General features: G+C 43.0%; 1 protein-coding gene across 2 annotated transcripts; it reads right to left on the bottom strand.

Moving 5' to 3' along the window:
- Positions 1-10,167: 10,167 nt before the first annotated feature.
- On the bottom strand, positions 10,168-35,394 carry LOC135175205 (CD99 antigen-like). 2 transcript variants are annotated; one of them, XM_064143008.1, is made up of 10 exons: positions 34,965-35,394; positions 19,631-19,666; positions 19,249-19,284; positions 18,741-18,773; positions 16,846-16,887; positions 15,801-15,872; positions 14,777-14,818; positions 14,182-14,292; positions 13,355-13,408; positions 10,168-12,022 (listed from the first exon to the last, which is right to left on the bottom strand). In XM_064143008.1, the coding sequence occupies exons 1-10, from the start codon at positions 35,038-35,040 to the stop codon at positions 11,997-11,999; spliced, it is 528 nt and encodes a 175-aa protein (XP_063999078.1). In that variant the 5' UTR covers positions 35,041-35,394; the 3' UTR covers positions 10,168-11,996. The 2 variants fall into 2 exon arrangements, with proteins under 2 accessions (XP_063999078.1, XP_063999077.1); XM_064143007.1 differs by having other exon boundaries at positions 13,355-13,411; positions 34,965-35,388.
- Between the last annotated feature and the right edge of the window lie 22,908 nt (positions 35,395-58,302).

The following is a 58,302-nucleotide window of genomic DNA, read 5'->3' as shown; positions in this document are numbered from 1 at the left end:
ATGCATTTTCTGTGTGGCATGGAGAGCAAATGTAAAGAAGGCATGCATTTTCTGTGTGGCATGGAGAGCAAATGTAAAGAAGGCATGCATTTTCTGTGTGGCATGGAGAGCAAATGTAAAGAAGGCATGCCTTTTCTATATGGCATGGAGAGCAAATATAAAGAAGGCATGCATTTTCTATATCTCATGCCATTAAAAACATGTTTTCCAGAATAACATTGGAAAGAGTTGCTGGATGTCAGCAATCAGGCCTGTTCAGCAATCCTTGATACAGATTTTCAGGAGCCACAGAGCTGAAGAGGCCTCTGCACATGCCACTGAAGAGCACAGAGAAGCCTCTCTGACCCTGGGGAAAAGGTGATGAAGCATCAGTTGGTATCTGAACTTCAAAAGCAGGAGATTTAGAAGATGATCTGCTGGCTTAGCCTTCAGAGGGAACAGAAATAGAGTTTTGGCAAGCAGAATGCTCTGCAAATCAGGGCTGGATTTTTTAACAGAGAGCCAGGCTTGTTACCATAATAGTCAGGAAACAAAATGGTCTGTATAATCTTTGTGGATAGAAATGTTTGGCTTGTACCTCAGTTTTTGCTCCTTGAAGGGTAGGATTGCATTTTCACCACACTACAGGTTGTTTGATGTGATAAAGCTTTGTTACTGTTAACTCAGGATCATTTCCAGTGTGGAGTGTGTGTCCCTGGTTCCTCCACCACCCATGTTGTAAGACCTGGGACTTAAGGAAGGGCTTTGCTTTAATTGTTCTGCTAATTTTAATGCCTCCTCTGACCATTGTTTTCATTTAATCTAGTGCATTGTTACCTTGGAAAAATATGGTGCTGTGATTTGGCTTTAAAATCAGCTCCTTGGGAATTAAAAAATGGATTGAAGAGAGGCAAGATTATACTGTGGAAGGGGGACTGTTATACTTTCTTGGCCCATTCACATTTTCTTTCAGCTGGGATGGCCTATTTGCCTTCATGAGCTGTTGTACTACAGATCAGATTTTAGATAGATAGTATTTTCCCATAATATTCATAGCTGTCAGCCACCCTGTGAAAACAAAGGAAGACTCTCGTAAAAGCAACCTGAATTTCTCTCCTCCTAACTATGAGGCAAAAATATGCAGAAACAGATATTTTTATTGATCTTGAAAGGGTTATGGCTTTAAATATATATATATATACACACTACCCTGAGTGGGGTGGGAAAGGATTGACAGTTGCTGATGCAAATAATGGAGAAATACATCCTGAAAACAAGTAGTCTGGGTACTGCTACCAGACTTCAAATGTGGCAGCAGTGTTTGAGTAATGAACCCAAGAAGCTGAGCAATGGATTGTTAGCTCTTCTCCAGCCCTGCTGTTGCTTTAGCATTTCAACCAGCTCAGATATGACCACTTATCAAAGGGCGATCATACCCTTGGATGATACCACTGAGATGACTACAGGTGATAGCAGCTCTGGTATGGGGTGTGAAATAGTTTTTGCTGCCCAGCAACAAGAGACAGGGACCTCACATGGTGCAATGAGGAGGACTGGTGTTTGATGAAACAGTGTAAGAAAACCAGGGCTGTGCTTTTCATCTGCCTCATTCTTAACTCCAGTGAAAACTACATTATTGACAAAACTAAGTCACATCATGTCTCAGATTGAAACAGATGTGTAATTTTCTCCTCATAAAGTGCCTAGCTAATTAACTGAGATTGTAATTAGAGTGAATACCTCTGTAATCCTTATCCAGCAGTACATGGCTTACTAGCTGGTCCCTTTACCTGCATAGCATGCAACACCTAATGGTGTACACTTACTGCATCTTAAACATCAGCAGCCTTTGCAATGACTTTGTTACTCACTAAATCTGTGATCTATCATTTGACTTTAAAGACCATGGATGTGTAGCTTATATCTACAGTGGGAACCTGAGGGGCATTTCTGAGCAGTCAGGTCTGAGTGAGAGCCTCGCCTGATTGCCAGGTCCATGTAGGAGAGAATCCTCAGGTTGCACATGTGTACATCCAAAATGGGACCTGTAGTATGTTTCAAACAGGTGCATTACCTCAGCTATTGGGGGACTAGGACCTAAGTTGTGTCTCCTTAAGCAATAAGTGGACATTGTAGACACTGCCAAGATTGAATTACCACAAGTCAGCTAAGCCATGGTAACTGACGTGGGATGTGAGCATGAACTGAAGTGGAAGAAGTTTGTGTGAAATGTCTTTCATTTGGGCAGGGCTAAAAGCCCCTCAGAGAATTTGCTGTTGCAGCTTAATTTGTAGAGGAGGTCTCATGCAACCTGCCCAAACAGCAAAAGGCAGAGTGCAAATACAAGCACGGAAGACTGCAGTGAGCATGTAAGTTTCTATCCCGTGCCAGGTCTCACTCCTTGTGCAGTGTGGTCCTTCATTATGCCACACTTTTGCTGCAGTGTGTCCATCAGGGTAGTCTAACCAGCTGGCTGAAGTCAGTCAGGCAAACAGGGAAATGCTTGATGGTAAGGGCAGTAATGTCATCTGGCCTGGCTGTGGTGGCACAGTGATTTCTAGAGGCTAACACAGCTGCTTACATCTTAGATTAAGAATTAAGGCTGCATAGAAAGGGCATAGAGGCATTCTTATCATAAGAACTTAGACCCTGTTCACCAGCATGACCAAACCTTTCTCACATCATATCTCGATTGTGACTGAGAAGAAGTTCCTGTTAATGCCCCTTGAAACATGATAAATATTTAGAAGATAAAATATAGTGGCTCTTCCCATAGATTTAGAATAATCAGTTTTGCTTTCCAAAGTGGGATAGTTTCCACAGTCATAAGACTGTGTCCAAAGCCTAGAGTGGCTTTCAGCACTTCTGCCCCAAGCAGGGCCTGAAGTGGCTCTAAATTAACACATGTACAAAGCAAGAATGGTTAGGCTGGCTGTCCTTGTAATTAAATCGACAGAGTGTGTGGGAATTGCCTTGCCCACGTTCAGATGGTTTAAATAGCAATATTCAACAGAAGGGATTCCTCTGGAACAAGAAAATCTGCATGCTAGCAATGACAGACTGCATGAATCATCCTTGTTAGGAGGCAGGCCAGCACGGTCCTGCTGCTCTCCAGCTTCTAGGCTGTGTTACTTGCTGGAGACCTTGACAAAGCTGTGAGGGGCCTGGGACACAAACCCTACAAGGAGAGGCTGAGGGAGCTGGGGGTGTGCAGCCTGCAGCAGAGGAGGCTCAGGGCAGAGCTCATTGCTGCCTGCAGCTGCCTGCAGGGAGGCTGTAGCCAGGTGGGGTTGGGCTCTGCTGCCAGGCACCCAGCAACAGAAGAAGGGGACACAGTCTCAAGCTGTGCCAGGGGAGGTCTAGGCTGGATGTTGTTAGGATGTTGTTGTCAGAGAGAGTGATTGGCACTGGAATGGGCTGCTGTTATGGAGAGTAGCAGAAGCCCTCAGCAGGCCTCCCTGTTGTGAAAGTTACAGTGTCTCACATTAGTGCCAGGAGCATCGCAAAACCAAAACAACCCTTCAGCCCCATGAGAAAGTCTCTCCCTAGTTGAGATAAAAGGTAAACATTGGCCACTGCTTTCCTAACTGTTAGCCTTGCTTCCCAGGCATGCTCTGCACCTGGTGTGGGCCGAACTTGGGGTGGTCTTAGGAATTGTTTTGGTAAGAATTCTCCAGTTGTATGGATTGATGATAACTTTGTGCCAATCTGTAAGAATAAGGTAAAACAGCCTGGGCTGGTGGGATACACCTCTTTGAAGACATGATAAAATGGTGTGCCTGCCTGGGTCGGGAGCTCTCGCTCTCACTCTCTGCTCTCGGCTCTATGCGGGCTCGCTGCCTGCTTCCTTCCTGACCGGCCCTGCCCGACCAAGGGGCCGCAGAGGCCTGAAGCCCGCTTAGGCCCGATGCTGACAAACAAAGGGACACCGCCCAAACCTTGGAACTTTGCTGAAGTGACTGCTAAACAGTGAGCAAATCAAAGACAAGACTCTTCTGCCTAAAGACTGAATAACTTTAAAGACTCAAAGGAACTCTAAAGAAATCACAGACTCTCTTTCACTTGCTCTTTTCTGAAATGTTATTCTACAACCTCAGGTCAAAAGAACTCACCTGGGGAGTTTAGTTCAGGAGGGCATCTCCGTGTTTGAGCAGTAAATCACTTGAAATTTACAAGTGAGCCTTCGCATATTTTCCCCTAATCCCCCAAACTATCTTCCGTGACAGCTGCCCAGGGAGGTGGTGGAGTCACCATCCCTGGAGGTGCTGAAGCAAAGCCTGGCTGAGGCACTTAGTGCCATGGTCTGGTTGCTTGGATAGGGCTGGGTGCTAGGTTGGACTGGCTGAGCTTGGAGGTCTCTTCCAACCTGGTTGATTCTGTGATTCTACACAAAGAAGGACAGGTTAGAATCACAGACTGTCAGGGGCTGGAAGCAACCTCAAAAGATCATCCAGCCCAACCCCCCTGCAGAGCAGGATACCAGATCACACAGGAACGTGTCCAGGCAGGTTTTGAGTCTCTCCGGAGAGGGAGACTCCACAACCCCCCTGGGCAGCCTGTTCCAGTGTTCTGTCACCCTCACAGAGACAAAAATCATCCTCATGTTTACATGAAACTTCCTATGCCTCAACTCCTATCCATTGCCCCTTGTCCTGCCAAGTTACAAGCATACTACACATCAAACACACATGAGGATGATCCTGCTGGGTTTGGTAAATTACTTGATGTGAAAGGAAAATGTTTTCCCAGCTGCTACTGATCCGTTGAAAAACACAGTCAAAAATGCATTTAATTATTCATTAGTCCTTCATGATGAAAAGGTAAGTATGCTGGTGTGTGGCTTTTATGGATTCAGGAATATGTTAGCTAAGGTTAATCATTTATTAACTTATTAAAGCATGAGAAGCAACATGAAAGCATGAACATCTTTAAACCCAGTCAGAATTTGTTCCTACAATGTAATGTGTTTCATTACAGGCCAATAACCAAGAAGAGCTCTGAAAACATGAAGTCAGTATTTGACTAAGGATTTCTTTGGAAAGAACGAGCTCTCATTTCACAGCTTCCATTGAAAAAAAAAAGTTATACTCAAGTTCAAGTTTGTATAATTTTAGGGCAGCAATGCCAAAGAGAACAGAAGAAACAACAACAAGAAGTTCCAGCTAGCATCACTATTATAAGCACTGCCCCAAAAGATATATATCCCTTTAGAAACTGCAGAAGTACTCAGCTGAATACTCTTGAATGCTGCTCATGAAGTAGTAGCTAACAGAAATAGTGCCAGTAAGCATTTCTAACTAAACAAGCAGACTTTTTAGGGGTTGGCATTTAGAGCTTGGGATTTTTTCCCCCCTCTTTTTAATACTCATACCCTAGAAATAAGGCAAGGCAAAGGTCACTTACCTCTTACATGGACTAGGAGAAAGCTGAGGCACAAAAGAAGGATACTTCTGGCTTTTCCCATGGTCTTCTACGCAGTGCCTTGATGTTGCAAGCGATGATGGTGGATGTTGCAACTGCTGTGCCAAGGTTTGAGGGAGGCACTTTGAATCAGCAGCTCTGCCTGAAAAGTTCTCTACCAGTCACACTCGTGCACCACAGAAGAGAGAGAAGTCACTGAAAACCTTTTATAGTACAAGATAAACAACAACAGCAAGCAATCCCTCTACATCTAAGCTGTAAGCAGCGCCACAGGGGCCACCCACCCTGTAAGAAATCTATTTATCTCCCTGGCAGGCCGCATGGGGAGCTGGGGAAACAGTGGCAGCACCCAATGAGGAAGGAGCAAGTGTGCTCTGAACCCACCTCCTTCCCAGAGGGAAAGCCAACCTGTTTGGCATCTTCACCTTCAAAGCAGGGTGTGGTGCTGTAAGAGCTCAGCTTCTGGGAGGAGACCAACCTTCTCTGATGTGTGCCTGAAAAAAGTTCTCTCAGACATGCTCTGCCCTCTCAGCACTGCTCCCCTGCTCAGTTTTTGGCTAGGCAGTGACTGCTGATAAAGACAATCCTGTCGAGAGTTAGCCAAAGCCACTGTGCTAGGGAAATGGAACTTGGGAACTGTCTGCAAAGCAATGAGCAAGCTCCCTAATTCTATAAACATAAGATGTGATGTCAGGTTACTGAACTGAACAAGGGACACAGTCTCAAGTTGTGCTGGGGGAAGGACAGGCTGGATGTTAGGAGGAAATTCTTCCCAGAGAGAGTGATTGGCATTGGAATGGGCTGCCCAGGGAGGTGGTGGAGTCACTGTCCCTGGAGGTGTTGAAGCAAAGCCTGGCTGAGGCACTTAGTGCCATGGTCTGGTTGAGTGGCTAGGGCTGGGTGCTAGGTTGGACTGGCTGAGCTTGGAGGTCTCTTCCAACCTGCTTGATTCTATGATTCTATGAATCAGCCTTGACACCCTGGCATATGTTTTTATCTTTACAGGCAAAATGTCTGTCGCTTTTTCCCCACTGATCTAGACATAGTTTTGGATATGAGTGGCCCTGTGTACCTGTACAGAGAGAGATTTCACACAGTGCTGAGCCTGAGAGCAGCAAGCCTTGGAAAATGAGCAGAAGTGGAGCACCCAGCCGTCCAGGAATGGCCTCTCAAGTTACTGATGGGATTTAAGTGCAGTTTTGTCATAGCCTTTCTCCAGCAAATCCGTGTGACAGTGCACCTGTCTCTTGACCTGGCTACCACCATTGCCTAGCACCCGGTGCCAACAAAGAGCCTGGTGTGTGCCTCCCATTCGCTGAGGGGTGAGCTGCAGGTGTTTGTGTCAGCGTTGTTTTGACTGGGACAGCATGCATGTGGCCTACTCATGGTGGTGCTGGGTGATTCAGGCTGGATGTCAGGAGCCTGAGGCACAGGCTAGTCCAAGCTGCGTTTCTTTGTTGTTGCTTTTACTCTAAGTATGAACAGCAGATGCAACGACATAACTGGGCTGATAAAACCTGGGAATGTTGGATCTTCAAGAAGCCTGATGTTCAAGTTGGTCAGTTCCCCCCACCCACCCTCAGATTTGAACCAGCAGAATGGTTTGTAGTGGCACAGCTTATGGTATCACATGGCTTAACTGTTTTCAAGCTACGAGGAGAAGCTCTAAAGCTCAATTTATGGCATCACTCTCCCTGTCAAGGCCAGTTGTTCAGTCTCAGAAGAGTTAAGGACATGCAAGTTTAAGAGTTGACTTCATCAGCCAGTAAAAACAAGAATTATACCTCTACATGAGCAATCCCACAAGTTGAGTTATCTTTCCCAGGATAACTGAAGCAGGCACAAGTGCTAATCTCCCTATCAGTGAGGAATTCGCCTGAAGGAAGCAGCAAAGCTAGCAGAGCTGTGTACTACTCCCAGGCAAGCCCAAGCAGCTAAAAGACATTCAGCTGCTTTACTTCGAAGGTTAAGTGAAGTCTTCTCAAATGCTTATCTGTTATTAGTTCACCGAGATACCGAATGGTCTCAGACTAAGTTTGAAGGTGATGCATCCCCTTGCCCAGCCCTTCTGTAGCTGCCTGCTGCTCTGTTCAGTTAAATACAACCAACAGGAAGGCAGCAGAAGGGGTGCAGGTAGCATTGCAGATGGGCTAGCTTGAATATTTACCCCACTTCTGGCTCGGGGCACTACAGGAGCTTCTCAGCTCTGTCTGTGAAAGACATGCAGCTGCTTGCCTAAGGTAGCAGGCAGACAATATTGTATTAAAACGAAACCCAAACCCAAATGCAAGGCCTTACACCTTGATAGGCCATGAATTGCAGTGTCACCCCTCTGAGAAATCATTGAACCACCTTGTTCTACTGAAAGAGAAAACAAAGCTCTACCTAATATTCGTCTGAGAAGGTAGATTATCACCTCATTTTTTAACTGTTCTTTCAAGAAATAAACCCAAACCCTGCAACATCTCTTTGACAAAGAGAAAGTGGGTGGAGAAACAGAGGCAGCGTGCCTGTCTGTTCTCTACACCATATACTTTTAGCTCATCAGGCCTCTTTTAGGTGAGACAACCTAAGAGAAAATGACAGTCACAACTCACCACAGTTTCAGCCTCATCCTTCCTGCGGGCAGAGTAAGACATCGCTGTCTTTTGGCAGGGATGACCTGCTGTATGAGTCTATCAGAGATGAAAGAACCAAATGACACACTAGAACTGCTGTGGAAAGCTACTAATACCCTATAGCATTCATCTCTTTTTCGTGCAAGTGGAAGTATTTTAATTAAAACACTGAAGCATCTGGTAATATATTCATTTAAATATAAGCCAAGTACTCCAGTGGATGGCTGATAAAATTCATTGGCAATGGAAGAGTCCAGGTGTGACACACTAGCTAAAACTTCAGTGGTCTTTCATAAGCAGCTGGAGGAACACACATTTTAGTGATTTACAGTTCTTGAAGTACTCCAAATGCAGGTCTTGGAAGAGAACCTATACTTTTCCTCCACTTGAGTCCTTTTCCTATTCCTAATTAGCTCTTCGCTTTCTTTTAATATGCCTCTTTTGTTCTGTGTAACATAAAAGAGTGAAAAGAATCCTTCCAGTTTCTGAAAAGGAGAGGTTTATTTCATAAACTTATCAAGTGAAAAATACACCATGAATTAGTGGCCTAAAATAACTAGGAAAAAAAAAAAAACAACCAAACAAAACCCACCAGAAGTACAACTGGGAGTGTAACTCAGCCCAAGCTGATTCTACTACGTTCTCATTAGCATACAAAGTTTGGCAGAGATATTGAAATGAGCACGAGGAGGAGCCTCAGGAAAAACCTGCCAACTCTTATGCTTAAGAATTGCCTGCTTTCATTTCCATAGCCTGGTGAACTAGTTTGAGTCAGTCTGGGTTAAGTATTTGGAATGGACATCACATTGGAGAACTGTCAGAACACTTTTCAAGCAGCCCTTTCTTTGATAGTATGAACTAAACTCTCATCTCAGCTTCTTGGGAGAAGCTAAACTGACTAGAAGATCCTGCTTTGCTTTTTTGCTCCTGTTACTGAAGGTAGTTCCTCCTCAGGTAGACTGGAGGAAAAGAACTGATGAGGGTGTGCAACAGGGCCAGGATGAGCTCTCTGTTGCTATCCATTTAAACTCAGCTTAATGGTGCAAGTACTTCACCAGAAGTGAATTTGCAGTAGAGTAACTGTTCATTCCACCGTGCAGTCTGGTGTATGGAAACTAGAACATTAAACTCTTAAACTGGGATCTGAAAGTCACTGGCAGCCTGTAAGGCCACAATGAGCTCATCTGTAGGAGATAATCATAAAAGCACTTCAGTAGGATAAAGAACAATTGCTAACTAATAATGTTTCTTGACTGAATGCATGTGAGAATGAATGATTGTGGATACACAGCTATGGAATGCATGAGCAAGTTGAGCTAGGAAGTCTCAGAGGGTGACAAGGCAAATAAGGCTGTAGCAATTAGTACTCAAAAATAAATGAGCTGCTACATTTTATGCACAGATAAGTAACAGAAACTCAGAGATTGACAGCTTCTTGTTCACTACATGAGAACAGTACACAGCATGGATTTTCTAGCCTTCTATTCTTCCTAAACGGCAGCAGCCAGTCTCTCTGCATCTTCCAACTCCAGCCTGCCAAGCCATAAACAGGGAAAGCCAGAGAAGATGTGCCGCTGAAATCACTGTTCCCTCTTTGACCATCACCTTTAAATCTGCCTGCTTTGTGGAGTATATCTGTGCCCAAATTTAACGTGTCACCCCTGCCTACTCAGACTGACAAAAATCAGTACACTTGTTAACTGTTTAGTCACTTGGCACCTCCTACAATTGGCATCTCTTTTAGTTGTGGCCCTCCCCTATTAGAAGGTAAGACACACAGCCCTGCAAAAGTGTCTGTTTCTATAGGCCGTGATGATAACTGGATGAGGAACAGTGCAAAATCTCTGAAGTTTGCCCTTCTACTGATGTGCATATTTGCAGTACAATTCTTTGTTACCAGATCTAAGTGTTCTTCAAAACCCTTGCCAGTCCTTCACACTATACTCTGCTTTTCGCATTGGTAAGCAACCCATGAAAGCAGCTCATAGCTTCATTGCTACTGGCCAGTGTCCTTTTAAAATGACTAAAAACTGTGTAAGAAATAAATCTGAGTTGATGATGAAGCAATAATAAATAAAATGCCTTTTTCTTTTTTTTTTTTTTTTTTGTATTTCTGGAGCTACCAAGAAAAAAAAAAAAAAGCATCAACTTTTTTTTTCCATTTTGAATTTATTTTTAGAAAAATCACAATGTTGGTAGGAGGTTTTAATAAGTAATTTTTAGGCTTGCAAAAGCATAAGGATTCAAGAGTCTGGTTAGCCAAAAGCTAGTTTGAGCTTCCCCTGCCATTCTTTTCCTAACAAATACTGGCTTAATTCTGTTTTCTTGACATTTGGCATTGATATACCAGTTTATTCATGCAGGTAAGCAGTACACTTCATTTCTTTGTATTTACATAGGTCACATGTTCATATAAAAAATCACTTTTCCACCTTAAAGGTTTTAACACTTTTTATACTAAAAGCAGAAGTGGGGCAAAAAGAGGTTTACAAATTAATTCCGTCACAAAATACTGAAGTCTGTGTAAAGCTTTGTTGCAAGCTAAGAAACATGTACAAGAAATTCTTAAATGAATTATCCTTGGCATACATTCATGGTTGAATGCAGAGATATATTTACATGTTTAATATCCAAATTCATAATGACTTCTGAGATGTTCCACAAAATGTCACTTCTGTAGAACTTTGCAGGTGGCTGAAGCACATTAGTAAGACACTTAATGTAAAACTGCATTACACTTGAAACCAATTAGAATGAAAGCCAAGAGACCTGGTCAGACCTTTCCAGACAGAACTGATTTTTACTGCAGACTTAGTCCTTTAACTGTTATGAGTTGCAGTTTTCCATGCTTCAACAGATCCTTGAGCCCTCTGTGTGGCTTTCACGAGCCATGGGAAAGCTCATGAGCAGTTGCAGTTGAGGATGCCAGCACAGGTCCTCTTCCTGATGACAAGTCCAAAAGCAATCTTCACATGTACAGATGCTTGTGGAGTGAGGCTAGGCTGCTCTGGTCAGTCTTGCTACTACAGTGCACTTCTGAACTGCAATACTGTTTGTGTCTTTTAAGTGCCTATGATAAGCCTTCTGTACTCAATGTTATTTCCTGTTAAGCTTTTGATTAGGGAAGCCTTAGTCCCCACTCCCCCATACTTCATCCACAACTGTTTAGACAGCCACCAAACATCAACCTCACCAGATGTATACAATCACATTAGAATTCCGATTTGAAAATCAGTTTTTTTCCACATGTGACCAGCTCTATACTTGCTAAGCAGAGACAGAAAGGATGGAGGGTCTGTGTGCACCAGTTTCTGTGTTCTGAATCTGTACCAGACAGAAGTAATGGAAAAAAAATAATCCCAAAAAAAAACCCCAAAGCTGGATTTTTGTCCCTTGGACACTCAAGAACAAGCATCTCTTCCCTGGTGGCTGACCCAAGCAGCTACAGTTTATTTTAGCAACACCCACACCCACGCAGGGTGAGCCATTTGCTTTTGGATGCCCACAACACACACTGAGTTGTTTGGTTGGTACACTCACTGCGTACAGGATACTAGAAGAATGTCTGCACTGCCTGAAAGCAGTGCTATAGCAAAACATTAATTGCTTATTGTTGTTTGAGAGGTAAGGAAAAGTTAAACATACTGAATGCGCTTGAGACACACCTGTTTGTCACAGGGGTAAAGGCAAGAATGTAAAGGCATGACATACTTCACCCTCCTGTCATTAAGGCCATGTATTGGTGTGCAACAACGCTTCACAGGGCTAACCATACAGAAATAGTCAGATCTAAGTCACACTCCCAGAGGTGTTTCAAACAGGAACTGTTTTCTCGTGCAACTTCGGACTCTGTTGTTCATATTATGCTTTCTTGTTTGTCTGTTTCTTCCTTTTTTTTTAAGTTTGTTTTTTTTCCAGGCAGAATGCAGGCTCTCTATCCAGTTTCAATGTTCTGTTCTTCATCACCTTTTCTTTAGTTTAATTCTCCAGAAGTGTGCGCTGAACTACAAAAAAGGAATAGTAACTCAGAATCAGTACAAGATCAGCACACTAAGCCAGTACACATTCTAAGTTACATATTACTATGTAGTAGCATATATGGGCAACAAACTTCTCAGTGAGCATTTGAAAACATAACAATAAAGTCAGGTAAGCAGAGGCTTGATTCTGTAAAGCCAGCATCCAGCATACTAAGGGATATAACATCCCAGATTCTCACTCATATAACCACATCCTACCAGATCCATGTAGCCACATCCTACCAGACCCATGTAGCTATATGCACTTGCAGCATAGCCTAATACATAGTTTCAGACTTGCAGTTCTGCAAATGCAAAACCAAAGTGGAGTACAGTCTGCATAACTGACAGAAAAACTGGGTTACTGAAAGAAAGTGCTAGCTTAGGTTATCTACAATTTCAGGAAGTCAAAGCTAAGATGACATGAAAGCACAAACCTCTTCTTCTGTGCCATCTGACCTGGCCTAGTGCAAGACTGCTTCTAACTAGAAGTCATATGGGTGTATCAACACTCTATCACCAAATGCAGAGCTAATGCATTGAGATTTTAATATTCAGTGTTTCAAAGACACTTAATAAACTTCAGCATAAGGTTGGACTACTTTGATGCCCAGTTAAAAAGGCTAGAAAGCCAAGTTTTCACCTATATTCTATCTATGGCTTTCTTGGAGTTAATTACCTGTTCTGTCAAGCCTAAACAACCATACTTGGAAGGATGAGGTTGTTAGGGGTTTTATTTCTTTAAGAGGGATCTTTAAGTAGTTGTCACCATTGTAGAAAGATTTATTATTTGATGATTCTGTCATAAAAGCAGAGAACCTTGCAGAGAACCTTTTATTTACAGCATGTTTATAAGCTGAGTCCTTCCTTCCAGTGTGGTTTCACCTCTGCCCAAACACTATTAGCATTTGTTAATACACACTCTTGCAGAGTGCTGTATTGGTTACAATCAAGGAGGTTATCAGATTCCAAACACACACAACATACACTGATGAAACATCCATCAGCTCACTGCAGTTATAGATCACATGTATGTTTTTGCAATTGGTTTTAATAACACTTTTGCAGGCAGAATTTGATTCCTTACTTTCTCTAAGCTCCTGTAATTCAAGGACTTCTCAAGGTGATAAATCGATATGTTCAAAGAATAAAAGGCTAGCGAAGAGTAGCCAAACTATCAGGACTGAAAGCCTGACACAGTTCTAAAGTGGTTGTCACAGCAGCTCCATATGTTTTTAAAAAATAAAACAAAGCACTTTTTTCCTTTCCATAAACTTCCACCAGGAAGTTGATCTTCCACCTATATTCTTTTCTTACCAGGAGGCTCAGATTGTGCTCCCCGATAGCTTTCCATATTCACATTCTCTTCATCTGCTGGGAAACAAACAGACATACAGCATCCAAATTCTCTGATCTTCAAAGTTGTTGATTATTAGGAATAATTTGTGAGAAGAAACAGCACTGAATAAAGTGGGCTACTGACAGTAGTTGGCTTTTCCTTGTGTTGCCTGCATCCTAATTTTAGTATGCATGGTAGATGTTACTCATCTTCCAAACTTCCCAAATTACAGAGCTCTCAGTGTCTTGCTGGATGGCTGCTTAATCTCCCTTCACCAACCAATGACCTACAGTACTCCCAAAGTTCTCTCATCTAAGTTGCATATTATTTAGATGGAAAAGAAGCAGACAGCAAGGAACAGCTGACTGCAGAAGAAACAGCTGAGGATGAACACGAGTAGTTCTCAGAAAACTTGTATGCAGGCAAGCATCTTGTGAAGACACAAATGCAAAACTTACAGAATTAGAAATTACAGCATTTTGCAGCATTAAAACAGACTCTAATCCCCAACCCCCACTCAATTTGTCTTAATGACATAATTTTTTTCAGTGACTTCTCCTTACTCTTTAGCAGGAAGTGCTTTTATTTTAAGAAAGGCAAAGCCTGAAGTCTTGTCTGCTTCTAGAAGGAGCAAAGTATTCTTCATACACTCTCTCTTAGATAATTACTAAGAGATGCTACTTCCCACGAACACAAATTCACTTTGCTATTAAATCCACCTTATGCATCAATGTCTAGCCCCATATAAATACAAAAATGCATCTCTTCAGACAAGGAGGAAACAAAACTAATTCAGAATTCTTACCACTTTGTTTGAAACAGAGTTTCTTCTTCTGGTAAGCAATGAAACTAGATACTGCTCCAATTACAGTAGCAATTACAGCACTTGCAATTCCAGCTATTGCTCCCTGAGAACCTGGAGGGGAAAAAAAACCAAAAACAAAGGTTTGAGTAAATCCTCATGAACACTTCCAATAAACTGAAATTATTACATGAAGCTGTCATAATCAACTCCTTTGTGAATAATGAAAACTGAATTTTCTCATTTTGCAACCACTGATTTCTTAGTAATGCCTACTGTTGAGCCACTTATGCATGCACATGTAAGTTAAGTTAATTAAAAACCCTACCCTTTCACTGCCAGATCTATGCATATGCAAGCAATCGCTGCACCAGCAGCTCTGAGACAGGAACAGTTTCAAGTCATTTGCAACACGGAGATTAAAAAGAATTGTGAAAGGAGAACCCAAAAGGAAGCATTCTAGATCCCACAAAAGTTTTTCAAGTTAAAACCCATTACTGCAGTGACCATTCCAGCAGAACATTAACATTACACAAAGCCCCAGAGAACAACCTTAACACACACAAACACCATCATGCACATAAATGTATGCATTTACCCTCGGAGTCTTTGTCATTTTCTGGACTTGCGCCCTTCCGTTCTGTAAAAATGAACAAAAGGTTTTAGATTTCACATGTCTGAAGGACAGTCATGTCACTGTTGGATGCCTTTTTTTGTCAAATAACCTTGCAAGAATGCATCCCATCTGTAAGTTTGATAACTGATGCAGAAACCTGTGCAGATGAAAACACCACAGAAGTCTCAAGAGGTGCTTCCTAGCCCTGTCCAATTTTCATTTTCAAGTGCTCCAAAGGAATCTTGAAAGGTGAAAGCTTCCCCAAAAAAGTATCACAAGTAAGCTCTGTCTCAGATAACTTCCTGAAGAAGTCAGTAATCAGAGGTGCATCTCAACACCACATCAAGACACATAAGCTAACTCTGACAGAAAAACTGCAAAGTTGCACTTAACACACAGAAGGATGATTAATCTCATTCTAATGATGACCACTACTTCAGCTTGCTCCCAGTGACCATCTCTGTACTAAGATGTGCCAATACAATTAGACAAGGCAGATTACTCACAATTAGGACAATTACTCAAGGAGTTTGGTACGACATGAAAGCAGTTTTATACTACTCAAAGTAGACATACCTTACATTACTTTGAAATCTAAGAAACAATTCATTCTGTGGAACAGATGAAACTTTTAAGAATAAAGCCTTATTGCACATCCATGAGCTTGCTGGCCACAAGAACAAAAAGAAATGTCACAGAAGATCTGAAAAGAACATCTGGATGCCTTTAAGAACCATAATCGTGGTGATTTTTGTTATAAGTACCACACTGACAGCTCAGTTTTAAACCCACCTGAAAAAATCATTGAAGATTTTACCCCTTAATTATCTGGCATTTTTCTGCAGGCAGAACAGGTTGCTTTTGAACTGGAAGGTATGCTTTTAAGCTTCAGATAGCAGAAAGAAAGGTGCTACAAATTAAACAATGTTAACCAGTTTGCATGGGAGCTTTCATCAAAAGCTTAGGTAGCAGTAAGATCTACACGAAACACAAGCTACAGTCTTACCATTACTGCCACTACCATCGCCACCTCCTTTAGGTAAATTGCCATCAAACAGATCTGAATCATCAAAGTTGCCTATAAGAAGTAAAAACAGTATTACCTTACATGCTTTCCACTAAAAAGACGCTTCCAGGCATATAAGAACAAGGAAGTTTTCTCTATATTGTTCAGCTGGTTTGTAGCAGTTTTAGGCTCAGTCACAACACGCTCACATTTCAAAAGGTCTCCCAGTCTCAAGTCCCTTCAGCTTGGAACTGCACATTTTGATAGCAGCACTTCTGCCTCTGAATTTCCTGAACAACTGAGAGAAGACACTGTCCAAGAGCAGGAAGCACTGCACAAGTCACAGGCTAAGCAAGTAAGAAGCTCCTATTTAACTGGAACAGCCCAAGTATCACTGTCCTGCTAAAGCAGAGAAAGGACATGGACGGGAAAGTATCACGTGTTTTCAAGGCCACAGCTCTGAATATGTCTTCAAAGTTGGATTTCTGAGGCATAATCAGCCTTTTAAACCTGTACAATACAGTAGCTAGAGGACAAAAAGAGTTCAACATGCCACAGTTCAACATGCCACTGAAGTTATTTCCATGAAAGTTGAAAGACCCAAATATAATTCCTTCCTTTCTTTGATTTATTGCAGGACATTAAACCAGTCCCTCTCTGTTCTCACTGGATACTACTTCACTGGGCCTCTTTCCCTCTGCTGCCAAATGAATATTTAGTTTATGGAAAGCAAATCTGTTTGAAGCAGCAAAACTAAAAGCATCCTATCAGAGGGATAGCAGAGACCTGCTGCAAATCAATCAGGAGAAGAAACAAGAACCAGAGCTTATATTCCAGGGAAGGAATTTTTACCACCATAATCATGGACAATGGCACCATCACTGACCTTGCTTGGTGTTATTTACACACAAAAGAGAGATATAGCAAAAAAAAAAAAAGGTTTAAATATCCAAAGTGAACCTACAACACAGTAACTCAGAAAGGGATTTGGAAAGAGTAACAAATCCTTTTCTACTGTTCAAGAATTCCAATACATCAGTCTTACCAGAGTCTCTTGGATTTGAAGGTGGATTTGGCTTGGGGTCATCTGTTGATAAACAGAGTTAGAACAAAATATGCAAAGTTATTCATGTGAAGAGACCAAAAGCAGAACCTATAGAGGACTTTTGAAAGACCATCTGAGCTAAATAAGATGATACCAGACGTTCACCATGGCATTTTCAATAGCTACTGCTGGATGTTTGTTTACTTAAGGTTAATCATGGTACTCTAATGCAATTAACAGTGTTTCTGCTCATCAGCCTGTGTGTCAGACTCTTGCTAGAACTGAGCACATACAGAAGAACTCTCTAACTGTCACCTAACATTTTAGTTTGCACACCTGATTTCAAACGTTGAACTTCTTTAAGGCTTTTTTCCAGGTACAGATTACCTGTCTGTTTCCTCTTTTAAAATCATCGGATTTTAAACAGTAAGAAAGGTTAGTATCTCACTTTACAAATAAGAAAAGAAAAAAAAAAGAGAGAAGAAAAAATAAAGGAAAAAATATAGAGACAAGATACACACAACAGAACTAGAAACATGACTCTCACAGTGACAGTTCATTTAACTTGCCACAAAGTAGGAGAATCAGAGGTCTCAAGTCATTTTGCTTCTGTACTGTTTGGTGCCAATATCAAGTTAAGACATCAATACTTGTTTTCTAAAACTGTGTTTTCACCAATAGCTGAAACAATCTAGCAGCTCCTTTCTCCTGCATGCTACTTCTTGGTATTTCATGGTCTTCCCTCTACCCAGCTCTAGCACAAGTCATATCAGGTCTCCCTAGGCTCTCTGCATATTCAAAGTAAAGAGTCAGGCACCTTCAGTGCCTGCCAGGATCTTCTCTCTTCAGTAAGAGATTCACAGACTGCATTGGGTTGGAGGGGACCCTCAAGGTCATCTTGTCTGACCCCTGTGCAGTTGGCCCAGACACTTCCAATGAGATAAGGGTGCCCAGGGCCACATTGAGTCTGATCTTGAACATCTCCAGGGACAGGGCCTCAATCACATCCCTGGGAAACCTCTTCCAGTATTTCAACACTCACTGTAAAGACCTTCTTCCTTATGTCCAGCCAGTACCTCTACCATGCTCCAATTTAAAACCATTGCCCCTCATTCTACTTCTACAAGCCTCCCCCAGCTTTCTTGTAGGTCCCTCTCAGCTTTTGAAACGCAGTCTCTCCAGACTCTTCTCTTCTCCAGACTGAACAGAGGTGCTCAAGCTCATCTGATTCTTTCAGTCGACTGTTTCTGTTAGACAGCTCCGTTTAAAAAATGTCAGGAGCTGGAAATAGCTTCAGGAGAGACAAAATTTCAAAGGGTTAAACCAGACAGAGCAGCAAACACTGCTACTGTCCTACAATTGTATGCCCTGTGTCAGGGAAAGTTTCCACCCTGCAACAGGTCTAGGGATGGTACCCAAAAAGCAGCTGTGCATTATCTGCCAAACTGGATGCATATTTTACTGGCTGACTGAAATCAACACTGCACTTTCTACTGCTGCCCACACAGCAAACCCAAAGTGTATTAGAAAGAGAACCTTTCCTCATATTATTTCAAAGAGATTAATGTTTCCTTGTGCTACTAAAATTACTTCCTGGAAAGGAAGAGATTACTTCAGATACTTCCATAAGTAATAGTTTATGGAATTAGTGCCATCTAGTGAAGACACAGGAATGAAACAAGAAAGGCTTGGATAAGAGATGAGTGAAATAAACGCAAGTTTTATGATCCAGATCCTTCAAACTGAAGGCAAGTAACCATAACTAGGCTGCACTTATTTTTATCTGGTCTATTACCTTAATCAGCTCAGTACTCTTACTACTTTTAGATAATAGGGGATGGGTAGATATTGCACAAAGTACCATCGAGCAGTATCCAGGAAAACATGATACTTACGAGGCTGAAGAGCATCTTGCAAGTCTAAATCATCTACAAAGAAAGAACAGAAATTTAGAATGTAATGAAAAAATGAAATCATTTTAGACTATTTTTACATAAAGTATGTACCTCACACTGTTTTCACCAAGAATACAATGGCATGCTCATTCAACAGTGACCCATGGAAACAGGACCAAGGAGCTACCAGGTATTATCTGCCAAACTAGATACTGATTTTGGTAACGATGGAACACGCCAAGGACAAGCTCAAATAGGGCAAGCTTAAAACACTTAGATTGAAAGCCAACAAGAGGCATTCTCACAGGGTCCTTAAGCTTTATAGGATCACAAAGTAAATTTGTGTGAGAACTAGTAGAAATTCTTTTGCAGCTAGGGAATTGCCTTCTTTTATCGAAATACCACAGCTCTGTGTGCCATTGGTTTGAAAAAATCAGGCTCGCAAGTTAGTCTGCACAACTACATTTAACTTTACAGTAAAAGGCATTATGAGCTAATCAGATCTCACCCAAATGTGATGATGGTGTCGGCTTCTTTGTAACATCTGCCAGGGATGGTTAGGAAAAAAAGAAAAAATACTATTTTATGCACTGCTTAGAAGATGCATGAAGGATAAATGCAAACCTAAGTCTATACAATGAAAAGCACAAGATCTATCTATACAGCAAGACATTTTCCCCTTAAGAAGAATCTCTGAGTGTTCTCAAAGACAAATTTCAGTTCTACAGGAACATATCCATAGACTGACCACTCTACTGTGATTTAAATAAACAGTATGTGGGGAAGGTGTCATGCTTGGTCATGCTGTGATACTTGGAAGCATACAGAGTAAAACAGCAGACAGTATTTTCCCATCTACCTCCCAAAATTTTCAAGAGAGCAATAATTACCAAATGCATCTTCTAAGTTGAAGGAATCACTATTGCCTGTAGAAGAAGAAAGCAACAGTAAGAACACTTGATTCGACTCAAACCCAACCCTTATCAGTCATAAACATATCTCTGATCTAACTTGAAGTATGTTTTCAGCTTCCCTCACCTGACTAGAAGAACATTCCAAGTGAGGACTGAAGACAGACATTCTTCTCTACTTACCCAGACAACCATCCACACATCCCCCAAAGGAACAAAACTAAAAACTGTCACAACAGAAAAAATCCACAGGACCAGAACAGATATTCCTACAGTTAATATAACATACTTAATCTTTCACTCTTGTCACAGCTACTGCACCCACAGTATATTCTCTCCCAGTCTTCTTTCCACTGAACTACAAAACGAGCAGAGGCACAGTTCCAATTCACAGGACTTTACAAGATCCAAGCGTGAAGAAAAGCCTTGGAGCACAAAGGCCAATATAAAAGCTGTAACACATCCAGGGTGGGTGACTCAACCACCTCCCTGGGCAGCTCACTCCAATGCCTGACCACTCTCTCTGTGAAAGTTTTCCCTAATGTCCAATCCAAACCTACACAGTCACAGCTTGAGGCCATTCCCCCTTGTTCTGTCTCCAATTACCTGTGAGAAGAGACCAACTCCAACCTCTCCACAATGTCCCTTCAGGTAGCTGTAGACAGCAACGAGGTCTCCCCTCAGCCTCCTCTTTTTCAAACTAACCATTCCCAGCTCTCTCAATCACTACTCATAAGATTAATTCTCTAGGCTCTTCAGCAGCTTCGTTGCTCTCCTTTGGACCCGCTCCAGCACCTCCACATCTCTCTTGTATTGCAGTGCTCAAAACTGAACCCAACACTTGAGGTGTGGTCTCATCAAAGCAGAGTACAAGGGGACAATCACCTCCCTGCTCCTGCTGGCCACAGCATTTTTAATACAAGCCAGGATGCCACTGGCCTTCTTGGCAGCCTGGGCACACTGCTGGTTCATATTGAGCTGTCTGTCTATTACAACCCCTACCTCCCTTTCTGCCAAGCAGCTCTCCAGCCACACTGCCCCAAGCCTGAAGCACTGGTTGAGGTTGTTGTGACCCAAGTAGAACCTGGCATTTAGCCTTGTTGAAGCTCATTCCAGTAATGCTGGCCCACTGATCTAGCCTATCCAAGTTCCTCTGAAGAGCCTCTTACCCTCATTCAAATCAATGCTGCCACCTAACTTGGTGTCATCTGCAAACTTACTGATTACAGTCTCTATGCCTGAACCAAGATCATCAATAAATATGTTAAAAAGTGGTAAAGTAGATGACCTTTAAGCCCCCTTCCAATCTAAACCATTCTATGAATCTATGAAACTCTATGTCTGCCTTTTCTCTTTTATGAATATACCTACAGAAGAGGAGTCAGAACGGACCACTGCAAAGTCTGAAGAGAGGAATAAAAAACAAGCACTTCAAAGTGAGCTCTTTTAGATACTTACCTTATGAAAAACTGGTTTATAGAATGGAAAATATTTGCAAGTCATTTACCCAAAGCCTACATCTTGCAAAGACAGTTTTTAAAACCTCAGCAAAATGAGCAGTCGCTAAGACCCAAACCTCAGTTACCTTTGAAGTTACTTCTTTCTTTAGACTACACCAAGAAACCTCTGCATGAAGAGGGGAAAAAAAAAGCCAAAACACTCAAGAGAAACTGAAACAGGGATCAGTTGTTCCCCAAATCTGAATTCTGGCTTGTTTCAGTTTTTCTAGCACATACAACTCTCAGGCTATATAGCCCTACAGGGAGAAATGCCTGAACCAGGCCCTGATCAGACAGAGAATCATAGAATCAAGCAGATTGGAAGAGATCCCCAAGATCATCCAGTCCAACCTAGCACCCAGCCCCATCCACTCAACCAGACCATGGCACTAAGTGCCTCAGCCAGGCTTTGCTTCAACACCTCCAGGGATGGTGACTCCACCACCTCCCTGGGCAGCTCATTCCAATGCCAATCACTCTCTCTGACAACAACTTCATCCTAACATCCAGCCTAGACTTCCCCTGGCACAACTTGAGACTCTGTCCCCTTGTTCTGTTGCTGGTTGCCTGGGAGAAGAGACCAACCCCCACCTGGCTACAACCTCCCTGCAGGTAGCTGAAGCCAGCAATGAGGTCCCCCCTGAGCCTCCTCTTCTGCAGGCTGCACACCCCCAGCTCCCTCAGCCTCTCCTCATAGGGTTTGTGTTCCAGGCCCTTCACCAGCCTTGTTGGCCTTCTCTGGACACCTTCCAGCACCTCAACATCTCTCTTCAATTAAGGAGCCCAGAACTGGACACAGCACTCAAGGTGTGGCCTGACCAGTGCTGAGTACAGGGGCAGAAGAACCTCCCTTGTCCTACAGGCCACACTGTTCCTGATGCAGGCCAGGATGCCATTGGCTCTCTTGGCCACCTGGGCACACTGCTGGCTCATCTTCAGCCTACTATCTACCAGTACCCTCAGGCCCCTTTCCTCCTGGCTGCTCTCCAGCCACTCTGCCCCCAGCCTGTAGCATTGCTAACCTAACTCTGAGAAGGCAGGCAGAAGTATCTACTGAAGATGCATGCTCCTCAAAACAGTCTAGCAGAGTAGTAACCACAGAATGAGCCAACACCATCTGTCTCAAGGTTAACCATATACCATCAAGGCAATGAATGTTACATTGGTGGGTATATTTCAAGAGCATCATTTCTTCTTAAAGAAGTGACAGAGGGAAAAACAAGCCCATACATCCAACATTATGCCTTAGTGCAGCTGATTTTTTTACCTGGAGCAGAAGAGAGGCTAGATGAAGTGTGTCCCAGGGCCACACTCAAAAGGTGAAACCAGTGTAAAAGAGTGTGTATTCAGTGACACTGCCATTTCAAGGGGCTATGCTCACATGTGGTCTTCATGAAGAAATAACTGAGGATGAGACTGCTGACTGACAGTCTAACATAAGACATGTTTTGAGAGAGCAATAAAACTGAAAATTAATAGAAGAAAAAAATGAGTTCTCTGTTGACTGGAATTTTCAATATTGTGAACCCCAGTTCTGATTCTCAAGCACACAGAAAGATGTCATGCTTCTCAAATACATCACTTTATCTCAATTAGTTAGCAGAAAATGCCAAACCCTAACTGTCCTAGTTTTGCTGGAGCACAATCCCAGGCTAGCCAGGGGCTGCAGGCTGTTAGCAGTTCTGAGTCAGCCAGGACAGCTGATGTGAACTGGCTACAGGTGTATCCCACACCATGAGCATCACACTCAGTATAAAGAAAAAGCTTGCTGTGGAATGGACAGTCTATTGCTTTCTGTTTGGGTTTCTTCTCAGTCTGCTTCTCTTGAGGATTGACTTCTTGAATACTGTGACTGCTGCACTTATGCTGGGCTGAGTGTATATATTTTGCATTGACATTGGTATTAATTTGGCTATTTCACTAAATTTGTTTTCATTTCAGCCTGTGGTCTTCTTTTCCTGATTCCCTTTCCCTGCTGTGGAAGGGTTATCAGGTGGTAAGAGCAACTGCTACAGTTTAGCCCTAGATATGGGCTAAACAGAGGCACTAACTTAGGGAACTTACTACAGTACTCTGCACTATGAAGTGCCAGTGGTCTGCTTTCCCAGAAAATACTGGGTGTTCCCCTGCTGTCATAAAGACCAACTTTCATATCTCTTTAAAGCACTTGCTTTTACAACTCTAGTTGTTAATCTTTTAGTATGAGTGGGTCCACCCAAACTAAACGTTTAATTACTTAGTCTGAAAGGAAAGAAGCTCAGCACCTGAGATTCAGCTGGTTCAAGAGGAGAAACAAGCAGACAGCAGAAAGCTTCAGGACTAGAATAAGAGTAGAAGCAAGACCCAGAAGGAAAAGTGGGGAAGAATGAGCTGTACTCCCTACAGGCTTGAGGAGCACCCAGAGTAACTAGGCTTAAAGACATTTACTTAGCCTAAGCAAAACTATCTGCAAATCAAGCAGATATTATACTGCATATAAAGCACAATACAACAAGTTTTTCTAGATCCTAGGGACAAAGGCAAATTCAGGAACATTTCCAAAGTGTCTGTGCTATTTTCCTTCCATGTCCATAGCTCGGATACCAGAGGCCAGCTTTCATCAGGTTGTCCTCAGTAAGCTGTGTAGTTTGTGTTACATGGGGCAAAACCAGCAGATAAAACAGAAGAGGAAACATAAGCTTCTGAAAAGCTGATGAGCTAGAGGGTATTCCTGAGATCCAAGTAACTACATAAATAGGAGTCCTTTGCAAAATCCCATCAACACTGCCAGCTAACTGCTACAGATTACTCACATGAACACTATGCTGCAGAAGCTGACACAACCTTTGGAAACTTCCTCCATCAGTCACATGTGCAGCAACACATCAAGAAAGGAAATTTGTGATGAATCACCACACACAGGCAAAATCACAACTAGAAGACAGAAGCATAATTTTGTCTGCATTCACATGCAGCTTACCCTTGATGAAGGTTGCAGGTGTTAGATGAAGCATCACCTAGCATTACATAATTCAAAGCCTGTATGATGGTCCTTGTAGCTGGAAGTGCTAAGCACAATGAAATTTTCAAAGTTCTAGGTAACTGTTCTTGCATTCTTGGTACTTTTACTCACAGGTGCCCTAAACCACAGAGACATCACTCTGCATTAAGCATGAAGCCACTTGACATCAGCAACACCATCCCTGATGATGTGAAGAACACTTTCTGCTGCAGCATCTTAAAATTATCACTTATCATAAGCAGGACTGGTTGATGTCTGCTGATACTTGTAAGATGAGAATTCATATTACAGCCTGTTTCTTTTACCTTCCTCACCAGAAGTCTTACCAGTTCAATACAGTTTGCATACTTATAGCAAAACTTGAATAAACTTTGTAATCCACTCAGAAACATTAACTGAACAGTAAAATTGACTTGACTTTTAGACTCTTTTTCACAGTTGCTTGTTCAGCTATAGCTTGAGTCTCTTCACTCTACATACTTAAAAATAGCTACTACAGCTTTTGCTAAAAGAAAGAAGAGGAAGACTTTGGGGTTTAGAATGAGAGTTTCCTGAGGGGAAGGTGGAAGTAGAGGAAACCAGAGCCAGTACAGAGGTTTGCAATGATTCAACTCCTATTTTCAGCCATTGCTCTGAGATTGAATTAGTGCTGGTATTAGTCATCTCATTTTATAAAATAATCCATTGTTTTGCACACATTTCAAACCCTGACATGTTTCAGTGTCTGTCTTCCTACTGATATTTCCTATTAAGGGATTAATTGAGACAGAGCTGCATTAAGTGACAATTCAGTGAACCAGGATTTCACAGCTTGAGCTCCAATGCACCACACAAGCCCCTGTTTGGAAACGTGAAGACTAGCTTCAGCCCCAGGGTACATGATGTGACAGCAGCATGCTTCTCTGGGCAATCATAGAATCAAGCAGGTTGGAAGAGACCTCCAAGATCAGCCAGTCCAACCCAGCACCCAGCCCTGTCCAGTCAACTAGACTATGGCACTAAGTGCCTCATCCAGTCTTTTCTTGAAGACCTCTGTTCAATATCTTTATTGATGACCTGGACGAGGGGATTGAGTCCAGCATCAGTAAGTTTGCAGATGACATCAAGCTAGGAGCAGGTGTTGATCTGTTGGAAGGTAGGAGAGCCCTGCAGAGAGACCTGGCCAGGCTGGATGGGTGGGCAGAGGCCAATGGGATGAGATTGAACAAGGCCAAGTGCAGGGTTCTGCATTTTGGCCACAACAACCCCAAGCAGCACTACAGGCTGGGGACTGAGTGGCTGGAGAGCAGCCAGGAGGAAAGGGGTACTGATAGATAGTAGGCTAAAGATGAGCCAGCAGTGTGCCCAGGTGGTCAAGAGAGAAGAGAAGACTCCTTTGTTCTACTTCATGTATGTAAAATGCTTATTTTTTCCTACTTTAACTAATTTTGTACCCTAAATTACTAAATACTTCTGAAGGACAATAATGCACACAGATACTGTGTGCACCCACAGCAATGTGACTAGTTTGAGCTACCAAAGTCAGAAAAATGAAAACACAATAGTTAGAATCCAACCAAGTGGCAGCCACAGGTAGATGTCAAATCAGAAACGTGGCACAGGTTTTGTCAGATGAGAGGGGTTTTTTTGTTTCTCACTTTAAAAACGTGGGTTTTCTTTTTTTCCACTTTACATCCTGCATTATTTTTGTTTGAGGAACAATATAAGTATCTTCTGCACCAAGGCTACATTCTTAGTAGTTCCAATGCATTTATGTGCTCTGCAAAACACTTGGAATGTGTTCAAAGCAAGGCCATAAGCATTTCCAGTTCAAGTGCATCTTGTGAAAATACTTCTGTTCTGCTGTATTTAGGTAAAAAAACTTAGCAGTGGTTCTCCACGTCCACCCTAAGAAACAGATCCACCATCTCCACTCTGATTCCACATTACCTTCTAATGCAAATTGCATTTTCTATTGCAGTGTTATCAATTGCAGGCAGCCATTATACATATCAGACTTTAGTCTGCACTATAAATTGTAGAACACCACTGGAAAGAAATAGGAGTGGATAGAAAACTTTTCCTCAGGACAAGTAAGAATTGCTAGCTGAAGGGAGCTGTGCCTGGGTATAGCACTGGCAGTGAAGACAGTCACAGGTGCAATGGCAACACCCAAAGGAAAGGAGCAGAAGCAGCAGTGGGCACAGAAGAGGAAGAAGGAATCGGAGGTCTGGCTTCATTCAGAGTTGGCAGCTTGCTGCCACCACAAGCTTCAGAATCGCAGCTCTTGCCTGAAGTGTTGCTTAGCACAATAAAGAGCTGGCTTTTACAGAAGACCAAAGTAGCACAAAGGAAAGCTGGAAGTTTTAGTGAGAAGGGGAGAGGGCAGGAATGTCAAATCAGATTGGAAATCTGCTGACTAAGACAAGCAGGGAAAGCTCTGATCTGAAGAACTGATGTCTCTATAACCATTTGCTGCATTTTCAGGGGGAAAGGGCAGGGAATAGTTGGTGAAGTTAACTACTGAATTTGGGCTTCATTCACATGATGCCTGGCATTCAGGATATATTGATAAACTCAGAGGCAGGCAGAAGAACACAGACAGGCATGGCAAGGTGGTGGCAAGGGATGAACAGCAGACTGAAAGATAAATATAGAAACACAGAAGAAGATAGCTTTACCCAGAAGCTTTCCACATAGGCTTCCCCAAACCCTAACCTGAAATCTCTCATTTCTAAATTTAACAAGGACTTGTGTGACTCCAGAGCTGTCTGCTTCGTCCAACAATAGCATCGGCTCTAATAAAAACTGGATCCTTCCTAACACATTTGCCTCGCTTATTTTTAATTCATCACATCATGCTACTACTACCATCACCAACAGCCCCCTTGGCTCTTCAGATCGATTCAATATTTTCCTGCAAATAACAGGGAACAAACAAGCAGTAGAAAAATGTAAGTCTAAGCAGTGTAACTCCTTTCTTTCCAGGTAGAAAAGGTCTCTAGTAATTTTGTGGCTGCAATAATCCAGTAATACTACCAACCTGCAATGTATAACTAGAGTTGCAGAACCTGCTGTCCAAGTTTACACCATCTTTTCACTCTACTTTTCCTTCAGAATATTGGACTAGTTCACAAATGTACAAGATGCAGGCACGATTTCCTGCAGTTAAGCACAAAGGCATGAAAAAGACAGTTCTAGAATTAAAATAGTGTTTCCTCAAAAAATAACTTCCATTTCATGGAAAGATTGACTTGTATCTTGAGTCATAACATTTACCTGATGAAAGAACAAATGTTATCCTTAAAAACAAAGTTGGATCTTACTTAGTTTAAAACTCTTTTGCTCAAAGTGAAATGAACCTCTTGCATAATATGCACACAGCAAAAAATGAATTAACATTTCTTGTGAAAAAATCTGAAGAAAAAGAGAGATCCAAGAGGAGTTTTACAGGACACAAGCCATGAGCAAATTAGAGCAGAATTAGCATCTGCAGTTAATGAACAGGTTTTCCAAGTACAGTCAAAGATGTCATTGCTTAGATGTTTGTTCAGAAGTGACTGAAATCTGCATAAAGCAAACAACTATTTGTTACTCAGCCAGTGATGCTGTGATGAGACCTGACGTAGAATGGAACTGTTTTCATCTAAAAGTATCTTTTACCCCAAACATATTAGGATGGTTCCTGTGTTTGACATGTTAATTATGTACTTTAGAGGAACTATTCTGCATTCAGAAAAATGATCCTAAACAGCCCTTACACCATGGACTAAGTTCTTGGACTCTCACAGGAATTTGCCTTATGACTTTTTTGGAATTCTTTGTAGAAAATCTTCTGGATGATTCTTCTGAGCTTCCCAGGCACACTGAATGGAATTTGTGATGAGTATCACTGCAGTGCTTTCCTGCAGCAAACAGAGGAGTCCTTTCCACACCACGAGTTTACAAGCAGAGAGAAAACAAGATTATTTTTTAATTAAAATGTGTGTTAAAACCAAGTTTTTATGTTACCAAGCAACCATCCAAACGCTAGCCTTTGCAGCACTGGTCCCAAGCCTACAGAGAAGCTGTCTCAGTGCTGTTGCTGCCACTATGTGCTTTTGCAAGAGAAGAGCAAAGAGGCAAACGGTACAACACACAAGTGGGAACACTGCTTCTTTGTACTGGGAATAACTTGCAGGGTCTAGGTAATGGGCTGATAACGCAGTGAGCCCCCTGGTGACCAAGGAGTGACCTCAGACGCCTTATTACATCCTTTCAGTACTTAAAAGGGGCCTGTAAGAAAGATGGAGACAGTCTTTTTAGCAAGGCCTGTTGCAATAGGTCAAGGAGTAATGACTTGAAGATAAAAAGGGGAAGACTCAGACTATATACAAAGAAAAAGATTTTTACAGCGAGGGTGATGAAACACTGGGACAGGTTGCCCAGATAAGTGGCAGATGTCCCATCCCTGGAAACATTCAAGCCCTTAGCAACAAAAATAATTTGCTTTTAGCAAACAGAACTGATGAAATGGCCACTGCTGAGATTTAAAAAGTAATTAGCAACTAATTCCCTGGAAAAACAATGGCAGTGGGGCTCCCTAACATTTACATTGCAACAGTCCTGTTCAGCCTGCCCAGAAATATACTGGAGAATAGTGGTTAACAACAAACTTCAGAGCTCTGAATTATGTAGCTGCTGTGTTAGCAGCTGTAATTCCAGGAATGAGGCAACTCTTGCATGACTCAGAAGCCAAAAAATACACCTAGCGTGTTACAGCTGATGTTGCAAATGCTTTCTTTTCAATCCCTCTAGATGAAGAAGTGAGATCCCAATTGCCTTCACCTGGAATGATGGGCAATATACACTCGGAACTGGCTGCTGCAAGGCATGGAATCACAGCCCTATCCTCTGCCACAGCCATCATTCACAAAACTTTTAAAGCTGCCACCTACAAAGGGATGAGAGGCTGCCACTGGCTTGAACAAGTAATGGCCTTTGGAGCTGCCTCGGAAAACACTCAGAAGAAGCAGTGGCTTCCACAGACTCCTCAGTGATCACTAATGCAGTACAGAAAAGGCTCAAATACTGGAATCACAGGAACTAGCAGCAGTGAAGAAAACCAATTTCAGAAGCAGGAGAATGGAAAGTAATACAACAGCCACTTGGAGGAACATCCACTTGAACACACAGTGTTAATATATAGACCTTAAATTCAAAAGCAAACTGAGAAACATAGTAACTAGGCTCATCAGTTAGCTCAACTTGCCAGCACAGATTTAAGGTGTGAGCATAAAGGAAAGCTATTTTTAGATAGGTGGGTCCACAAAACTGCTGCTCATGCATCGGGGTGGAGAACACATCTTTGATTTGTCTCAGGAAGTCACAATGCAAGCAGATACACAATGTGAGATCTGTGGAGTCACGCAAAACATGGAACATGTGAATGGTGAACTAGTATGATGGGAGAAAGAGATGTCTGAAGAAACCTGCAAGGAGATCTCCCCCTCCTTTCAAGCAATACAGTCTGGGGCTGTGTCCTCACAGTGGTAAAGCTAGGAGATCTCCCCCTCCTTTCTAGCAATAAAGTCTGGGGCTGTGTCCTCAAAGTGGCAAAGCTAGAAATGGGTTGCTAGCTTTTTTTACGTAGGAACAAAATATAGACAGCATTCTAGATGGAACAAACATATTTGTTGGCATGGTGCAATACAGGCTTGGCTGGACTCAGTAGTCACTTCAAAACCATAGCTGTTCAAGAGTAAGAGGAAGCCTGTTTAGTGGAGTGGGTGCATCAAATCTCCTTCATCCTCAGGCATATGGAAAGGTGGAATGGTACACGGCCTCCTTCAAACTGCACTCCAGGCCAAGGTAATCTTGCCTCTGTGAAGCTGTGAGGCAGCTAGATAACACAGCAGCCCTGAAAGACACCATTTATCCCAGGTTCAGCTGCACGACAAAGTACCAGCCAGTCCTGGGCACACCAGAATCAAGACACAAGTTTGTATACATCCTGCAGCAATTGAAATCCCTATGGAAGCAGTCCTTATCAATTAAGGACCAGAAACTATCTACTAAGTGGCCTTTGGAAAAGTGATCATGTAATTACCTATGTGCTGATACGCAGAATAGATAATCTTATTTTACTTCATAAACTATACTGTGTATGCCTTTGCAGGTAAGACGTGTGCCCAAACAATTCCTGGGTACATATTGCTCAAGAATGTGGGCAGATGCTGGGCAGAGGGTTGCAGGGTGTCCTGTCTGGGAAGAGGCCATGAACTGCCCTGTGCTGCTTACAGTCATGTCACATTGGCACTAACACCACTGGTGCACACCAAACCTTCGATCGGTCAGAGGAGCACAGAGTACATCTGCTGGAACACACCTAAGAAAGAGCATCAGCCAGTAGGGTAGGTGACACACAAGGGTATGGTCCGAGAGACTCACAGAAGGTGAGACAGGAGAGGGGACATGCGACTGGGGATGTGTGCGCCGGGCAGTAGAGGTTCCATGCCAACAGCACACATCTACAAGAGACTGCAGCTGTAAGCAATTCACACCCAGGCAAGGACACACCACAGGTACAGTGGCTTGGGGGTATTCAAATTAGGTCCACTCACACAAAAGCAGCAACAGACCTGAGGAGCAGTAAGAGACCCTCACTGGGGCTGGGACACTGAGAAGCAGAGGGATGCAGTGGAAAATCAGCAGGAAGCAAGGAGGAGCAGTGGAAAGGAACTACTAGGCACATGATATTTCTGCTCTGCCAGCCACCTCACTAAAGGAGCAGAGGATGGACTGCACCTAACCTGCAGTGAAAACCAGCAAGGACAAGATGGGGTGCCTAGGAGTGTTTGGCTTCGGTGAAGCAAAAAGGGAACACTTAGGGCTTTGACTGACCATTTTCTTTGCTTCAGTTTCCAAATCCACTATTAGAAGCTGATGTTCACTAGCCATAAGCTAATTTAAGTCAAAGTTCCCCAAGTTGAGACTGTTTTCTCTCAACATACTTTTGTTTCAGTCCAAAGAGCAGGCTCCTGCGGCAGAGCATGGAAAAGCAGCTTGGCTAAAAGAAAGGAGCATGCCCCTGGCAAGATGATCAGAACTGATAAAGATTATTATTACTACTGCATTTCACTAACACAGTTGTACTCTGATGAAAGGCAAGGTGATTGCTGTGAGAGGTTCAAGACAGCAAGAGTTAAAGCAGAGCCTTTTCTCAAGCGCAGCCAACCCCACCACATGTACCAGAACAATATCATAAAAACACTGCAATTGGTCTTGGCTGGACAGCAGTCGGCTGAATCATGCTTAACTCCTGCCAAGTTCAATCACCCTGACTACGGAAAGCTGAAGGACTGTTGCAGTGATGTCACTTTGACGTAACAGTGCAGTGGCCATTTTATATAAATAGCAACACATGGAAAAAAAAACACCTTTTAGCCATTTCAAAGCAAAGGAAATAGCAAGAGGGAGAAATGTGCTGTGTTTTTCAAGATTGTGACGCCATCCACACACATTAGCACTGCTACTAAAACTGTTCAGTAAAACCAAAGTTGTGTAGTTGTTTTTGAATCAGATTTAAAAGGCAAATGAGAGCCCACAAGGGAGAGTTCAGTCCCCAGAAGCCCCTGCGCCACCCCCCTGCCTCAACTGTAAGTTTCATCTACTAGATTGGGCAGGCTCATTTCACCATCTTTCATCCATCTAGTCAATGTTCTCAACCCTGACTTGCCTCAACAAGAAGCCAGAGGCACCAGCATTTCCTTTCCTCTGCTCACAGCCCTGTAATTACAATGGTTTTACAAAGAAGGCATCTCCACTTGTAATGCACCTTAGGCTACTGATCTTACAATACAGATAACCTCCTTCCAGTGTGTACTTTCCTCACCTCTGGGTGTTCACTACCACAAGCGTTTCTCATGGCAACTGTGTTTCAACCAACAAGCTCTACCAAATTCTTGCAAAGAATACTGAAAGTATGCATTACCAAGGTCCTCAGTAAGCAGACAGCTTTTCAAGCCTTGGTCTTCCTTCAGTAGATAAGGGGGGCTTTTGTGCCATGGGTCTGTCACTCAGCATGTATGGAGTTTTGGTGTAATTCTCCTTTTGCTGTCCTGTGCTCTATGTAGAAATTGTACAGAAGATCTGCTGTCTAGTAATTGTTTTGTTTGTGTAGTTCTGTAACTAGGTGCTGGCTAATGTGGTGGTTTTGCAGGTGTACGATGGCTGTGCTGGTCTCACACTTCACAGCCAGCCAGAGCAGGAAGCCTCCCACCCTCTCCTACCCTGCCTCCACCCCATTTCTACTCTGCAGTGCCTGGCCCTGCCACTCCCTAGTGCTAGCTCTGACACCCATCAAACACTCCGCAGAGCAAACTCAATGCAGCAGATTAGTCATCTGCTGATTTATCAGGCTGAGTAATCTCAGCCAATCTCACCAATGGGCACCAGACCAAACACAGGAGGAGCAAAATGGAAAGATCCCACTTCTCATCAGAGCCAAGCTGTCAGACTGTCTACAGAAATCAATGATATAAAAACTTACATTCAACCTTACTCTGGATCCAGCCTCAATGATATCTCAATTCCAACTATGCCTGACTTGCAGAGCTCATGCCTGGCAGATGACAAAACACTTAAACACCAACTCTGAGGTTAAAACTGGAAGCTCTTTTTCAAAGCCAGCTCATCCTTGATTAATAATACATTCAACTCCTTATGATAGGTTGAATATTGCTTTAACACTGAAAGTTTTCATGTGCCTAAAATGGATGATCCCTCAAGAAGTTCTCAGTCCAGAGACAGACTCATCCACTTGAATGGTGAAAGCACCCAGTCCCAGTCAAACCAGTCACCTGCAAACCATCACACAGCTGCTGAACTCTTTTGTAAGACCCTTCACTTCCCCTAGCAGTTTTGTAAATTCAGACTACACACAACCTAACAGCAGTGAAGCTGAAACTTTCGGGAGCATGTCATTCAGGCTTTGCCTTCTCTTTAAGATTGCACCACCACGAATCTGAAATGCCCCTGAGGGCCCCACCCTCCCCAGGCTGACATTCCCAACGGTACTCAAATTCTTACACACTTTGTTCAAGGAAAAACTGCCCAGAATAATCCTACTTGATTTGTGTTATTGGCATTAACCAGTACCCAGATAAGTTAACCAGCTTTCTATGGGCAAACTGTTTTAAAGTGTAGCATCGTTTTTCTCAGAATTCAATATAAAACCCCAAAAGGCAGTTTCTGTGCACTTTCCCTCTGGTGAAGCAGGAACCAGACACACACACCCCCTCTTCATCTTCAAACTACTTGGCATGAAGTTTAGAAAGACTGGGTTTGAGTGACTGCAAACACTTCCATATTTTAAGAGCATCCCAAAGCTCTTGCTGTCCATGACTGTGAGGACTCAAGTTGTGCCAGGGTAGGTATAGGCTGGATATTAGGAAGAAGTTCTTCACAGAGAGAGTGATTTCCCATTGGAATGGGCTGCCCAGGGAGGTGGTGGAGACACCATCCCTGGGGGTCTTCAAGAAAAGACTGGATGAGGCACTTAGTGCCATGGTCTAGTTGATTGGTTAGGGCAGGGTGATAGGTTGGACTGGATGATCTTGGAGGTCTCTTCCAACCTGGTTGATTCTATGATGCTATGACTGATTGCAGAGGTAGTGAAGCAAGGTTTCCATGTAAATAGCAAGGTGGTATCTGAGTGTTAGCAGCCTGAATCACCTGTCAGTTTTAAAAAGCAATTACTGTACTATTTCTCCAAGGGCTCAGATTTGCTAGCCCAGCAGCTAAGAGCACAATAAGGCCACAGCAGAACTTAATTCAAACAGGCTTGACACCAAACTGCGCAGCTGGCATCCTGCATGCAGTACTTAACAGCTTCTAGTCAGTGCTAGAAACAGGTATTTTTCATCCTCTTACAGCAAAGAGACAAATGTTTAAGATCTGCAGTGTTACTTTTACAAAGCACCTGCAATAAAATACCTGGGAATAGCATCAAATGTGCTTATTAGCATCACAAAAAAACAAATAAAACCACAACAAAAAAAGGTTTCCTAACAGTAACATAAATGGGAAATGAGTCTGCAGTACAGAGTCCGGTTCAGGTACTTTGTTCCTGAAAAAAACCTTGTTATTGGGAACTTTGCTGCTTTTCTCCCCTGCCCGAAGCGTTCCCTTTATGCCGCACACCAATGTGCTGCTCCATACACACTGTTTTGATCACGATTCAAGAAAATCGTCCCTAATATACACCGAAGCTTCTCAGCAAACGTGCTGCTGTGCTTTATCTTGCAGCCTGGCCACAATAACTTCACTCTCACAAGGCTGCTCTCGTGGGGTAGCAAACTTTCTGGGGAGTAGCTGCCTGATGCACTGGAGCTGTTGTCAACTCCGCTCTTCCCTAAAATGGAAGCCGAGCTCCAAGCAGAGCTCTCCGCCGCCCTGAAACCCCCTGCAAGCCCCTTTCAAGGACCCCCCTGAACCCAAGGGCGTCCCACTGGAGGGAATACCACGTATTGACCGGAATGATTCAAAACAAGTCAGGAGTTCCAGGTAGTTAACAGAAATTGGGGGGGGGGGGGATAACAATCCCCGAACTGAGGCAAAGAGCCCCGCAAAGGGCTGGCGCTGCGGAGCGCCGTTGCCCCGTCCCTGACAGACAGGGGCAGGCGGCACCCAGGGACCCGGCCGGCTCTCCCGCGCGCTCCTGGCGCCCGCGAGCCCTTCCACCCCCAGCCTCCCGTCTCCGCTCGGAGCGGCTGCGCAGGGCCCCCCGCCCCGGGGCCACAGCTCGGCGGGGCAGACAGAGTCTGTGCCAGGACCGATGTCCACCCCCACTCACCTCTTGCAGGGACGACGACGGCAAGGAGCACCAACACGGGTAGGACTCTCCAGCGCCGCATGGCTGACTGCCTCATACGCGCCGCCCGCTCCCTGATGGCCGCTGCCAGCAGCCGCCCGATCAGAGGGCGGCACCGTGCCGCTCCCGGGACTGGGTGCGCGGCACAGACACGCCCAGGCGGCTGCGCTTGTCAGGCCGGGAACGCTCCCCGCTCCGCGGGGGCAGGGAGGGCGCTGCTCGTCCTAGCCTGCTCCGCCGGGGATCTTCCCGCGGCGGGACAGCGCTCAGCCTGCAATCGCAGCGGCGGGGCGGGGGCTGGCGGAGCTCCCGCGGCTGCCCTCAGGGCGCGGCGCTTGGGCGGCCCTTACTCCGCTATTGCCGCGCCCGTGGTGGAGCGGCACCGTTCGCCAAAGTGGGCTGGTAGGCGTCAGCTTGAGGCCAGGAGCCGCTTTTCCCGTGCGGGCCGGGCCAAGGCATCCCGGCTTCGGCGAGCTGGAGAAGGAGCACGGCTTCGGAGCGTGGTGTTGTGTGCTGCTGAGCCCTCACCGCTCCCGTGCAGTCCGCCTGAGAACAGGGGAAGACACCAGATTGAGGGTGCCGGAAAGGAGGCTCCGTTTTCTGCACGAAATAAGCTCCAGGGTTTAAGCACTTGGCTCAGTTAGCCCTGGCACACCCCTGTTTTGTTCACGTCCCCTGTTCACAGGGGGCTGTCTCTTCACAGAGCTTTCTGTTATCGCTCGTAGGTTTCAACGTCTCCAGCTTAGTGAGCTCCGACACACCCTGCTCTGCCATTCTCATAGTGACATATTCTCCTTTTCTCGTGTTCTTATAGTCTGCTTTGCCATTCTTTTATTGACACGGGTACCATTTTTCACAGGGCCAGGTATGACAAAAACACCTCTCCCAATTCCTAACTTTCCGCTTGCCAAGAATGTGCTGGTTACTGACTGGAATTAGTAACACACAGCGTGTGACATAGAAAGTGACTAGTGTGGCACTGACCTGATCATAACCACGAAGAAGAGGTGGCTGGAGGAAGCAGAGATTAAAAAAAGCCAGAAGGACCAGACTAGGAATCTCAACAGTCCAGCCTTATCTCTGCTATATGGAGATCACATAGAGCCTCTGCTCATGTCTTCCCAGGAGTCTTGCTCTAAATTATCTCAGGACTGTCCTCCCTAGATAACAAACTGAACACAACCTGAGCTTCTCAACTTTCAGGATGGAGCACAGGCTTAGTAGGCAACTGAATATTAACTTCTCCACCCAGAAAAGAAGTGAAGAACCTAATTTAAATGGTCATACAATCTGCGATGCAGGAGGGGGTGGGTATGTACATGTACATTACATTATTGCTAGCAATTTCCTTTTTTTTTCCCCCTGGACTTCAAGCCTAGAAGGTAATCATAGAATAGCAGGTTGAAGGAGACCTCAAGGATCATCTGGTCCAAGCTTTCTGGGCAAAAGTATGGTATAGATAATCAAGCCCAGCACCCTTTTCAGCTGAATCTCTAAAGTATCCAGTGTTGGGAAATCCACTACTTCCCTGAGGAGATCATTCTAATGGCTGGTTGTTCTTGTGGAAAAAACTTCCCACTTGTGTCCAATTGGAGTGTCCCCAGGAGTAACTGGTACCTATGTCTGTTCTGTGTGACTCCTTGTAAAAAGGGAGTCTCCATCTTCTTTGTACCCACCTTTTAAATACTGGAACAGGTATGCTGTGATAAAGTCTCCCCTAAACTTTCTTTTCTGAAGCCTCAACTCAGTTCTCTCAGCCTTTCCTCACCTATCAAGCTCCCTAGTCCTTTGATCATCTTTGTAGCCTTTCTCTGGATTCTCTCCAGCTTGTCCACATCTTTTTTGTATAGCAAAGATCAAAACTGAACACAGTATTCCAAGTGTGAGAAGCACTGATCAGAGTGGGATAATGACTTCTTTATCTGTGCTGGTGATGCCCTTCCTGATCCAACCCAGCATCCTGTTGGGCTTTCCTTGCTGCAGTAGCACATTGTTCAATCACACTGAGCTTGCTGTCCACCAGGGCCCCTGCAGTTGTTCTACAGTTGTTCCTCAGCCAGGCAGATCACAGCCTGTGCTGCACTCCTGGATTGTTTTCCTAGGTGCATGACCTTACCCTTATCCTTGCTGAACTTATATTAGTCCATTCTTCCATGTTATTCATGTTTTCCTGCAGGGTAGCACTCCCTTCCAAAGCATCCACTTCTCCACTCAGCTTTGTGCCATCAAATATGTTCTATTCCATCAGGTAAAATGAAATATATGCCCATGCATTGTATAATCCAGCAGTGTGGATCTAGCTATGTGCACATACACAGGAAATTACTAATGTTGCTCAAAGGATGTCCCTTAACAGAGTGTTTGTTTATAGCTGTTGTCAAGCATCATTTAAGAAGTTTCTCTTGTGCCAAAAAAAGAACAAGAACTGGTACTCCTCAGTACTGTGTAATTTCTCTATTTAATCCAATCATACTCATTCACGTTGGGATTCTTTTGGTGGTGTTTGGGTTCCCCCTCCCTCCTCTCCTCCCCTCCCCACCCCAGATTGCAGAACTAACAAAGAAAACCTCCTTATCTCATTGGGATTACCACATCAGATCATGGCCCTGCAGCTTCCTGTTTCCAAAATTAGTCTGTCAAAGTTATCTTCTTCAGATGAGGCAAAAGCAACCTCCTATTAGAACAGATGTGAGATAACTCTTCTTTTGTACTGGAGCTAGTGCTTTCTACTTGCTTTGATCTTGTGGCAGGGGTATAGTTTCCTGGTACTAGCTACTTTATGGCTAATTAATTTTCCAGATATATGAATATCAGGTAAGGATTTTTAAGCAATTTTACGAATCTTTTGATCTGAAGATTTCACTGACAACTTGTGAGAATGAGTCTTACTGTTAGTGGTTATCAGCTTTTCTTGTGTGGAACTTCAAATAGAAAACCAAACAAAAAAGACAGGCTATTTTCACATGTGAAGCTACCCTGTCTGTAAAAGCAAAACAAAACAAAACTAGCATTGGGGCTGGTTATCTGATTGTATGAGGAATATGCATAATAGGAGACCCATTTCTTTCAATAGCATCAATCTTTGACCTGCTCAACCTGCAATGATTGTCCTAGCAGGTCTTTCTCTCTGTGTCCTGCTCATAGTCTCTACCAGAGTGCCCCTGCAAACAGCCTGGGCATTTGCCTGATCTGAGATGTCATGGAAGGAGAGAAGGTTACCACAAGACTTTTTTTTAATCTAAAGACCAGGATCTTTAAAAGATATGCACAGTCTGTGGTTTAGCTCGAAATGAAACATAACTTTTACAGCAGTATGATGAAGGTTGGAAGTTGTAGACTCTGGAAATTGAATGAAGCTTATATTTACAGCTAGCAGAATATACACATCGATATTTACAGTATATACAGAAATAGACAAGGTAAAAGGTAATAGAGGAACACAACAGCCCTCCCAGAAACCTGAGTCCCCAGGAGGGGCTCCCAACCACCCCTTCACCTTCCCCCTACCCCTCTCAACCTTACCCCAGTCCCAAGGAAGAATGGAGGTTCAGCCAGGGGGTTAGGAGGCAAAGTGGATTAGCCAAAGAAACGGCAGAGAGGGGTGAGGTTAGAGATGCAGCCCAGAGCTTGCCAGGAGCAAAAGTGTGAGAGTGGTTATCTATGTTTTCATTCTTGTTTTCATACATCTCAGCAAGCCTGTGAGTGAGGTAGACATCACTATTGTTTTCTTTCCACAGCCTCTAATCTTTTTCTTCTCACCAAAACATGCTAGCTAGCTTCAAACTAGCACATAGAGTCTGATGAAACTGTTCAAACTTGAACAAACTCAGAGATGTGAGCAGCTAAAAAGCTGTCTTTGACACTGTCTGTGAGATGTGAAGATAAATGTGCCGCCTCCTCAGTTTCCTTCAGTTCCTTTTCTGAAGTAAGATCCTTGTAGGTCTTTTTCTGCCTCAGCATAGTTTTTTGCCCCTTTTACCTGTGAACTCTCAACCTTGCCAGGAACAGCAGAGCTCTCCAGATGTGGAAAGGAACAAAGGAAAGACAAATACAGTTTTAGTTGCTAAAAGCAAAGTCTTTAGGGAGCAGTTAAAACTACACTGCTCTGTCCCTTGAAGAGGCCTTTTGGAAGAAGAGGGCCACAGCCTCTGCTAATGGACAGTGAAGTGCAAGGGCAAAGACAGCACTAGGGGAAAAAAAGGAAAGGAGGTGGGAGGTAATGGCAGTAGTAAAGAGCTATTATTAGATGCACACACACATTCAGTTACTGTTACAAAGTTGGTACAAAAAATAACCCTGGAAGTTACATTGTTTTGTTTTGTTTGTTTGTTTTACTATTCACCACAATTTGGCAGTACTCTGCAGACTCTTTCAGGTGCAATGTTTCTGATGCCGAGAATGACCATGTGTACTACAACTATCTGAAGGGACGTTGTAGCCAGGTGGGGTTGGTCTCTTCCCCCAGGCACCCAGCAACAGAACAAGGGGACACAGTCTCAAGCTGTGCCAGGGGAGGTCTAGGCTGGATGTTAGGAGGAAGTTGTTGGCAGAGAGAGTGATTGGCATTGGAATGGGCTGCCCAGGGAGGTGGTGGAGTCACCGTCCCTGGAGGTGTTGAAGCAAAGCCTGGCTGAGGCACTTAGTGCCATGGTCTAGATGACTGGCTAGGGCTGGGTGCTAGGTTGGACTGGCTGATCTTGGAGGTCTCTTCCAACCTGGTTGATTCCCTGATTCTATGATTAAGTATTTTTGTGTGCTGACATTGTGGTTGTGGCCTCTTTTAATACCATGTATCAGAAACATATTTTTCTTGGGAATTGGACATTTCCAATCAATTAGAAGTTAAATTGATGGTCAAGGCTTCAGTGCTGGTTTCTGTCACGGTATCTACTGAAGCATGGGTTCTGATCTTGATATTTCTTCTTGCTGTTAGGATGTAAAGGTTCACATTTCTGTTTATTATTTAAATATAAGTCAGACCTGTGGAACCTTATTTTCTCCCAATGTTTCCATACTTGAGCTGGGAGAAGAGGCGACTTCCACCAATGTAGGTTTGTGCAAACAAACATAATATTTTATCAACAACTTGGGGTTTTAGGGCTACAAACTGGTGTGATATAGTCAGTCAATGCAATCATTAAATGTTTTTCCACAAATGGAATATGAAGCATGGATTCCATAGCTAACCTCCATTTGATCTTTGGGGTAAAGATTACAAAAGCTGTGCTAGGTTTGTTCAGGGTTTGTGCTGCTGGTTTGTTTATTTGCTTGCTTGCTTGTGAGGTTTTATTTGTTTTGGTTTTGGGTTGTGTTTGTTTGAAGAAGCAGTAGTATTATTTTCCATTCTAAGAGTATACTCAGAATAAACCAGAGTCCAAATGGGGTCCATAATCTGCTGTGTAACTTCTGCCTGGGTCTCTTGAGGTGTGTTATTTTCTGATGCTCTTTGCTTTACAGGACAGAGAGACATTAAGGGTTTCTTCCTAAGGAATTAGATTCCTCTGCAATTAGCATGTTGAATAACAGATAGCATTACAGAAAGGAGTGGTGTATGAATAAATGCTGCAACTCATGTGACTATCCTAAAGAGTTGTATAAAAAGTTAAAAGGAATAAATTATTATTTGTAAATAAGGATGAATAGGCATGTGCAAGAGCAGCACAAAGATGACATTCAGCTGCTGCCAAGTGAGGACAATAAACCAGCAGAACTGGTGTGCTGAGCTGATGTTTTCTTTAAATCCCATTGTCTCGAGTTTCAAAAGTTCACTGCAAAAGCACTGGGCCAGAACAGAAGTTGTCAGGTCTGATGCATGTTTGTCCAGTGCTTCACCCTCCTCACGCATTCTCTCCCACCCAGCATTACTTCTGAAGCAGAAAATTCATTAGCATAACGCAAATAGATAAGCAAAACTCCATTTTCCTTCTCATTAGACACCTTTAGGATGTGAATACTAAGGCTGATGAGTAGAGTTAATGCAGCAGAATAAAATACCATAAATCAGTGGATTTTCAGCTATGTTTAAGACAGTAAGGAAGAGTTTCTTCTCAGTGCAGTCTTCATCAGCACAGAAAAGGAGGAGAGAATGGTCAAAGAAGCTTGTAGAGAGTGGTTGGTAAAGGGTGGAGACATCTTTTGTATAAAGTTAAGCTTCTGGAATTCAGTGGGTTGTTGGTTGCTGTGCCAGAGAAACAATATGCTATAAACATCTGCCTTTTTCTGGTGGTGCCAGTTTTGTGCTATCTAATCCCTTGAGCACCGGAACGCAAGACAGAGCTGAGGTTGAGTGTGCTACATACTGTGATAACTGCACAAGCTCTGTGAAGGTGTTGCAACAAAACTTTGGTCAGTTTTTCAGCTGTGTCAGCTTCGGCTGCAAAGGCTGAAACGTAGCCTCCCTGCTTCTGTATCCTAGAAAACAGAATTACTTTTATGCCACTCTTGGTCTACTCAAGTCATCCATGGCACCTGCACTGGCTACACCCAAGGACTGTATCTGAAATATTCAAGCATGTTAAAAACCAAAAGATAGTCAAATTGTGGAAGTTTCCAAGATGTCAGTTCACTTGTAGAGTTGTGGAAAGAAACAAGAGGAAGAAAGCCTGATGTTTTCAAGGTCACAAACCAGCAACATAGATGGAAATCTTGTCTACTAATCTCCCTCATTGTACCAGTAAAAGCATATGATATTTGCCCCAAATGTGGAAAGCCCTTCTTTTCAAACCTTCACACACACCAGAAACCATTGTCTGCTTTCTGTACTGTAATACAAAGACTGTGGCACTCTGTGGCACTTGGCTGCTTTTAATTATGGAAGAACAGCTTATTCCCTGTAGCCACAACTCCTCATAGGATATTCACAGAGAGAAACTAAATGCACCTTTCTCTACTATTCTGCTAGAGTTCTTCTAAACCATGGGCCACAGCTGTCCCTAGTGTCCTATTACAAGGTAGGCTCCTGTAGGAACCCATGCTAGCAGGATGCATCTGGAGGAAGGGGATTGAGATGGCAAAGGTATATGTAACTGTCACTAAAGCACAGAAATGCACACGTAGTTCTTTCCAGTGAGCAAGAAGAAAGACATTACAGATTTAGATAGTATTTTGTAAGTTTAAAAAGGTTCCCCCTGGCATATATGTCAGCAGGTGTCTACCAGAACTGGCAGAAATGCCCTGGAATGGGCTGCCCAGGGAGGTGGTGGAGTCACCATCCCTGGAGGTGTTCAAGCAAAGCCTGCATGAGGCACTTATTGCCATGGTCTAGTTGACTGGCTAGGGCTGGGTGCTAGGTTGGCCTGGATGATCTTGGAGGTCTCTTCCAACCTGCTTGATTCTATGATTCTATAAACTTTACCTTGCTTCTGACATATTATATGATCTACATTAGATGTTCTGCTTTTTTAGCTGTTTTTTTAATGCTGAAGTCTGTCGATACACTCAACACAGCGCAGACAAAAGTGTAACAAACCACCATAAGGGTTAGGATTTGACCTGGTTTTGTACAGAAACAAGATACAAAGTAGGCAGTAGCAGTGCAAAACCTCACCTAGACACACATTCATGCTTTTCATCCCTCCCCATCTGATACTGTTGTGAAGTTTTAGCTTCTTTTAAATATTGCTAAGAGAAAACTTCAAATTCTACACTGCAAGGGTGCGGGGGAACTGTCTCCACACGAGTCTTAGCATGGCTTCCTCTCTGACTCCAAAAGTACTAGACATAGGTGGGGGTGCCTGAAACTAAGGCCACAATGAATCATTTGATGGCTCCCTTCTAGACCTCTCAGAAGACAGCAAAGGCAAGCTTAAATGACTTTTCCAATTACTCAGATGCAGAAGAAGGAGATAAGGCAAGAAAATGGAACAGTATATGGGGAAAAGAAGGTGAAGCAGTGACAGCAAAGGCCATCAATAACTGGTTTGAGATTTTGGAGATGGAAACATCTAGCCCCGTACCTGACAATTTGGCCCTATCAGGACCAGAGAAAACTTCCTTCAGTTTCTCCCTCCACTCCCCGCCCAGCAAAAGCAGAAGGATGTGCTCTCCTTTGCTTAAGCTTTCTGATACTGCTCTGGGCAGTAGGAAAAAGCAGTGTGAGAGCAATGAACGTGGGACTGCCAAATGCACGAGCTGTTTTTCCCAAGCGACACTTGCGTTCTGCATACCTTCTGTTCTGCGGAGCAGTTCTTCACAGCTAGTGTTCCCCAGGCAGACACAGTTAGGCCAGCTTGTTTCATGAACTCAAATTTAATGGGCTCAAATGGAAGACAGTGTATTGTTTGATTGTTCTTAAACTACAGAGACAGGAAAGGAGGGCGCTCCAGCGGCGTGCTTTGTATTTCACAGCCATTCTTTGCCATTTGGACTCCAATTTCTCTTCCTTTTTTTTTTTTTTTTAAATTTCTCCCCCCATAATTTTGCAATGCAGTAAAAAACAAAAGAGACAATGAAGAACATACATACAGTCAGCTGGACTTCTCTGCCATGTGCACATTCTCAATGATGTTGTTAATGTTCTTGCTTAGAATTACAGGGTAGCTCTGCCCCTCCATATCCCAGCATTCCCAACAAAATCACATAGAATCACAGAGTCATAGAATCAACTAGGTTGGAAAAGACCTCCAAGATCATCCAGGCCAGCCTATCCCCCAGCCCTATCCAGTCAACTAGACCATGATTGTGGTGGTTTGGATGTTCCCCACCCCCCCACACTCTAGAAATCACCCAGACTAGACTCAGCCAGCTCTGGAAATATGAATGAAGCTTATATTTACAGCTAGCACAATAGACAAGCAGATGTTTACAGTTTATACAGTTATAGACAGAAATTGACAAGGTAAAAGGGAATACAGAAACACAGCAGCCCTCCCAGAAACCTGAGTCCCCAGGAGGGGCTCTCAACCACCCCTGCACCTTCCCCCTACCCCTCTCAACCTTACCCCAGTCCCAAGGAAGAATGGAGGTTCAGCCAGGGGGTTAGGAGGCAAAGTGGATTAGTCCAAAATGGAGGGTGAGGTTAGAGAGATGCAGCTCAGCCAGCAGCCCCAGTGAGAGTGGTGCTGAGTGTCTTATCTATGTTTTGACTTATGTTTTTATGCATCTCAGCAGGCCTATGAGTGAAGTAGACATCACCATTGTTTTCTTTCCACAGCCTGGAATCTGGTTCTTCTCACCAAAACATTCTAGCCTGCTTCAAATTAGCACAAAAGATGTAAATTTTTATTTATAAAATGTCCTTTAAGGAAATTATAAAAGATAACTTGAATTATTTAGGCTTAATTCATTAGGCTTACTAAGTGCCTTTCTGTTGTATGTGCTTCTCTTCTCTGAAGGCAAAAAGACAGAAACAAAATAGAGACTTCAGCTTCTTTGGGTCACTGAGTCCATAGGCAGGCTATGCAAAGATGGAAGCCACTGTATTTCAAACTACAGCTGGGCCTTTAATAATAGAATCACAGAACAGTTTGTGTTGGAAAGGACCTTAAAGACCACTTAGCTTCAAGCCCTCTGCCATGGGCAGGGATACATTCCACTAGATCAGGTTCCACTAGACTATTCCTCATCCTGTTACTACACTCTCTGATAAAGAGGCCCTCCACATCTTTCCTCTAGTCCCCCTGCAATTCCAAGTGTAAGAGTACACTTCATAGTACACTGGAGCAGCTGCTTCCCTTATTCTGCAACACACGACTAAAATAGCTCATGCCTGTCTTAGGCTGTAGATGACTGAAACTGCCAACAGCCTTTCCCTTAGCATCTTAATGAAGCATTCTTGTATGTAGATCTAAGCAAGAATACAGAGAACTTCTTGTTTTATCAGTGCAGCTCGGAAGGTTTTGCCCTGATGTGATGCATCTAGCATATATACACAAAATCATGCTGGACAAAATGCCTTCACAAATGGCTGCTGAGTGCTTGCCACGTTTGCCAGATCAGGAATCCAGCTACACCTCACCGTGTTTATGAGACTGAGCAGTCAGATAAAGGCTGAGATACAGAAGACAACAAACCATAGAGTAATTAGCTCTCATTAAACCTCATCTTTCTTCACTACTCTAAATCTAATCCAAGCTTTCAGCACAGCATATAACCTGGGGCTATATCCTTGGATAACCACTGAAATTCCTAAATCCTAGTGTGCTAGTTTGAAGCAGGCTAGAATGTTTTGGTGAGAAGAACTAGATTCCAGGCTGTGAAAGGAAAACCATGGTGATGTCTACTTCCCTCATAGGCCTGCTGAGATGCATAAAAACATAAGTCAAAACACAGATAAGACACTCGGCACCACTCTCGCTGGGGCTGCTGGCTGAGCTGCACCTCTCTAACCTCACCCTCCGTTTTGGACTAATCCACTTTGCTTCCTAACCCCCTGGCTGAACCTCTATTCTTCCTTGGGACTGGGGTAAGGTTGAGAGGGGTAGGGGGAAGGTGAAGGGGCAGTTGGGAGCCCCTCCTGGGGACTCAGGTTTCTGGGAGGGCTGCTGTGTTTCTGTATTACCTTTTACCTTGTCTGTTTCTGTCATAACTGTATCTACTGTAAATATTGTGCTAGCTGTAAATATAAGCTTCATTCATATTTCCAGAGCTGGCTGAGTCTAGTCTGGGTGATTTCTAGAGTATGGGGGGGGCAGGGAACACCCAAACTGCCACACCAGAAAAGTATGTTCTTTCAGAAGCTGCAGTAGGACTATTACTGCAAGGAGAGGCAGATGCATTTTGGTGTGGCTGTGCATGCATTACTGATTGCATCTTCCAGTCTGTTTAAAAACAAGAATCAAATATGGATTCATTTGTGTTGCTGCCCTCAGACACTATTTGGAGAATGTCTCAGAAATGTCAGCTCCTGCTAGAGAAGCTGGGAGGAGGAGCAGTTAGCTGAAATCTGATCTCCTCCAATCTGCAGGATAGCTTGCCATTGCTCTTCATGGAAAGGTGCTTTCTGCTAACAAAACCCCAGCATAACTTATTTCCCAAATGCACTCAGTGTATGGGGGATGCAACAAGGAAACAGTAGATTGGTAGTCCCTTTTAAAAAATACCACTGTCTAGCCTGTGTGCTAACAACCAAGTCACCAAAGGCCTTCTCAGATCCATTCCTTTGTAAAGATTGAGGAGAGAAGAATGGGATCTACATTGGACAGTAGAGCAACAGGATTTCTGGGAAGCTGTAACCTAGATTGTCTTTCGAGACTACTCAAGCACAACTCTGTGGTTCACATTAAGGGATTTCCTGCTCAACGTTTTCAGCTGATTCCAGCTGTAGCAATATGTGGTAAAGGAAAGCACAATCTACTGGGCAGGGCAAATGTGCTGTGCCAGAAAGAAATTACTCACAAGTTGAAATTTTGTTTGGAGCACATTTTCCACCCTCAGATAAAGGAAACTGTCAGCAAAGTGCACAGAACAAAGATGCCTGTGGCTCACAAAACAGATTAATGGGGTTTTACTAGTGTGCCTAGATTGAGTTGAGTATAAAGGATAAAAGACATCTCAGACCATCTCTGGTGAATTAAGCACAGTGTTCAGCTGTGGTTATGCTAGCCATTGATATTTGGAAGATAATTTCTGTTGGAATTTATCAGATCTGTTGTTTTTTTTTTCCAGCAAGCTTTATTTTCAGTGTAGCTAGTCACTGTGGGCCAAGAAGAAGGCATGCACACATATAAAAGCCTTGGGCTGTATTTTAATAGGGATCCCTACAGCTTATCATTGCTGGTTTATGTAATTGTCTGGAAAAGGTCAGCATAGTTTGTGCAGTGAACAACTGAAGCTGAAAATTTAGATTATTTTTTCCCCCCACTGGACTTGACTAAATGCAGTATGAAAAAGGGATTCTAAAAAAAAAAAAACACCAAGGCAATTCCAGCCTCAGGCCTTTGCACCTTTGCACTTAAGTTGTTGTGAAACTTACTAGCAAAGTTACTCCCAAATAACAGTTGGTTACAAAATGTTTGCCTTAAAGACAAAAGATGTTTTTAGATCTGTAGCTCTAAGGCCAGCCTCATATTACTTGGTTGGTTTGTTTCCATATCTCTTATTAATTCTGTGCTAGAATATCTGTAATTTTGGCTTTGTTATCTCTAGCACCTATGAAAACAGTCATCTTAAGTGTGGCTTTTTATGGTGAGTATTATTCTCTAATTCATTCTATAGCTTTAGCATAGTATTTAAACTATTTGTTTTGCTTTGAACGTTGTGCAGTTGTTCAGAGGACCTGACTGGTTGCTTCAGTACATCTCAGAGGAGGACAGGGCTGAAAGACGGTTCCTGCTGATAGGTGAGTAAAGGTGGCCTCTGCTGTCACAGGGAAGAGCAGGAAGAAAAATTTAAGGGCAGCATTTATTTGAATCAAAGAACACGATGGAAGAAGACTTTGAGGAAGATATTTGAACATGGCACTTGGTCCTTGAGGAGCTGGGGAAAGAAGCCAGCCCTCGTGTTGGACTAAGGTAGGACTGAATGATCTTGGAGGTCTCTTCCAACCTGGTTGATTCTGTGATTCTATTCTGTGATCCTGACACCTTGCCTCCAAAGCCAAAGCAAGCTTGAAGGAAACTTAGAGCAATGGCAACAGGACTGAAAACAGTCCAGAGATGGCACTAGCAGAGGGTACCACCCTTAAGGTTCTTAAGCACTTTTCTCTCTTATTGTTTAATATGTAATAGATGGAGTGCAAAAGCTTTGATTCTAGTGTTCCTAGGGGAAAAAAGCAAGTTCAAATCATGTCTTGTTAGTCTTGTTTTCTGTATTAGGGAAACTGGAGATATGCACAATGCAAACATAGATGAATTGTTATGAAAACATGCACTTCTTGATGAGCAATAGGAGTAACTTCTCAAACAGATATGAACATTTTCCTTCAACAGTCTCCCAAGCTGTGTTTCTACCAGGGGAGCCTGGAACTAATTCCCATCCCTTTGATTAGCCCTTGCATCAACCCATTGCAATGTACCATCCTGGTACTGAGTCAAGTGAAGCCTCAGATACACGTCTGTGCTGGGAGAGAGTTGCAGGATTTTTCAGGAGGTCACACAATGAGAGTGACCAGGAATCAAAACATGTTATGGTCCTGGTAGGTAGCATATCTGAACTTTGAGGTAAATATGTCACAGATGTTCAAAGTTTGAAGTTGTGTTTGTTATGTAAAGAGCCTAGCTACTCAAATGAGAAGAAAATGCATATAGGAGGCTTTCTTTCTAATTGCAGAGGTAGGCATAAAGACTACCTTTTGACATACCAAATATAATTGTCATAAAATATTAAATAAGCACGTGAAGAGTGAGCTGCAGCCAAAGCAAGAGTTTTATCTCTGAAAGCAGTGCTCTGTAGGTGAAGGGAGATGCATACCAGATTTACTCAAGGCAGCAGAAGCTCTAAGACCCCATCAGAATGAAACTAGAAGGGAAGTTTTTGTTTCAGTAGGGTTCATATATTTTCCTGGAATTTATTTCCTCTTTGTAGCCTTGTTTTGCCCGAAATAGGATACAGTAAAATAGGTTAATTATTCATCTTTGAATTGTGCCTCATAATGACTATGGCTTTCTGAGAACAGAACACCTGCACGTACATTAGTTTCATTTGGAGAATAATAAGCTTATAAATAGGGCAGCCAATCACATTTCACCTCCCCTGAGCCTTACAACTTTATCAAGCATTTGCATGTACATGGCTAGAGAAGTGCAAAGGACAGATAAAAGCCTGCAACACCATCTGCTGCACTTGTGAAGAGGTATATCCTTCAGCAAATGTTAGCCAGGACCACTGTACATAACCAGTTTGCAGAGATGTTCACACACCTGACAGAGCTGCTCTTTCCTCTAACAAAGCTTGAAGATGCAGAAGGCCACAGAAAGCTAAACTTTTGGAATCAATAGAAAAGTGCAGTCCAGAGTTTGTCCTAGCAGGAAATATTCCTTGGGAAAAGGAGGAAAAAAACCCAAAAGGCCCTTGCCTGAAGATGAAGTTGTGAGATGAAGATTGGCCTTTGTGGTCCTTCCGTGCCAGGGCTGGTCATACAGTGAAATGCAAAGGGGCCCTGCAGGGGAGGTAGCAAGAGCTGGTTTTGTATTGCCTCCCGAGCTTGTCTGCTTGTTCTGAATAAGTTTGTGTCCCAGCAAAAAAATACAGAAGAAAATACAGGCACAAAAATTATTTCCCTGTGTATAAGAGAACAAGGCTGGACTCTGCACAAGAAATAGAGAGGGTAAGATACTAATCCTGATACAGACTGGCCTTTGTGGCTATGACCAGTTCCTCTGTCCTAGAACTGCCTGCTGGGGTCCAAATGCTGACTTTTGTCAGAAGATGAAATGCTAAGTAAGCAAACAAGTCAGAAAAATCACCCTCTCAAAGTGAGTGAGTGCATGACACTGTAAAACAGCATGAAAGGGCACCTAAGCCAAACTGGAAGTACTTGCGAGGGTGTGAGTGGTGAGCGTTAGTCACCAGCGCTCTCTGTGCTCCGCTCCACACCCTGGCGGACCCTGGCTGCCTGCTGCGGCCAGAGGCAGCTGTGCGGGGCAGGGCGTGGGGCAGCGCGCAGCTCCCAGCTGCGTCTGTAGAAGGGTCTGAGCTCTCCGGCTGAACAAAGACTGAACTTTTCCCCTTCCTCCAGAGAGCCTCACTCAGCCACAGAGCAACTTCTGAGTACATGTTCTCCTGACAGCATGGACGATCTAACTGCTCGCAGGATTTCTGCATGCTCTGGATGTAGAAGACTTCAGAGCAAAACTTGAAAGGCTCAGTTAGGAGTGAATATTGGCAGAGTCCTAGCTGGTACTGACTACAGGTCTGCTGAGTGGTACAACGCCAAGCACTAGTTCATTCCCTTGAAAGGACAATTTCCCCTTTATGCAACTGTGAGACTTCAATTTTCTATCAGTGTAAGTCTTCAAGAGGCTTTTAACTAGCAAAAACCTGGACTACTACACTGTGTGACTGGATTCTGATTTAGCAATGAGAACTGCTGCTAAACTTTTCTTGGGTTATGATTTATTTATTCATACAGGCTGGAAAAAAAAAAAAAGATCAGGTAACTGGAATTCGTGGACCTTACATTTAAGCCTGCACACTCAGTGAAGTCCAAATCCATAGCCCTGTCATGGAAGGTCTTGCCAGGATACACTTCTTTGCTGCTGCAGTATGGCAAAGCTCTCACTCCAACCAAATTCCTTTCCCTTCCCTTCCTTTCCCTGAAACAATCTGTTGCTTAATAGGCTCATGGTTGTGTGATACAGCTTTTGTTCTCTTGAACAGAGGCTCAGATACTTTTGTGTTTCTGGGAGAGGCACGCAGCACACCGGGCAGAACACAAAGAGGCTGCTCTTAGATAACAGAGTATTAGGTAACAGCCTAGCTTCTTGGTAGTATAGGCCAGCTGAAAACGTGATGCTAGATGCAGGATTGAGCAATAACATCTCCTTGCTGGTACAGTGGAATTGCTCTGATTTTCTTTTGCTTCATGGCGAATCTAAACCTTATTGCTGTGCTTCCATCTCTTCCATGCAAGCATGCTTTTCTAGTGGGTTGATTCTGCTGTGGCTAGCGAAGGAGTAATAAAAGGCTATTTTGAAGCCACAACAACAGATGAGCTTTTAGTAGATTTTCAGTACTAACATCACTGGCTCCAAGCTTTTCTAGTCCCCTCCTCAAGATAATGTTTTAAAAATGTGATTCAAGGAAAGAGATGCCTAAGCAAGGGCTGATGTAAGTCACTGTCTTTACCTGATCTTAACCTATGGGATTCTGAAATATTTATCTGTTTACAGTTGCACAAATCAGGGAAAGTCTAACTCGAACATCCTGATACCTGCTGCTTTTTTTCACCTCGTGACAATGTAATTAAGGCAAAGGCTGAAAGAATAGTTGCACCAAATGAGAAGTTAAAAAAGGCTTGCCAAATAAGCATGCCCATCTGTCTTTCGTTAGCATGCTATGACTCACACAGATGTCTGGAGATCATCCCATTTCCTTCCTGCCCTGAAGAAGAGGTTTTCACTATTAGAATGTATCCACCTTGGTTTAAACTTAATTGCTCTGCAGGAAATTCATCCTAGAGAAAATAAGAGACACACCAGTTGCTAACTAGTTAAGTAAGAAATCAGAGTGATCAAGTATACTTGCTTTTATCTTTTTTTTCTGTGTGTTGCTTCAGGGCTGCTTCCAAAATCCTTCAGGAGTACTCAGCTAGCTTGATATCACTGCAGCTCCTCATTGCTTATGTCTTCACCACTTGGATGTAGGATGGTTGAGAAGCATGTTTCAAGGCTCTGTAATGAAAGTTCCCACAAAACAGCCATGGAAATAAGAAGTAGAAGGGGTAGAGAAGGGATATGTCAGGAGCTGTGGAGGGAAGTCAGGAGAGGTGTCATTCTTTGCCTGTTTCTGTGCTTTGTGTGCAACAGTCACTAGGTGAAATGCAGAATGATTCTTGGGAATAGTGCTTATGCTTCTCTATGAAGCTGGCCAGTAGTACAATAAAAATCTGTGTGCTCAGATGGTCAACAGACCAGAAATACCAACAAATCTGTTGTCAAAGTGGAAGAAATAGCAAACTTACAGAGATTCTACAGCTGCATTTGCACAGAAAAATAAATATTTGTAGAATATAACTGGCAGTGATTATTAGCAATAAATTAATTCTTAGTTAAGAGAAGCAAAACTTAATTTTCTCTATAGATACAAACATTGAAGAATTATTTAGTAGTATGTTACTATGTCTGAAAGAAACATCTGGATTTTAGCCATGTGTTCAGAATTACAGTGTGTTCCCAGGATGCAAGCGAAAGCATTCCATAAATATTTACTACAAATGCACTGTTAACACTTGATTAATATGAATAGACAGGGGATGAACGTTGTCTGCTCTGTTCTATGTTGTGGTCCTTGTTCATTTATGCTACTTTGTTTTCGCCCGAAAAAGGACACAGAAAGAGAGTTTAGGCAGTTCACAGCAATGAAGCCATGCTTGCAGTTAGAAGAGCTGTCCTGTTTTATTGTTAAAGTGGTAAGGTGTGAACACTCTCACTTGATGAGTGGCAAATTAGGAAGATGTAATTCTGTAAAACTCTCTATATGGATATGTTAGATGTGCCAAGGGGAAAAAAACCTAACAGTTGACAGATGATGGTTGTCAAAAAGGTTACTGCACTCACATTGCAGGATTGCTGTTGGAAGAACCAGCTCAAGTTGATGCAGTTCCAGATGCTAAATATGAAAAGTTTATTGGAAGGCTCAGCAGATGTAGCATTTGCAGCCAGACTTGATGCTGAGGCATCACCTAAATGGTTTTTGTATGCATTCAATATTGAAGCACTGCACAGCACAACACATCAGGGAAACGTTAGTTTTGATGTCTCAGATACACATTCATTTGCAAATACTCATCCATAAACTAAGTAATGTTTCCTTTAGCCATGTACATTTAGCCAACTTCAAAGAACATTTAAGCTTACATAGCAAGAAAATAGGTAATAATAACACAAGCAGCTGTGTTAAACTGTTTGAGTAGCTTTTCAGATGAAGATAACGAGTGAAAATGCTGAAAGATACTGACATCTGGTCTCAGATTGTGACCTTTCCTTCTCTATGTTATTCAGTGGAACCTGAGGATTTGAAGTAGTGTTCTTGGTTTTGAATGGCAAAATGGGTAAAATACATTTATTAAAGATGATCAGCAAGTGTAAAGAGTTCCTCACAGTACTGCTCACCCCTCCCTGCAAGCCATTCGTTCCTGAGGCTTGTGGTTCTGGCAGAACAATACTTCATTAACCTGTCTTCAGCACTCAGATAGTTTGTGAACAGAAAACATTTACCTACAAGGGAAGTTTTGTGATAGCTTAGGATTTCTGCACAAAGAGTGGGGGAAATGTCAATTAATGCATCGCTGTTCTCTGCAAGTATTGACTTGGCACTTGGCATTTACTATGATACCTATGGATAGTGAACTCCAAAGGGTTGTTTTTTGTTGTTGTTGTTTTGTTGTTTTTTTTTTTTTTAACCCCAAAACCTAGTGGACCTAGTGGTCTCTCACCTGCAGGATTTATTTGATAGGCACTCAGTAAATTGAACATATTGTGACAACTTCTAGTGATTGAGAGTGATTGGCATTGGAATGGGCTGCCCAGGGAGGTGGTGGAGTCACCATCCCTGGAGGTCTTCAAGAAAAGACTGGATGAGGCACTTAGTGCCATGGTCTAGTTGATTAGCTAGGGCTGGGGGATAGGTTAGACTGGATGATCTTGGAGGTCTCTTCCAACCTGGTTGGTTCTATGATTCTATGATTCTTTCCTTTGTGCTCCATAGCTACATTACAATCTCAAGCGTGCTTCACAGAGGTATTTAACATCAAACAAAACATTTCTTCATGTGATGATTATCTTTTGACAAAACTAGGTAAGAGCAAGGAACATATGTGTCTTCATAAGTACATGAAGGAGAGGATGTTTGAGCACACTCATGCACAAGGGGCAGTATGCAGCAAGTGATCAGCACATAGCCACATGAAACAGTAGATCTTTTTATTGTTTATAAGATGAACCCCTTTAAAATTAGAATCAAGTGTCTGACATTGCAAACACAGAGTCACAGAGGTCAGAAACCATCTAGACCCACTGCCCTGCTAATGCAGGCTCAGTCAGAGCAGGCTGCTCAGGATAAACTTCATTCTGATCACCGAATAAGCATTGGATTAAAAAAAGCCCTGGTCTTAGAATAATAAGATCTTTATAAGTGTTTTTTTTTATTTAGTTGGTTCTGTATTTAACAGTCATGGTTCCTGTTTTCAACTGTTTCTCTGAAACCATGACAATGAAGAGTTATAATGAAGGGAGAAAAAAAAGAACAAGCCCTAGAGACTCACCCTTAATCACCTGATTGCAAGGGCTGAAGTTTAAGACAAAAATACAGAGAGAGACATTTCTGAGTTATGCAGTGTGTCACATCTACTCTGGACTCCACACAAAGTTGCACAGTGTAGAACTAACAGCCAGCCCTTGAGCAAAGCAGGGGCTGCAACTACACAGGCTGAAAAGAGAATGATTCTCAAAACTGAGAATTTCCTTAGGCTTTGCTCAACTCAGAGATGAAAACGAGCAACTGTTTTGGAGAGAAGGCACAGCCTAGCTCAGCTAGCATCACGATTCTTTAAAGAGACAGTCACCCCACTTGTGCTTGATGTGGTTTGATTGCTTCAGAAACAGTACAGGAGAGAGAAATGTTGATGAATTACTTTGAAATCCTGAAATGCTGGTAATTATTCTTTGCTTCCCTCTTCTGGAAGCTTCAAGTTCTTGCTTATGCCATCTACAGTGCTGTCACAAAACTTTCAGTGATTCATACCCAACTCTTGTTTGTCATAACTGTTATTCCCCCTCCCCCCTTGCTTACATGCACCACACCCTGAAGCGGCTTACTTATTTTTTAAAGTAACATCTGTTCTTACTCATTTAAGTACTCACTAAGACAGGAGACATTTTCCTCCTCATGTGAGTAACACTGCAAGCATGATGCATCTAATTTTGAAAAGGATCCAAAATGGTTGATCTCTTAGACTTAAAAGAAAAAGCCCAAGACTGACAGTGATTTATTAGGTGTTCAAGCAAAGCCTGGATGAGGCACTTAGTGCCATGGTCTAGTTGACTGGCTAGGGCTGGGTGCTAGGTTGGACTGGATGATCTTGGAGGTCTCTTCCAACCTGCTTGATTCTATGATTCTATGTCTCCATGTCTCCTCTGCTCATTGCTCCTGTCCTGCTTCTCTATTCAACACTGCACTGATCCACATCACCCAAGTCTTCCCAAATTTTACTTTGTTTCTGACTGAAGAAACAGAGCTGGAAGCAGGAGCCTGAAATAAAAAAGATTAGTGAGCTGCTTGTCTTCTTGTCTTTCATCAGACATATTGCAGCTGGGCGTAGTAGGTGCACCTTCCAGACCTACATTCTGTGACAGACCATGGTCATAAACTATAAATATCTGGGCTGCAAATTTCAGTTGTTCAGGAGCTGACCCGTGCGTAGTTCGGATCTCCTGCTACGGCAGAGGCAAGACAGTTTGCTACGGCACAACATCCTGCTCCAAGTGAAGCCACCCTAACATTACAGCCATCTGCATACAAACCATCCATGATCTCTCTGTCAGGGCTCTGCTGGCTCTCTGGTGGAGAAGGAAAGAATCGCACAATAGAGCCTGGCATTTGTGGAGTCGTGCAATGTGGCTGAGCTAGAGGTGCAGCTGCAGATGTGATGTAGTGGTGTGATGTAGCAGATATGTGATATGAAGGGTGGAGACAAGAGCAGGAGGCTATCTATCTCCTCTCCTCTTCCACATGTAATCAAGTGAGGTTTTGAAGTCTCCCTACCTGTTTGGTTACACCATGTACTTGTGGCTGCCTCTGGACTCTGTAACATGAAGGGATCACCATTAGCATTACTGTAATTAAATAGCAATTAACAAATTATGCATCAGAAAGAATTATAGATGTGCAGTTTGTTAGTAAGCTGTGACTATATAAAATTTGTATGTGACCTGTTTGGTGACTCTGGAGCATGCTGAGGTTATCAAGAAGCCACAGCTGCAGATGTTAGATTTCTGAAAATAAGAAATTAAGGAAATCCCTTAATAATGTTGAAGATAACAGAGACATTCTGCTGGGAAGAAAGAAAAGCAACCAGCCATTGTACAGAGGTCATGCAACTTGACCATGCTCAGAGTGGCTTGTAACATCCTGATCAGGCTCAGGGTGACCTCATTGCTGTCTACAACTACCTGAAAGGAGGTTGTAGCCAGGAGGGGATTGGTCTCTTCTCCCAGGCAACCAGCAACAGAACAAGGGGACACAGTCTCAAGCTGTGCCAGGGGAGGTCTAGGCTGGATGTTAGGAGGAAGCTGTTGGCAGAGAGAGTGATTGGCATTGGAATGGGCTGCCCAGGGAGGTGATGGAGTCACTGTCCCTGGAGGTGTTGAAGCAAAGCTTGGCTGGGGCACTTAGTGCTACGGTCTGGTTGACTGGATGGGGCTGGGTGCTAGGTTGGACTGGATGATCTTGGAGGTGTCTTCCAACCTGCTTGATTCTATGATTCTGTGATGTAAGACTATGATGAAAGCCACTTCCTATGTATGCACTCATACTCCTGCATGGGCATGCAGAAGTGTTCACTTGATAGCTGGTATTGCTACACCCATAAGTGTTATAACATCACTGGAGGAACAGATGAGCCATGCTTGTGTGTAACCTAGTGCCCTCCCTGAGGCTTTGCTACAATCCAGATACAACTGCCTGTCCTAGCTGTAAAATGACAAACACCCTCTATTTACAGTCAGGTATTTTTTTCCTTGAGCTGAAAAGGCAAACAGGCCTCAGTGTCAGGTGAAGAATTAATTGTCTTTGCATTTGTCAACTCTGGTGATTGTAGGGCCTACCTGATAAATATCACCAGTGGCTTGGATGAGAACAATAATGCATTGAAAAATAATCATGATTAATTTGCTTTTCTGTTGCAGGGAGATATTGTACTCCCCAGCCCTGAAGGGAATATCACAGCTGCTAACAAATCTTTATACAAAATCATTTCATTGGCCTGCTAGGTAAGGCTTTAGGAAAGTGATGGAGGGAGGGAATAACAGTTAGAATTTTGCACAGCAAAACCTTGTTATGAGAGAACTCCATGACAAGATAATGATATTGTTCTTTGTTTCATAAATACCAAAGTTATGACTTTCCTGGTATGCATCACAAGGCCAGTGCCTAATGAGACATGCAGGCTTGTCTCAGCTGCAGCATAGAAGCTGTAATAAGGGACTAGCAGCTGAGCTAGCTGAGAAGTCATGTTAACACTAATCCTAACTCCTTGGAGAACAAGTAATGGGAAAAAAAGACACACAGAGTTCTGTGCAAGCACTGCAATAGTAGTATATTGCCAAGGGAGGCATTGTTGGTTGTTGGCTTGGGGGTTTGGTGGGTTTTTATTGGGGTTTTGTTTGTTTTAGTACTGTTCAGCTGTAATGGAGATGTAGCCAGACTGAGCTTAGTGCCATGGTCTAGTTGAGTGGATAGGTCTAGGTGCTAGGTCTTTCTTTCTTTCTTTCTTTCTTTCTCTCTTTCTTTCTTTCTTTCTTTCTTTCTTTCTTTCTTTCTTTCTTTCTTTCTTTCTTTCTTTCTTTCTTTCTTTCTTTCTTTCTTTCTTTCTTTCTTTCTTTCTTTCTTTCTTTCTTTCCTTCTTTCCTTCTTTCCTTCTTTCCTTCTTTCCTTCTTTCCTTCTTTCCTTCTTTCCTTCTTTCCTTCTTTCCTTCTTTCCTTCTTTCCTTCTTTCCTTCTTTCCTTCTTTCCTTCTTTCCTTCTTTCCTTCCTTCTTTCCTTCTTTCTTTCCTTCTTTCTTTCCTTCTTTCTTTCTTTCCTTCTTTCCTTCTCTCTTTCTCTCTTTCTTTCTTTCTTTCTTTCTTTCTTTCTTTCTTTCTTTCTTTCTTTCTTTCTTTCTTTCTTTCTTTCTTTCTTTCTTTCCTTCTTTCTTTCTTTCTTTCTTTCTTTCCTTCTTTCTTTCTTTCTTTCTTTCTTTCTTTCTTTCTTTCTTTCTTTCTTTCTTTCTTTCTTTCTTTCTTTCTTTCTTTCTTTCTTTCTTTCTTTCTTTCTTTCTTTCTTTCTTTCTTTCTTTCTTTCTTTCTTTCTTTCTTTCTTTCTTTCTTTCTTTCTTTCTTTCTCTCTCTCTCTCTCTCTCTCTCTTTGCCCTCTGCCTGCCTGATTGCACCCCCCTTGTTCCTGATGCTCCTGTTTTGCCATGTGGCCATCCTACCACATGGTGAGACCACCACTTCCTGAATCTACCTCCATCCATTACCATCAATCTGGTTTATATATTTTTGTATCTTGTTTCCCTTCCCTATCCCTCTTTGTAACTCCCCTACTTTAAATACCTTTTACTTCTTGTTGAAGTTTTTTTCTTTTAACTTCCAAATTGAAGCAAGACTCTTCTGTGGGTATTTTATCCCACTCTTCCCCTCATTTTTTCCCCCCTCTCTATATCTAATTCCTTTCTTTCCAAAAGAGAGAGAGGGGAAAGCATCCTATGAATGTTTTGTTCTGTTATATATTTGAGACTCTGGGAAGCTTAAACTGGAACCAATACATTTCTGAAACAGCAGCAGCATTAGCTTCACATTATTGTGCTGCTGGCTCTTCCTTTTCGTTAGTTCCTACTGGCTCACCTTCTGAATCATGGCACATTTTAACCCAGTGTGAAATGTTATGCTGAAGCTGCAAAGTAGAAACTTATCAGGGGAAGGGGACATCAACATGCAAAAGATTGCATAAAGGCCTGTTTGTCTCT

The sequence above is a fragment of the Pogoniulus pusillus genome, chromosome 5, assembly GCF_015220805.1.
Source record: "Pogoniulus pusillus isolate bPogPus1 chromosome 5, bPogPus1.pri, whole genome shotgun sequence".
Lineage (NCBI taxonomy): Eukaryota > Metazoa > Chordata > Aves > Piciformes > Lybiidae > Pogoniulus > Pogoniulus pusillus.
This window is presented reverse-complemented; position numbering and strand designations above follow the sequence as displayed.

Bases quoted from the DNA above. Each gene is read 5' to 3' on its own strand.
- LOC135175205 (XM_064143007.1), bottom strand. From the start codon at position 35,040: ATGAGGCAGTCAGCCATGCGGCGCTGGAGAGTCCTACCCGTGTTGGTG. The intron at 19,667-34,964 runs GTGAGTGGGGGT...CTTCTTCTACAG, and splicing joins CGTCGTCGTCCCTGCAAGAG to GCAATAGTGATTCCTTCAAC. The intron at 13,412-14,181 runs GTAAGAATTCTG...TTTGTTTCCCAG, and splicing joins ACTCTGTTTCAAACAAAGTG to CAGATGAAGAGAATGTGAAT.